Raw genomic sequence first — 72,089 nt, forward strand, 5'->3', positions numbered from 1 at the left:
TGATATTCCTCACTCTGTCCCTGATAATCCTCACTCTGTGCCCCTGATAATCTTCACTCTGTGTCGCTGATAATCCTCACTCTGTCCCTGATAATCCTCACTCCGTGTCCCTGATAATCCTCACTCTGTGTCCCTGATAATCCTCACTCTGTGTCCCTGATAATCCTCACTCTGTCCCTGATAATCCTCACTCTCTGTCCCTAATAATCCGCACTCTGTGCCCCTGATAATCCTCACTCTGTCGCTGATAATCCTCACTCTCTGTCCCTGATAATCCTCACTCTGTACCCCTGATAATCATCACTCTGTCCCTGATAATCCTCACTCTCTGTCCCTGATAATCCACACTCTGTACCCCTGATAATCCTCACTCTGTGCCCTGATAATCCTCACTCTGTCCCTGATAATCCTCACTCTGTGCCCTGATAATCCTCACTCTGTCCCTGATAATCCTCACTCTGTCCCTGATAATCCTCACTCTCTGTCCCTGATAATCCTCACTTTGTGTCCCTGATAATCCTCACTCTCTGTCCCTGATAATCCTCACTCTGTGCCCCTGATAATCCTCACGCTCTGTCCCTGATAATCCTCACTCTGTGCCCTGATAATCCTCACTCTGTGCCCTGATAATCCTCACTCTCGATCCCTGATAATCCTCACTCTGTGCCCCTGATAATCCTCACTCCGTGTCCCTGATATTCCTCACTCTGTCCCTGATAATCCTCACTCTTACTCCCTGATCATCCTCACTCTGTGTCCCTGATAATCCTCACTCTGTCCCTGATAATCCTCACTCTCGGTCCCTGATAATCCTCACTCTGTGCCCCTGATAATCCTCACTCTGTGCCCCTGATAATCCTCACTCTGTGCCCCTGATAATCCTCACTCTGTGCCCCTGATAATCCTCACTCTGTGCCCCTGATAATCCTCACTCTGTGTCCCTGATAATCCTCACTCTGTGTCCCTGATAATCCTCAATCTCCGTCCCTGATAACCCTCACTCTGTCCCTGACAATCCTCACTCTGTCCCTGATAATCCTCACTCTGTGTCCCTGATGATCCTCAATCTGTGTCTCTGATAATCCTCACTCCGTGTCCCTGATAATCCTCATTCTGTGCCCCTGATAATCCTCACTCTGTCCCTGATAATCCTCACTCTGTCCCTGATAAACCTCACTCTGTCCCTGATAATCCTCACTCTGTCCCTGATAAACTTCACTCTGTGTTCCTGATAATCCTCACTCTGACCCTGATAATCCTCACTCCGTGTCCCTGATAATCCTCACTCTGTGTCCCTGATAATCCTCACTCTGTGTCCCTGATAATCCTCACTCTCTGTCCCTAATAATCCTCACTCTGTGCCCTTGATAATACTCACTCTGTGCCCCTGATAATCCTCACTCTGTGCCCCTGATAATCCTCACTCTGTGCCCCTGATAATCCTCACTCTGTGCCCTGATAGTGGTCAATCTCTGTCCCTGATAATCCTCACTCTGTGCCATGATAATCCTCACTCTGTCCCTGATAATCCTCACTTTGTGTCCCTGATAATCCTCACTCTGTGTCCCTGATAATCCTCACTCTGTCCCTGATAATCCTCACTCTGTGTCTCTGATAATCCTCACTCTGTGTCCCTGATAATCCTCACTCTGTCCCTGATAATCCTCACTCCGTGTCCCTGATATTCCTCACTCTGTCCCTGATAATCCTCACTCTGTCCCTGATAATCCTCACTCTCCGTCCCGGATAATCCTCACTCTGTCCCTGATAATCCTCACTCTCTGTCCCTGATAATCCTCACTCTGTGCCCCTGATAATCCTCACTCTCTGTCCTTGATAATCCTCACTCTGTACCCCTGATAATCCTCACTCTGTCCCTGATAATCCTCACTCTGTACCCCTGATAATCATCACTCTGTCCCTGATAATCCTCACTCTCTGTCCCTGATAATCCTCACTCTGTGCCCTGATAATCCTCACTCTGTCCCTGTTGATCCTCACTCTGTGCCCCTGATAATCCTCACTCTGTCCCTGATAATGCTCACTCTCTGTCCCTGATAATCCTCACTCTCTGTCCCTGATAATCCTCACACTCTGTCCCTGATAATCCTCACTCTCTGTCCCTGATAATCCTCACTCTCTGTCCCTGATAATCCTCACTCTCTGTCCCTGATAATCATCACTCTGTCCCTGATAATCCTCACTCTCTTTCCCTGATAATCCTCACTCTGTGCCCCTGATAATCCTCCCTATGTGCCCCTGATAATCCTCACTCTCTGTCCCTGATAATCCTCACTCTGTGTCCCTGATAATACTCACTCTGTGCCCCTGATAATCCTCACTCTCTGTCCCTGATAATCCTCACTCTGTGCCCCTGATAATCCTCACTCTCTGTCCCTGATAATCCTCACTCTGTGCCCTGATAATCCTCACTCTGTCCTTGATAATCGTCACTCTGTGTCCCAGATAATCCTCACTCTCTGTGCCCCTGATAATCCTCACTCTGTGCCCCTGATAATCCTCACTCTGTGCCCCTGATAATCCTCACTCTGTCCCTGATAATCCTCACTCTGTGCCCTGATGATCCTCACTCTGTCCCTGATAATCCTTTCTCTGTGCCCCTGATAATCCTCACTCTCTGTCCCTGATAATCCTCACTCTGTCCCTGATAATCCTCACTCTGTGCCCCTGATAATCCTCACTCCGTGTTCTGATAATGCTCACTCTGTGTCCCTGATAATCCTCACTCCGTGTTCTGATCATCCTCACACTGTTTCCCTGATAATCGTCACTCTGTGTCCCTGATAATCCTCACTCTGTGTCCCTGATAATCCTCACTCTGTGTCTCTGATAATCCTCACTCTGTGTCTCTGATAATCCTCACTCTGTGTCCCTGATAATCCTCACTCTGTGCCCTGATAATCCACACTCTTTGCCCCTGATAATACTCATTCTGTGTCCCTGATAATCCTCACTCTCTGTGCCCTGATAATCCTCACTCTGTCCCTGATAATCCTCACTCTGTGCCCTGATAATCCTCACTCTGTCCCTGATAATCCTCACTCTGTCCCTGATAATCCTCACTCTCTGTCCCTGATAATCCTCACTTTGTGTCCCTGATAATCCTCACTCTCTGTCCCTGATAATACTCACTCTGTGCCCCTGATAATCCTCACTCTCTGTCCCTGATAATCCTCACTCAATGCCCTGATAATCCTCACTCTTTGCCCTGATAATCCTCACTCTCGGTCCCTGATAATCCTCACTCTGTGCCCCTGATAATCCTCACTCTCGGTCCCTGATAATCCTCACTCTGTGCCCCTGATAATCCTCACTCCGTGTCCATGATATTCCTCACTCTGTCCCTGATAATCCTCACTCTTCCTCCCTGATCATCCTCACTCTGTGTCCCTGATAATCCTCACTCTGTCCCTGATAATCCTCACTCTCGGTCCCTGATAATCCTCACTCTGTGCCCCTGATAATCCTCACTCTGTGCCCCTGATAATCCTCACTCTGTGCCCCTGATAATCCTCACTCTGTGCCCCTGATAATCCTCACTCTGTGCCCCTGATAATCCTCACTCTGTGTCCCTGATAATCCTCAGTCTCCGTCCCTGATAACCCTCACTCTGTCCCTGACAATCCTCACTCTGTCCCTGATATTCCTCACTCTGTGTCCCTGATGATCCTCAATCTGTGTCTCTGATAATCCTCACTCCGTGTCCCTGATAATCCTCACTCTGTGCCCCTGATAATCCTCATTCTGTCCCTGATAATCCTCACTCTGTCCCTGATAATCCTCACTCTGTCCCTGATAATCCTCACTCTGTCCCTGATAAACTTCACTCTGTGTTCCTGATAATCCTCACTCTGACCCTGATAATCCTCACTCCGTGTCCCTGATAATCCTCACTCTGTGTCCCTGATAATCCTCACTCTGTGTCCCTGATAATCCTCACTCTCTGTCCCTAATAATCCTCACTCTGTGCCCTTGATAATACTCACTCTGTGCCCCTGATAATCCTCACTCTGTGCCCCTGATAATCCTCACTCTGTGCCCCTGATAATCCTCACTCTGTGCCCTGATAGTGGTCACTCTCTGTCCCTGATAATCCTCACTCTGTGCCCTGATAATCCTCACTCTGTCCCTGATAATCCTCACTTTGTGTCCCTGATAATCCTCACTCTGTGTCCCTGATAATCCTCACTCTGTCCCTGATAATCCTCACTCTGTGTCTCTGATAATCCTCACTCTGTGTCCCTGATAATCCTCACTCTGTCCCTGATAATCCTCACTCCGTGTCCCTGATATTCCTCACTCTGTCCCTGATAATCCTCACTCTGTCCCTGATAATCCTCACTCTCCGTCCCTGATAATCCTCTCTCTGTCCCTGATAATCCTCAGTCTGTCCCTGATAATCCTCACTCTGTACCCCTGATAATCATCACTCTGTCCCTGATAATCCTCACTCTCTGTCCCTGATAATCCTCACTCTGTGCCCTGATAATCCTCACTCTGTCCCTGTTGATCCTCACTCTGTGCCCCTGATAATCCTCACTCTGTCCCTGATAATCCTCACTCTCTGTCCCTGATAATCCTCACTCTCTGTCCCTGATAATCCTCACACTCTGTCCCTGATAATCCTCACTCTCTGTCCCTGATAATCCTCACTCTCTGTCCCTGATAATCCTCCCTATGTGCCCCTGATAATCCTCACTCTCTGTCCCTGATAATCCTCACTCTGTACCCCTGATAATCATCACTCTGTCCCTGATAATCCTCACTCTCTGTCCCTGATAATCCACACTCTGTACCCCTGATAATCCTCACTCTGTGCCTTGATAATCCTCACTCTGTCCCTGATAATCCTCACTCTGTGCCCTGATAATCCTCACTCTGTCCCTGATAATCCTCACTCTGTCCCTGATAATCCTCACTCTCTGTCCCTGATAATCCTCACTTTGTGTCCCTGATAATCCTCACTCTCTGTCCCTGATAATCCTCACTCTGTGCCCCTGATAAACCTCACTCTCTGTCCCTGATAATCCTCACTCTGTGCCCTGATAATCCTCACTCTGTGCCCTGATAATCCTCACTCTCGATCCCTGATAATCCTCACTCTGTGCCCCTGATAATACTCACTCTCGGTCCCTGATAATCCTCACTCTGTGCCCCTGATAATCCTCACTCCGTGTCCCTGATATTCCTCACTCTGTCCCTGATAATCCTCACTCTTACTCCCTGATCATCCTCACTCTGTGTCCCTGATAATCCTCACTCTGTCCCTGATAATCCTCACTCTCGGTCCCTGATAATCCTCACTCTGTGCCCCTGATAATCCTCACTCTGTGCCCCTGATAATCCTCACTCTGTGCCCCTGATAATCCTCACTCTGTGCCCCTGATAATCCTCACTCTGTGCCCCTGATAATCCTCACTCTGTGTCCCTGATAATCCTCACTCTGTGTCCCTGATAATCCTCAATCTCCGTCCCTGATAACCCTCACTCTGTCCCTGACAATCCTCACTCTGTCCCTGATAATCCTCACTTTGTGTCCCTGATAATCCTCACTCTCTGTCCCTGATAATCCTCACTCTGTGCCCCTGATAATCCTCACTCTCTGTCCCTGATAATCCTCACTCTGTGCCCTGATAATCCTCACTCTGTGCCCTGATAATCCTCACTCTCGATCCCTGATAATCCTCACTCTGTGCCCCTGATAATCCTCACTCCGTGTCCCTGATATTCCTCACTCTGTCCCTGATAATCCTCACTCTTACTCCCTGATCATCCTCACTCTGTGTCCCTGATAATCCTCACTCTGTCCCTGATAATCCTCACTCTCGGTCCCTGATAATCCTCACTCTGTGCCCCTGATAATCCTCACTCTGTGCCCCTGATAATCCTCACTCTGTGCCCCTGATAATCCTCACTCTGTGCCCCTGATAATCCTCACTCTGTGCCCCTGATAATCCTCACTCTGTGTCCCTGATAATCCTCACTCTGTGTCCCTGATAATCCTCAATCTCCGTCCCTGATAACCCTCACTCTGTCCCTGACAATCCTCACTCTGTCCCTGATAATCCTCACTCTGTGTCCCTGATGATCCTCAATCTGTGTCTCTGATAATCCTCACTCCGTGTCCCTGATAATCCTCATTCTGTGCCCCTGATAATCCTCACTCTGTCCCTGATAATCCTCACTCTGTCCCTGATAAACCTCACTCTGTCCCTGATAATCCTCACTCTGTCCCTGATAAACTTCACTCTGTGTTCCTGATAATCCTCACTCTGACCCTGATAATCCTCACTCCGTGTCCCTGATAATCCTCACTCTGTGTCCCTGATAATCCTCACTCTGTGTCCCTGATAATCCTCACTCTCTGTCCCTAATAATCCTCACTCTGTGCCCTTGATAATACTCACTCTGTGCCCCTGATAATCCTCACTCTGTGCCCCTGATAATCCTCACTCTGTGCCCCTGATAATCCTCACTCTGTGCCCTGATAGTGGTCAATCTCTGTCCCTGATAATCCTCACTCTGTGCCATGATAATCCTCACTCTGTCCCTGATAATCCTCACTTTGTGTCCCTGATAATCCTCACTCTGTGTCCCTGATAATCCTCACTCTGTCCCTGATAATCCTCACTCTGTGTCTCTGATAATCCTCACTCTGTGTCCCTGATAATCCTCACTCTGTCCCTGATAATCCTCACTCCGTGTCCCTGATATTCCTCACTCTGTCCCTGATAATCCTCACTCTGTCCCTGATAATCCTCACTCTCCGTCCCGGATAATCCTCACTCTGTCCCTGATAATCCTCACTCTCTGTCCCTGATAATCCTCACTCTGTGCCCCTGATAATCCTCACTCTCTGTCCTTGATAATCCTCACTCTGTACCCCTGATAATCCTCACTCTGTCCCTGATAATCCTCACTCTGTACCCCTGATAATCATCACTCTGTCCCTGATAATCCTCACTCTCTGTCCCTGATAATCCTCACTCTGTGCCCTGATAATCCTCACTCTGTCCCTGTTGATCCTCACTCTGTGCCCCTGATAATCCTCACTCTGTCCCTGATAATGCTCACTCTCTGTCCCTGATAATCCTCACTCTCTGTCCCTGATAATCCTCACACTCTGTCCCTGATAATCCTCACTCTCTGTCCCTGATAATCCTCACTCTCTGTCCCTGATAATCCTCACTCTCTGTCCCTGATAATCATCACTCTGTCCCTGATAATCCTCACTCTCTTTCCCTGATAATCCTCACTCTGTGCCCGTGATAATCCTCCCTATGTGCCCCTGATAATCCTCACTCTCTGTCCCTGATAATCCTCACTCTGTGTCCCTGATAATACTCACTCTGTGCCCCTGATAATCCTCACTCTCTGTCCCTGATAATCCTCACTCTGTGCCCCTGATAATCCTCACTCTCTGTCCCTGATAATCCTCACTCTGTGCCCTGATAATCCTCACTCTGTCCTTGATAATCGTCACTCTGTGTCCCAGATAATCCTCACTCTCTGTGCCCCTGATAATCCTCACTCTGTGCCCCTGATAATCCTCACTCTGTGCCCCTGATAATCCTCACTCTGTCCCTGATAATCCTCACTCTGTGCCCTGATGATCCTCACTCTGTCCCTGATAATCCTTTCTCTGTGCCCCTGATAATCCTCACTCTCTGTCCCTGATAATCCTCACTCTGTCCCTGATAATCCTCACTCTGTGCCCCTGATAATCCTCACTCCGTGTTCTGATAATGCTCACTCTGTGTCCCTGATAATCCTCACTCCGTGTTCTGATCATCCTCACACTGTTTCCCTGATAATCGTCACTCTGTGTCCCTGATAATCCTCACTCTGTGTCCCTGATAATCCTCACTCTGTGTCTCTGATAATCCTCACTCTGTGTCTCTGATAATCCTCACTCTGTGTCCCTGATAATCCTCACTCTGTGCCCTGATAATCCACACTCTTTGCCCCTGATAATACTCATTCTGTGTCCCTGATAATCCTCACTCTCTGTGCCCTGATAATCCTCACTCTGTCCCTGATAATCCTCACTCTGTGCCCTGATAATCCTCACTCTGTCCCTGATAATCCTCACTCTGTCCCTGATAATCCTCACTCTCTGTCCCTGATAATCCTCACTTTGTGTCCCTGATAATCCTCACTCTCTGTCCCTGATAATACTCACTCTGTGCCCCTGATAATCCTCACTCTCTGTCCCTGATAATCCTCACTCAATGCCCTGATAATCCTCACTCTTTGCCCTGATAATCCTCACTCTCGGTCCCTGATAATCCTCACTCTGTGCCCCTGATAATCCTCACTCTCGGTCCCTGATAATCCTCACTCTGTGCCCCTGATAATCCTCACTCCGTGTCCATGATATTCCTCACTCTGTCCCTGATAATCCTCACTCTTCCTCCCTGATCATCCTCACTCTGTGTCCCTGATAATCCTCACTCTGTCCCTGATAATCCTCACTCTCGGTCCCTGATAATCCTCACTCTGTGCCCCTGATAATCCTCACTCTGTGCCCCTGATAATCCTCACTCTGTGCCCCTGATAATCCTCACTCTGTGCCCCTGATAATCCTCACTCTGTGCCCCTGATAATCCTCACTCTGTGTCCCTGATAATCCTCAGTCTCCGTCCCTGATAACCCTCACTCTGTCCCTGACAATCCTCACTCTGTCCCTGATATTCCTCACTCTGTGTCCCTGATGATCCTCAATCTGTGTCTCTGATAATCCTCACTCCGTGTCCCTGATAATCCTCACTCTGTGCCCCTGATAATCCTCATTCTGTCCCTGATAATCCTCACTCTGTCCCTGATAATCCTCACTCTGTCCCTGATAATCCTCACTCTGTCCCTGATAAACTTCACTCTGTGTTCCTGATAATCCTCACTCTGACCCTGATAATCCTCACTCCGTGTCCCTGATAATCCTCACTCTGTGTCCCTGATAATCCTCACTCTGTGTCCCTGATAATCCTCACTCTCTGTCCCTAATAATCCTCACTCTGTGCCCTTGATAATACTCACTCTGTGCCCCTGATAATCCTCACTCTGTGCCCCTGATAATCCTCACTCTGTGCCCCTGATAATCCTCACTCTGTGCCCTGATAGTGGTCACTCTCTGTCCCTGATAATCCTCACTCTGTGCCCTGATAATCCTCACTCTGTCCCTGATAATCCTCACTTTGTGTCCCTGATAATCCTCACTCTGTGTCCCTGATAATCCTCACTCTGTCCCTGATAATCCTCACTCTGTGTCTCTGATAATCCTCACTCTGTGTCCCTGATAATCCTCACTCTGTCCCTGATAATCCTCACTCCGTGTCCCTGATATTCCTCACTCTGTCCCTGATAATCCTCACTCAGTCCCTGATAATCCTCACTCTCCGTCCCTGATAATCCTCTCTCTGTCCCTGATAATCCTCAGTCTGTCCCTGATAATCCTCAGTCTGTACCCCTGATAATCATCACTCTGTCCCTGATAATCCTCACTCTCTGTCCCTGATAATCCTCACTCTGTGCCCTGATAATCCTCACTCTGTCCCTGTTGATCCTCACTCTGTGCCCCTGATAATCCTCACTCTGTCCCTGATAATCCTCACTCTCTGTCCCTGATAATCCTCACTCTCTGTCCCTGATAATCCTCACACTCTGTCCCTGATAATCCTCACTCTCTGTCCCTGATAATCCTCACTCTCTGTCCCTGATAATCCTCCCTATGTGCCCCTGATAATCCTCACTCTCTGTCCCTGATAATCCTCACTCTGTACCCCTGATAATCATCACTCTGTCCCTGATAATCCTCACTCTCTGTCCCTGATAATCCACACTCTGTACCCCTGATAATCCTCACTCTGTGCCTTGATAATCCTCACTCTGTCCCTGATAATCCTCACTCTGTGCCCTGATAATCCTCACTCTGTCCCTGATAATCCTCACTCTGTCCCTGATAATCCTCACTCTCTGTCCCTGATAATCCTCACTTTGTGTCCCTGATAATCCTCACTCTCTGTCCCTGATAATCCTCACTCTGTGCCCCTGATAAACCTCACTCTCTGTCCCTGATAATCCTCACTCTGTGCCCTGATAATCCTCACTCTGTGCCCTGATAATCCTCACTCTCGATCCCTGATAATCCTCACTCTGTGCCCCTGATAATACTCACTCTCGGTCCCTGATAATCCTCACTCTGTGCCCCTGATAATCCTCACTCCGTGTCCCTGATATTCCTCACTCTGTCCCTGATAATCCTCACTCTTACTCCCTGATCATCCTCACTCTGTGTCCCTGATAATCCTCACTCTGTCCCTGATAATCCTCACTCTCGGTCCCTGATAATCCTCACTCTGTGCCCCTGATAATCCTCACTCTGTGCCCCTGATAATCCTCACTCTGTGCCCCTGATAATCCTCACTCTGTGCCCCTGATAATCCTCACTCTGTGCCCCTGATAATCCTCACTCTGTGTCCCTGATAATCCTCACTCTGTGTCCCTGATAATCCTCAATCTCCGTCCCTGATAACCCTCACTCTGTCCCTGACAATCCTCACTCTGTCCCTGATAATCCTCACTCTGTGTCCCTGATGATCCTCAATCTGTGTCTCTGATAATCCTCACTCCGTGTCCCTGATAATCCTCACTCTTTCCCTGATAATCCTCACTCTGTCCCTGATAATCCTCACTCTGTCCCTGATAATCCTCACTCTGTCCCTGATAAACTTCACTCTGTGTTCCTGATAATCCTCACTCTGACCCTGATAATCCTCACTCCGTGTCCCTGATAATCCTCACTCTGTGTCCCTGATAATCCTCACTCTGTGTCCCTGATAATCCTCACTCTCTGTCCCTAATAATCCTCACTCTGTGCCCTTGATAATACTCACTCTGTGCCCCTGATAATCCTCACTCTGTGCCCCTGATAATCCTCACTCTGTGCCCCTGATAATCCTCACTCTGTGCCCTGATAGTGGTCACTCTCTGTCCCTGATAATCCTCACTCTGTGCCCTGATAATCCTCACTCTGTCCCTGATAATCCTCACTTTGTGTCCCTGATAATCCTCACTCTGTGTCCCTGATAATCCTCACTCTGTCCCTGATAATCCTCACTCTGTGTCCCTGATAATCCTCACTCTGTCCCTGATAATCCTCACTCCGTGTCCCTGATATTCCTCACTCTGTCCCTGATAATCCTCACTCTGTCCCTGATAATCCTCACTCTCTGTCCCGGATAATCCTCACTCTGTCCCTGATAATCCTCACTCTCTGTCCCTGATAATCCTCACTCTGTGCCCCTGATAATCCTCACTCTCTGTCCTTGATAATCCTCACTCTGTACCCCTGATAATCCTCACTCTGTCCCTGATAATCCTCACTCTGTACCCCTGATAATCATCACTCTGTCCCTGATAATCCTCACTCTCTGTCCCTGATAATCCTCACTCTGTGCCCTGATAATCCTCACTCTGTCCCTGTTGATCCTCACTCTGTGCCCCTGATAATCCTCACTCTGTCCCTGATAATCCTCACTCTCTGTCCCTGATAATCCTCACTCTCTGTCCCTGATAATCCTCACACTCTGTCCCTGATAATCCTCACTCTCTGTCCCTGATAATCCTCACTCTCTGTCCCTGATAATCCTCACTCTCTGTCCCTGATAATCCTCACTCTGTACCCCTGATAATCATCACTCTGTCCCTGATAATCCTCACTCTCTTTCCCTGATAATCCTCACTCTGTGCCCCTGATAATCCTCCCTATGTGCCCCTGATAATCCTCACTCTCTGTCCCTGATAATCCTCACTCTGTGTCCCTGATAATACTCACTCTGTGCCCCTGATAATCCTCACTCTCTGTCCCTGATAATCCTCACTCTGTGCCCCTGATAATCCTCACTCTCTGTCCCTGATAATCCTCACTCTGTGCCCTGATAATCCTCACTCTGTCCCTGATAATCGTCACTCTGTGTCCCAGATAATCCTCACTCTCTGTGCCCCTGATAATCCTCACTCTGTGCCCCTGATAATCCTCACTCTGTGCCCCTGATAATCCTCACTCTGTCCCTGATAATCCTCACTCTGTGCCCTGATGATCCTCACTCTGTCCCTGATAATCCTCACTCTGTCCCTGATAATCCTCACTCTGTGCCCCTGATAATCCTCACTCCGTGTTCTGATAATGCTCACTCTGTGTCCCTGATAATCCTCACTCCGTGTTCTGATCATCCTCACACTGTGTCCCTGATAATCGTCACTCTGTGTCCCTGATAATCCTCACTCTGTGTCCCTGATAATCCTCACTCTGTGTCCCTGATAATCCTCACTCTGTGTCTCTGATAATCCTCACTCTGTGTCCCTGATAATCCTCACTCTGTGTCCCTGATAATCCTCACTCTGTGCCCTGATAATCCAGACTCTTTGCCCCTGATAATCCTCATTCTGTGTCCCTGATAATCCTCACTCTGTGCCCTGATAATCCACTGTCTTTGCCCCTGATAATCCTCACTCTGTCCCTGATAATCCTCACTCTGTGCCCTGATAATCCTCACTCTGTCCCTGATAATCCTCACTCTGTCCCTGATAATCCTCACTCTCTGTCCCTGATAATCCTCACTTTGTGTCCCTGATAATCCTCACTCTCTGTCCCTGATAATACTCACTCTGTGCCCCTGATAATCCTCACTCTCTGTCCCTGATAATCCTCACTCAATGCCCTGATAATCCTCACTCTGTGCCCTGATAATCCTCACTCTCGGTCCCTGATAATCCTCACTCTGTGCCCCTGATAATCCTCACTCTCGGTCCCTGATAATCCTCACTCTGTGCCCCTGATAATCCTCACTCCGTGTCCATGATATTCCTCACTCTGTCCCTGATCATCCTCACTCTTCCTCCCTGATCATCCTCACTCTGTGTCCCTGATAATCCTCACTCTGTCCCTGATAATCCTCACTCTCGGTCCCTGATAATCCTCACTCTGTGCCCCTGATAATCCTCACTCTGTGCCCCTGATAATCCTCACTCTGTGCCCCTGATAATCCTCACTCTGTGCCCCTGATAATCCTCACTCTGTGCCCCTGATAATCCTCACTCTGTGTCCCTGATAATCCTCAATCTCCGTCCCTGATAACCCTCACTCTGTCCCTGACAATCCTCACTCTGTCTCTGATAATCCTCACTCCGTGTCCCTGATAATCCTCACTCTGTGCCCCTGATAATCCTCATTCTGTCCCTGATAATCCTCACTCTGTCCCTGATAATCCTCACTCTGTCCCTGATAAACTTCACTCTGTGTTCCTGATAATCCTCACTCTGACCCTAATAATCCTCACTCCGTGTCCCTGATAATCCTCACTCTGTGTCCCTGATAATCCTCACTCTGTGTCCCTGATAATCCTCACTCTCTGTCCCTAATAATCCTCACTCTGTGCCCTTGATAATACTCACTCTGTGCCCCTGATAATCCTCACTCTGTGCCCCTGATAATCCTCACTCTGTGCCCCTGATAATCCTCACTCTGTGCCCTGATAGTGGTCACTCTCTGTCCCTGATAATCCTCACTCTGTGCCCTGATAATCCTCACTCTGTCCCTGATAATCCTCACTTTGTGTCCCTGATAATCCTCACTCTGTGTCCCTGATAATCCTCACTCTGTCCCTGATAATCCTCACTCTGTGTCTCTGATAATCCTCACTCTGTGTCCCTGATAATCCTCACTCTGTCCCTGATAATCCTCACTCCGTGTCGCTGATATTCCTCACTCTGTCCCTGATAATCCTCACTCTGTCCCTGATAATCCTCTCTCTCCGTCCCTGATAATCCTCTCTCTGTCCCTGATAATCCTCAGTCTGTCCCTGATAATCCTCACTCTGTACCCCTGATAATCATCACTCTGTCCCTGATAATCCTCACTCTCTGTCCCTGATAATCCTCACTCTGTGCCCTGATAATCCTCACTCTGTCCCTGTTGATCCTCACTCTGTGCCCCTGATAATCCTCACTCTCTGTCCCTGATAATCCTCACTCTCTGTCCCTGATAATCCTCACTCTCTGTCCCTGATAATCCTCACACTCTGTCCCTGATAATCCTCACTCTCTGTCCCTGATAATCCTCACTCTCTGTCCCTGATAATCCTCCCTATGTGCCCCTGATAATCCTCACTCTCTGTCCCTGATAATCCTCACTCTGTGTCCCTGATAATACTCACTCTGTGCCCCTGATAATCATCACTCTGTCCCTGATAATCCTCACTCTCTGTCCCTGATAATCCTCACTCTGTGCCCCTGATAATCCTCCCTATGTGCCCCTGATAATCCTCACTCTCTGTCCCTGATAATCCTCACTCTGTGTCCCTGATAATACTCACTCTGTGCCCCTGATAATCCTCACTCTCTGTCCCTGATAATCCTCACTCTGTGCCCCTGATAATCCTCACTCTCTGTCCCTGATAATCCTCACTCTGTGCCCTGATAATCCTCACTCTGTCCCTGATAATCGTCACTCTGTGTCCCAGATAATCCTCACTCTCTGTGCCCCTGATAATCCTCACTCTGTGCCCCTGATAATCCTCACTCTGTGCCCCTGATAATCCTCACTCTGTCCCTGATAATCCTCACTCTGTGTCCCTGATGATCCTCACTCTGTCCCTGATAATCCTTTCTCTGTGCCCCTGATAATCCTCACTCTCTGTCCCTGATAATCCTCACTCTGTCCCTGATAATCCTCACTCTGTGCCCCTGATAATCCTCACTCCGTGTTCTGATAATCCTCACACTGTGTCCCTGATAATCGTCACTCTGTGTCCCTGTTAATCCTCACTCTGTGTCCCTGATAATCCTCACTCTGTGTCCCTGATAATCCTCACTCTGTGTCCCTGATAATCCTCACTCTGTGTCCCTGATAATCCTCACTCTGTGTCCCTGATAATCCTCACTCTGTGCCCTGATAATCCACACTCTGTGCCCCTGATAATCCTCATTCTGTGTCCCTGATAATCCTCACTCTCTGTCCCTGATGATCCTCACTCTGTCCCTGATAATCCTTTCTCTGTGCCCCTGATAATCCTCACTCTCTGTCCCTGATAATCCTCACTCTGTCCCTGATAATCCTCACTCTGTGCCCCTGATAATCCTCACTCCGTGTTCTGATAATCCTCACACTGTGTCCCTGATAATCGTCACTCTGTGTCCCTGTTAATCCTCACTCTGTGTCCCTGATAATCCTCACTCTGTGTCCCTGATAATCCTCACTCTGTGTCCCTGATAATCCTCACTCTGTGTCCCTGATAATCCTCACTCTGTGTCCCTGATAATCCTCACTCTGTGCCCTGATAATCCACACTCTGTGCCCCTGATAATCCTCATTCTGTGTCCCTGATAATCCTCACTCTCTGTCCCTGATAATCCTCACTCTGTGTCCCTGATAATCCTCATTCTGTGTCCCTGATAATCCTCACTCTGTGTCCCTGATAATCCTCACTCTGTCCCTGATAATCCTCACTCTCTGTCCCTGATAATTCTCACTCTGTGTCCCTGATAATCCTCACTCTGTGCCCCTGATAATCCTCACTCTTTGCCCAGATAATCCTCACTCTGTCCCTGATAATCCTCACTCTCTGTCCCTGATAATTCTCACTCTGTGTCCCTGATAATCCTCACTCTGTGTCCCTGATAATCCTCACTCTTTGTCCCTGATAATCCTCACTCTGTGTCCCTGATAACCTTCAGCATTTAATCTCCTGCCGGATAAGGTGGGACGAGGGATCTCGGGGAGAGCCGCCCATCGGTGCCCGTGTGGAGAGTCTGTGAGCCAGGAGAGCGGAGTGGGAGTGGTTTGAAGATGGACCGCTCTCCGCCTCCTGTCTCTGGGAGTAAGATGCTGCTCCCTGCGTGCGGACCCTGCAATTCCCTCCGTTAATGATTTCCAGTTAACCAGTTCCCACTCCTGGGCTCCCCGCTCAGAGGCTTCTATCTCCGGGGTGAGCTGGAGCGGGCAGAGGGGCATTGAGAGCACACTCGGGTATGACCGTGTCACTAAATGAGGGCAGAAGTGTGTGAGGACAAGTGAGTGTGTGAGGTGAGTGTGTGAGGACAAGTGAGTGTGTGAGGTGAGTTTGTGAGGAGAGGTGAGTGTGTGAGGTGAGTGTGTGAGGAGAGGTGAGTGTGTGAGGTGAGTGTGTGAGGTGAGGTAAGTGTGTGAGGTGAGTGTGGGAGGTGAGTGTGTGTGGGGAGGTGAGTGTGCGAGGTGAGTGTGTGAGGGGAGGTGAGTGTGTGAGGTGAGTGTGTGAGGGGAGGTGAGTGTGTGAGGAGAGGTGAGTGTGTGAGGTGAGTGTGTGAGGAGATGTGAGTGTGTGAGGTGAGTGTGTGAGCTGAGTGTGTGAGGTGAGTGTGTGAGGTGAGAGTGTGAGGTGAGGTGAGTGTGTGAGGAGAGTTGAGTATGTGAGGTGAGTGTGAGGTGGGATGAGTGTGTGAGGTGAGTGTGTGAGGTGAGTGTGTGAGGAGAGGTGAGTTTGTGAGGTGAGCGTGTGAAGTGAGTGAGTGTGTGAGGCTCATGTGTGAGGAGAGGTGAGTGTGTGAGGTGAGTGTGTGAGGTGAGTGTGTGTGGTGAGGTGAGTGTGTGAGATGAGGTGAGTGTGTGCGGTGAGTGTGTGAGGAGAGATGAGTGTGTGAGGTGAGTGTGTGAGGTGAAGTGAGTGTGTGCGGTGAGTGTGTGAAGTGAGTGTGTGAGGTGAGTGTGTGAGATGAGGTGAGTGTGTGAGCTGAGTGTGTGAGCAGAGGTGAGTGTGTGAGGAGAGGTGAGTGTGGGCGGTGAGTTTGTGAGGAGAGGTGAGTGTGTGAGGTGAGTGTGTGAGGAGAGGTGAGTGTGTGAGCTGAGTGTGTGAGGTGAGGTGAGTGTGTGAGGTGAGTGTGTGAGGTGAGTGTGTGAGGTGAGTGTGTGCGGTGAGTGTGTGAGGAGAGGTGAGTGTGTGCGTTGAGTGTGTGCGATGAGTGTGTGAGGAGAGGTGAGTGTGTGTGGTGAGTGTGTGAGGTGAGGTAAGTGTGTGAGGTGAGTGTGTGAGGTGAGTGTGAGGTGAGTGTGTGAGGAGAGGTGAGTGTGTGAGGTGAGTGTGTGAGGTGATTGTGTGAGGTGAGTGTGTGAGCACAGGTGAGTGTGTGAGGTGAGTGTGTGAGGACAGGTGAGTGTGTGAGGTGAGTGTGTGCGGTGAGTGTGTGAGGATAGGTGAGCTGAGCATGAGATGAGTGTGTGAGGTGAGTGTGTGAGGTGAGTGTGTGAGGTGCGGTGAGTGTGTGAGGTGAGTGTGTGCGGTGAGTGTGCGAGGAGAGGTGAGCTGTGCATGAGATGAGTGTGTGCGGTGAGTGTGTGAGGTGAGTGTGTGCGGTGAGTGTGTGAGGAGAGGTGAGCTGAGCATGAGATGAGTGTGTGAGGTGAGCGTGCGGTGAGTGTGTGAGGAGAGGTGAGCTGAGCATGAGATGAGTGTGTGAGGTGAGTGTGTGCGGTGAGTGTGTGCGGTGAGTGTGTGAGGAGAGGTGAGCTGAGCATGAGATGAGTGTGTGCGGTGAGTGTGTGAGGTGAGTGTGTGCGGTGAGTGTGTGAGGAGAGGTGAGCTGAGCATGAGATGAGTGTGTGCGGTGAGTGTGTGCGGTGAGTGTGTGAGGAGAGGTGAGCTGAGCATGAGATGAGTGTGTGCGGTGAGTGTGTGCGGTGAGTGTGTGAGGAGAGGTGAGCTGAGCATGAGATGAGTGTGTGAGGTGAGTGTGTGAGGGGAGGTGAGTGTGTGCGGTGAGTGTGTGCGGTGAGTGTGTGCGGTGAGTGTGTGAGGAGAGGTGAGCTGAGCATGAGATGAGTGTGTGCGGTGAGTGTGTGCGGTGAGTGTGTGAGGAGAGGTGAGCTGAGCATGAGATGAGTGTGTGAGGTGAGTGTGTGAGGGGAGGTGAGTGTGTGCGGTGAGTGTGTGCGGTGAGTGTGTGAGGAGAGGTGAGCTGAGCATGAGATGAGTGTGTGCGGTGAGTGTGTGCGGTGAGTGTGTGAGGAGAGGTGAGCTGAGCATGAGATGAGTGTGTGAGGTGAGTGTGTGAGGGGAGGTGTGTGTGTGCGGTGAGTGTGTGCGGTGAGTGTGTGCGGTGAGTGTGTGAGGAGAGGTGAGCTGAGCATGAGATGAGTGTGTGCGGTGAGTGTGTGCGGTGAGTGTGTGAGGAGAGGTGAGCTGAGCATGAGATGAGTGTGTGAGGTGAGTGTGTGAGGGGAGGTGAGTGTGTGCGGTGAGTGTGTGCGGTGAGTGTGTGAGGAGAGGTGAGCTGAGCATGAGATGAGTGTGTGCGGTGAGTGTGTGCGGTGAGTGTGTGAGGAGAGGTGAGCTGAGCATGAGATGAGTGTGTGCGGTGAGTGTGTGCGGTGAGTGTGTGAGGAGAGGTGAGCTGAGCATGAGATGAGTGTGTGAGGTGAGTGTGTGAGGAGAGGTGAGCTGAGCATGAGATGAGTGTGTGCGGTGAGTGTGTGCGGTGAGTGTGTGAGGAGAGGTGAGCTGAGCATGAGATGAGTGTGTGAGGTGAGTGTGTGAGGAGAGGTGAGTGTGTGCGGTGAGTGTGTGCGGTGAGTGTGTGAGGAGAGGTGAGTGTGTGCGGTGAGTGTGTGCGGTGAGTGTGTGAGGAGAGGTGAGCTGAGCATGAGATGAGTGTGTGCGGTGAGTGTGTGCGGTGAGTGTGTGAGGAGAGGTGAGCTGAGCATGAGATGAGTGTGTGAGGTGAGTGTGTGCGGTGAGTGTGTGAGGAGAGGTGAGCTGAGCATGAGATGAGTGTGTGCGGTGAGTGTGTGCGGTGAGTGTGTGAGGAGAGGTGAGCTGAGCATGAGATGAGTGTGTGCGGTGAGTGTGTGCGGTGAGTGTGTGAGGAGAGGTGAGCTGAGCATGAGATGAGTGTGTGCGGTGAGTGTGTGCGGTGAGTGTGTGAGGAGAGGTGAGCTGAGCATGAGATGAGTGTGTGCGGTGAGTGTGTGCGGTGAGTGTGTGAGGAGAGGTGAGCTGAGCATGAGATGAGTGTGTGGGGCTGCGGACATGAGTCGAAGGGCAGCTCCCTGCCTTTCTCACCTTGTCCTCTCTGTTGCCGAATGTTGCTGCTTTCCCAATGGCCACGTGTCGACAGTCAATCCCACTCTGCAGACGAGGGAAGCCGGCCACTGCTGCAAAGCTCGGTCCCGGTCACTGCTGAGGTCAGTGGCGGAGCTGATGTCCTGCTCAGCCCCGGCAAAGAGGGGGTCAGTCACCTGCTTAACGCAGCTGTGAACTGCAGACTGGGAGACGTGGCCGATGGCCCCTCTCGCAGCGTGAAAGGAGCCACTGGTGTAAACATTCAGGCCTGTGGTGACTCTCAGACCACCGGCATGTCAGGCCCTCCCTGGTCGAGCAGCCAGCAGGTTGTGTTGCAAGAGGCTGCAGAGGTCTGAGACAGGCTGGCTGGAACACTGCCTCCCCCAGAAGTGCTCCTCAGAGAGACCCTAGAAGGTGACTGAGTCTGGAGATCCTGTGTGCTGGGTATGGCCTCCTGCACACAGTTGAGAGAGAAATGTTGGCCAGAACTCCCTCCTCTTCCGTGAGTACTGCTGTAGGATCTGTTACGTCCAACTGAGCAGGAGGTAAGGCCGCGGTTCGAACATCTTATCTGAAAGACGGCACCTCCGACAGTGCAGCGCTCCCTCAGTACTGACTCTCCGACAGTGCAGCACTCCCTCAGTACTGACCCTCCGACAGTGCAGCACTCCCTCAGTACTGACCCTCCGACAGTGCAGCGCTCCCTCAGTACTGACCCTCCGACAGTGCGGCACTCCCTCAGTACTGACCCTCCGACAGTGCAGCACTCCCTCAGTACTGACCCTCCGACAGTGCAGCGCTCCCTCAGTACTGACTCTCCGACAGTGCAGCACTCCCTCAGTACTGACCCTCCGACAGTGCGGCGCTCCCTCAGTACTGACCCTCCGACAGTGCAGCGCTCCCTCAGTACTGACCCTCCGACAGTGCAGCGCTCCCTCAGTACTGACCCTCCGACAGTGCAGCGCTCCCTCAGTATTGACCCTCCGACAGTGCAGCGCTCCCTCAGTTCTGACCCTCCGACAGTGCAGCGCTCCCTCAGTATTGACCCTCCGACAGTGCAGCGCTCCCTCAGTTCTGACCCTCCGACAGTGCAGCGCTCCCTCAGTACTGACCCTTCGTCAGTGCAGCGCTCCCTCGGCACTGACCCTCCGACAGTGCAGCACTCACTCAGTACTGACCCTCCGACAGTGCAGCGCTCCCTCAGTACTGAGCCTCCGACAGTGCAGCGTTCCCTCAGCACTGACCCTCCGACAGTGCAGCGCTCCCTCAGTACTGACCCTCCGACAGTGCAGCGTTCCCTCAGTACTGACCCTCCGACAGTGCAGCACTCCCTCAGTACTGACCCTCCGACAGTGCAGCGCTCCCTCAGTACTGACCCTCCGTTCTGCATTTGGAGTGTGAGCCTCGATTGTGTGTTCATGTCTGTGGAGTTGTTCTTGACCCGATGACCTGACTCAGAGGTGAGAGTGCTGCCACTGAGCCAAACCTGACACCCAATATGTTTGGAACAGTGAACAATACAGAGCTTCCCATTCTGGATTAACCCTGTGGGGATTCCACTTCACCAAAAGCCATTTCCCAGGGGCAGGAACGGGCTCTAAGGTTCTGAAATTTCCTTATTCATATTTTTCAAAGGGCTTAAAACACCTGAGAAACCGAAAGCCTCTTCCCATTCCCGTTCCCGTTCCCATTCCCATTCCCGCTCAGTGGGAGCCCAGCTTCTGTCGTGTCAGTCCCGGGACGCAGGGACTGTGGTTGGGAGTCACTGTGGGCAGGTCGGGGGGTTCCGGGGGCTCTCAGCTGGGGGGCCGCTGGCAACAGGCCTTCAAAGTAAAAGGCCCAGTGGGAGTGGGACCCACATTGGAGCGGAAAATGGGGAAGGAGCAAAATGGAGCCGGGGAGACCCACTGGTGGAGTTTGACCTGTGGACCTTTGACCTGTCGACCTTCAAGGGGACTGGGAGTGCCAAGGCTGGAGGTGATCACATGAGTGTGAACTGCTGAGAGTTTGGTACGTGTGGGAGTTTAAGGGTTAATCTCTTTAAAATCTAGTGTATAATGTTTTCAACTGTTTAAGCTCAATTTTAAAGTTTAAAATTGAGCTGGAGCTGCGGGTGGATTCACTGTGGAGCATCCGCGATGCTGAGACTATCGTGGATAGCACGTTCAGTGAGGTGGTCACACCGCAGGTATAGATTACGCAGGCAGAAAGGAAATGGGTGACCGCCAGGGAGAGTAAAAGGACGAGGCAGGTAGAGCAGGAGTCCCCTGGGGCCATCTCCCTCTCAAACAGATATTCTGCTTTATCTTCTGTTGGGGGAGATGGCTTATCAGGGGAAAGCAGCAAGAGCCAGGTTCGGGGCACCACGGGTGGCTCTGCTGCACAGGAGGGGAGGAAGAAGAGTGGCAGGGCTATAGTGACAGGGGATTCAATTGTAAGGGGAACAGATAGGCGTTTCTGCGGCCGCAAACGTGACTCCAGGATGGTTTGTTGCCTCCCTGGTGCTCGGGTCAAGGATGTCACAGAGCGGCTGCAGGGCATTCTGGAGGGGGAGGGTGAACAGCCAGTAGTCGTGCTCCATATTGGTACCAAGGGCATCGGGAAAAAAAGGGATGGGGTCCTGCAAGGTGAATTTAAGGAGTTAGGAGATAAATTAAAAAGCAGGTCCTCAAAGGTAGTGATCTCAGGATTACTACCAGTGCCACGTGCTAGTGAGTATAGGAACAGGAGAATAGACAGGGTGAATGCGTGGCTGCAGGGATGGTGTAGGAGGGAGGGATTTAGATTCCTGGGACATTGGGACCGGTTCTGGGGAAGGTGGGACCTGTACAAGCGTGACGGGTTACACCCGAGCAGGACCGGGACCAATGTCCTCGCGGGGGTGTTTGCTCGTGCTGTTGGGGAAGGTTTAAACTAGAGTGGCAGTGGGATGGGAACCTGAGCGGGGAGTTAGAAGGGAATAAAATTGAGAGCAGCAAGAGAGGGGAAGACCCAGGGGAAATCTACAATACAAATAGTACAAATAGTTGTTCAAGAACAAGTGAAAGGGAAAAGCGTAGAGCAGTGGAAAGAAAGTGTACTTTCGGCACGACAGATAAAATAAAAACTAGAAGGCGTAAGGCGATGAACCGAGCATCAAAGCTGTGGCAGGAGATTGGGAACCTGAGCAGGGAGACAGAGGAAAGTGTATCAGGAAGGGACAGAAGGTATGGAGTAAAATGTAAAGTGTTAAAAAAGGAAAAAGCAGGAATTAAGTGTCACAAAACATTTTTGAAAGTTCTTTATCTGAATGCACATAACATTTGTAACAAAATGGACGAGTTAACGGCACAAATAACTACGTATGGGTATGATCTTGTGGCCATTACAGAAACATGGCTGCAGGGTGACAACGACTGGGAATTAAATATGCCAGGGTATTTAACAATCAGGAAGGACAGGCAGGAAGGAAGAGGAGGTGGGGTGGCTATGTTAATAAAGGAAGGAATCACTGTAATACAGAGAAATGATATTGGGACAAAGGATCAGGACAATGAAACAGTTTGGGTAGAGATAAGGAATAATAAGGGGAAAAAAACACTTGTGGGCGTAGTATACAGGCCTCCTATTTAGTTGCAACTCTGCTGGAAGAAGTATTAATCAGGAAATAGTCGGGGCATGTAATCAGTGAACAGCTATAATTACGGGGGATTTCAACTATCATATTAACTGGACAAATCAAATTGGGCAGGGCAGCCTTGAGGAAGAGTTTATTGAGTATATTAGGGATGGATTTCTTGAGCAGTATGTAACTGATCCTACAAGGGGGCAAGCAACCTTGGACCTGGTCCTGTGTAATGAGCCAGGATTAATTAATCACGTCCGAGTTAAGGATCCCCTTGGAATTAGTGACCATAACATGGTTACATTCCATATCCAATTAGAGGGTGAGAAGGTTGGTTCTCAAACAAGCGTACTGAGCTTGAATAAAGGAGACTATGATGGTATGAGAGCGGAATTGATTAAAGTGGACTGGGAAAATAGATTAAAGGGTAAGATGGTACATGAGCAGCAGTGTTCATTTAAGGAGTTAGTTTACAACTTTCAAAAAATATATATTCTACTGAGGAAAAAAGGGTGTAAAAGAAATGACAGCCATCCGTGGCTGAGTAAAGAAATTAAGGATAGTAACCGACTAAAAACAAGGACATATAAGGTAGCCAAACTTAGTGGGAGGATAGGAGATTGGGAAGTCTTCAAAAGACAGCAAAAAGTAACTAAAGGATTGATTAAGAAAGGGAAGATAGATTATGAAAATAAATTAGCAAAAAATATAAAAACAGATTGCAAGAGTTTCTGTAGTTATATAAAAAGAAAAAGGGTGGCTAAGGCAAACGTAGGTCCCTTAGAGGATGAGACCGGGAAATTAATGGTGGGAAACATGGAGATGGCAAAAATGCTGAACAAATATTTTGTTTCAGTCTTTACGGTAGAGGACACTAAGAATATCCCAACACTGGACAAACAGGGGACTCTCGGGGGGGAGGAGCTAAATACGATTAAAATCACTAAGGAATCGGTACTCAGTAAATTAATGGGACTCAAGGCGGATAAATCCCCTGGACCTGATGGCTTACATCCAAGGGTCTTGAGGGAAGTGGCAGTAGGGATTGTGGATGCTTTGGTAAAAATTTTCCAAAATTCTCTCGACTCGGCAAAGGTCCCGGCAGATTGGAAAACTGCGAATGTAACAGCCTTATTTAAAAAGGGTAGTAGGCAGAAGGCTGGAAATTATAGACCAGTTAGCCTAACATCTGTGGTGGGTAAAATTTTGAATTTAATAGGACAAAGTCAGCACGGCTTTACGAAGGGGAAGTCATGTCTAACAAATTTGCTTGAGTTCTTTGAGGACATAACGTACAGGGTGGATAAAGGGGAACCAGTGGACGTAGTGTATTTCGACTTCCAGAAGGCATTCGACAAGGTGCCACATAAAAGATTATTGCTCAAGATAAAGAATCACTGGATTGAGGGTAATATTCTGGCATGGGTGGAGGATTGGTTATCTAACAAGAAGCAGAGAGTTGGGATAAATGGTTCATTCTCGGACTGGCAACCAGTAGCCAGTGGTGTTCAGCAGGGGTCGGTGCTGGGTCCCCAACTCTTTACAATCTATATTAATGATTTGGAGGAGGGGACTGAGTGTAACATATCAAAGTTTGCAGATGATACAAAGATGGGAGGGAAAGTGGAGAGTGAGGAGGACATAAAAAACCTACAGGGGGATATAGACAGGCTGGGTGAGTGGGCGGAGATTTGGCAGATGCAAAACAATATTGGAAAATGTGAGGTTATGCGCTTTGGCAGGAAAAATCAGAGAGCAAGTTATTATCTTAATGGCGTGAAACTGGAAAGTACTGCAGTACAAAGGGATCTGGGGGTCCGAGTGCAAGAAAATCAAAAAGTTAGTATGCAGGTGCAGCAGGTGATGAAGAAGGCCAACAGAATGTTGGCTTTTATTGCTCGGAAGATAGAATATAAAAACAGGGAGGTATTGCTGCAGTTATATAAGGTATTGGTGAGACCGCACCTGGAATACTGCATACAGTTTTGGTGTCCATACTAAAGAAAAGACATACTTGCTCTCGAGGCAGTACAAAGAAGGTTCACTCGGTTAATCCCGGGGATGAGGGGGCGGACATATGAGGAGAGGTTGAGTAGATTGGGACTCGACTCATTGGAGTTCAGAAGAATGAGAGGCGATCTTATTGAAACATAAGATTGTGAAGGGGCTTGATCGGGTGGATGCGGTAAGGATGTTCCCAAGGATGGGTGAAACTAGAACTAGGCGGCATAATCTTAGAGTAAGGGGCTGCTCTTTCAAAACTGAGATGAGGAGAAACTTCTTCACTCAGAGGGTAGTCGGTCTGTGGAATTTGCTGCCCCAGGAAGCTGTGGAAGCTACATCATTAAATAAATTTAAAACAGAAATAGACAGTTTCCTAGAAGTCAAGGGAATTCGGGGTTACGGGGAGCGGGCAGGAAATTGGACATGAATTTAGATTTGAGGTTAGGATCAGATCAGCCATGATCTTATTGAATGGCGGAGCAGGCTCGAGGGGCCGATTGGCCCACTCCTGCTCCTATTTCTTATGTTCTTATGACCCAGTCAGCCAATCAGGGATGAGTATAATGAACACTACAGCGCCACCTAGTTTTCAGCCAGGAAAACTGCATCACGGCTCAGTGTAATAAACAGGAAATTGAAGCGTGACAGGAATTGTGTGACAGGAAGCAAGAGTGACATTTCCAGGCAGTGTGTGTTTTGGCAGCACCTTGAATCTATTCTCACTGTGGGGAACACTGGTAGAATGTTGTTATTCTTCACATCTTTTGCTGTCCTCATCTCTACCATTTAATCTGTTTGAGGAAATTCCTCTCCTCCCAGAGCCCCTTTTCCCTGCAGTCCTGCACCGTTTGATGATCTTTCTTCCCATTTTATTGTCCCGTTGCCTCATTCCGGGGACTTTCGTTATTTTTGGGAGGATATATTTATCTTCCATACTCTCCATTAGTGCAGCTTTCAATCAGTTCCAATTTCCATCGACAGATTCCTCTCAGTGATATTTCCCCATTAATTCCATCTCATCCCTTTAAAGTTTGTCTTTTGCAAACCAAAAGGTTCATATACTGAAAGTTAATTTTATAAAGTCTGTGTGGCCTTCTCCCGAATGCAGTATTGAGTGAAGAGGTGGGGAGAGGGTCCAGTGGGTCAGGAGGGCTCCTATAAACTAGACTCACAGCATCAAACACAGCCCATGATGCAATTACCTTTATTATTGGTTAACAGACTGAGTCAGTACAATCACCACAGGCAGTGAGTGCGGCTACAAACAAATCGAGGATCTGAATCCACTCCGGGAAAGGATCCTTGGAGCATCGCTGGATTCTTCTACCAGTCGTGCAGTTTGTAGGAGCAAATGAAGGGAAATTTTCCTGTGCAGGCATGATCATTCCATTTATCTGAAAAAAGAATTGATTTCGACCTTTACCCATTGGTGAATCAGGCTGCTGTTTGTGTAATTATTTCATACAATCCGAGATGATAAAGCACAGAAGGAGGCTATTCGGCCCAGCATCCTTGTTCTGGCTCTTTGAAGGAACTTTCCAATCAGTCCCATTCCTCAGAGCCCGGCTAATTTTGTCTCTTCAAATATTTATCCAAATCCCTTTTGAAAGTAATTATTGAATCTGCTTCCTCCCCTCAGGCAGCACATTCCAGATCAGAACAACTTGCCGCCCAACATTTTTTTCCTCCTCATCTCCCCTCTGGTTCTTTTCCCGATTATCTTAAATCTGTGTCCTCTGTTTACTGACCCTCCTGCCACTGGAAACAGTTTCTCCATATTTACTCTGTCAAAACTCATGATTTTGAGCCCCACTATTAAATCTCTCCTTAACCTTCTCTGCTGGAAGGAGAACAATCCCAGTTTCTCCAGTCTCTCCACGGAACTGACTTCTTTCAGCCTTTCTATTTAGTCAGAAATATTAGCAATGGATCAATCTGTGAGTCAGTGTCTGTGATCCATTAATTTTACCAGTCTCTTCACCCATCAGTTCACCTTGTGAAGAAAATGAGCCACTTCCTGTTCTGATGCCGTGTACAGTCAGTCAGTGAGCGCCTCACTGAAATCCACAAACCTTACAATATTCAGTGGGGGTTTTGGACAGTTCCTGACTGAAGGTGTGGAGCACACCCTGGGCTGGATTTCCCAGTGTGGGATGGACAGGAAGTCCTCACCCCCAGCCCTAAACACTCACCTCCCCCACTGCACACGATTGGAGCAAAGTCTGGGATTTCTGGAACCAATTACAACATTTTAACTCTGGGACATGAACCCGCTGTGGAACGAGGGGGGAGGGGGGACGTTTCCAGCATCAGTAAAGTGAGGGGCGGATGCGGGAAGCTTGAGTGTGTTTACACAACATTCCCTGAAAATCAGAATGGAGTCCTGCCACTGGGAGCACGGCTCCAGCCTGACACATGTCAGGACCAACTCATTAAATGTGGGCCAGTTATAAGGCCCGCCTCGGTATGGCCTCATCACTGCAGGATCCACACAGATGGACAGTTGAGCAGGAAGAGACAGTGTAGAGTTTACACCCAGTGTACGTCCCTGTGTCGGCAGTGTTCACACCCAGTGTACGTCCCTGTATCGGCAGTGTTCACACCCAGTGTACGTCCCTGTATCGGCAGTGTTCACACCCAGTGTACGTCCCTGTATCGGCAGTGTTCACACCCAGTGTACGTCCCTGTATCGGCAGTGTTCACACCCAGTGTACGTCCCTGTATCTCTCCAGTGTTCACACCCAGTGTACGTCCCTGTATCGGCAGTGTTCACACCCAGTGTACGTCCCTGTATCGGCAGTGTTCACACCCAGTGTACGTCCCTGTATCTCTCCAGTGTTCACACCCAGTGTCTGTCCCTCTCTCCCCAGTGTTCACACCCAGTGTACGTCCCTGTATATCTCCAGTGTTCACACCCAGTGTACGTCCCTCTCTCTCTCCCCAGTGTTTACACCCAGTGTACGTCCCTGTATCTCTCCAGTGTTCACACCCAGTGTACGTCCCTCTCTCTCTCTCCAGTGTTTACACCCAGTGTACGTCCCTCTCTCTCTCCAGTGTGTGACCCAGTGTCCGTCCCTCTCTCTCCAGTGTTTACACCCAGTGTACGTCCCTCTCTCTCTCCAGTGTGTGACCCAGTGTCCGTCCCTCTCTCTCCAGTGTTTACACCCAGTGTACATTCCTCTCTCTCCAGTGTGTGACCCAGTGTATGTCCCTCTCTCCCCAGTGTTCACACCCAGTGTACGTCCCTCTCTCCCCAGTGTTTACACCCAGTGTACGTCCCTCCATTAAACAGCTTGAGCTGGAAGCTGGCTGCAAATTGCTGCAAAAAGGGTCAGGAAGTCCAGTGCTGTCAAAGTCTAAAAATCACCCACACTGAGTCTCAGTCTCAATCTATTTGTTTGGATTAATTTCCCATTAAATACCATTTCTATCACACGTTTCAATATCAACTTACCTGAATTAATTACCACACAGTTCTCTCGTCCTTCATAATTATCGGGCTCACCCAGATGCCAGTTTTTGAAATCTGATAAAGATCCATCAGTCCAAAGAAAAGTCCCTTCCTGTGGGAGAGAAATAATATCATTTATAAATGTATATTCCTGCTACAATGAACAATTTATGATATAGTAACTCAGAACATTACCTTGTGGCGGTCACTCAAACCAATCCAAACATGATTATTTGATTGTTCTGCCTTTAACAGCAGTTCAATGAAATGATTCTGTTCTTTCCAATGGATGGAGGCAAGATGGCCGCCTGTAGCCAGTCGTTGGCAGGACAGCTTTAAATAAAAACAAAACATAACATTTGTTGTTTATCATCATTTCACATTGACTGTATTCAGTTCTGTTCGAGAACGTTCTGCAGGGTCGCTGGAGTTGATTCTGCTGTTCTCCCCAACTTTTATCCATCCAGCTGCTGTCAATACAGATGTTGACGGCCACTGCAGTCCACGTCACTGTAAAGTGACAATGTCGACACTATCAGATTGATCAGAACGACAGACCACTGCTAATATTTCTAAGTGTGTATCTCCAGTTTAATTTAGTTCAGATAGAATTACTATCTGGAGATTGTGGCTTCATCTCAGGGTCACAGAGGGAATTAACAAGTTGATGCAGTGGGAGGTGAAAAGTTACCCAATGAGCTGCTCTGGTTTGACCTTGAATGTGAAAACAACAAATGAACATTAGGGTTTGACCACAGATTGAAAGGTGTGTGAAAACTGGAAGGTCATTCTAAAGGGGAACTTCAATCAACGAAACCATCCGAAAACACGCGTCAGGTTCCACATGGACGCTGACGACACCCAGCTCTACCTCACCACCACCTCTCTCAACCTCTCCTCTGCCTCTGATTTGTCACACTGCTTGTCCGACATCCAGTATTGGATGAGCAGAAATTCCCTCCAATTTAATATTGGGAAGACCGAAGTCATTGTCTTTGGTCCTCGCCACAAACTCCATTCCCTCGCCACCGACTCCATCCCTCTCCCTGGCCACTGTCTGAGGCTGAACCAGACCGTTCACAACCTTGGCCTTCTATTTGACCCCGAGTCGAGCTCCCAACACGATATCATCTCCACTACAATGACCGCCTACTTCCACCTCCGTAACATCACCCTTCTCCGCCCCTGCCTCAGCTCATCTGTTGCTGAAACCCTCATCCATGCCTTCATTTAACCTCCAGACTCGACTATTCCAATGCTCTCCTGGCCGGCCTTTCCATCTTGGACCCTTTGTAAACTTCAGCTCATCCAAAACTCTGCTGCCCATTTCCTAACTCGCACCAAGTCCTGTTCACCCAGGAGAGCATTGCAACAGTTGAGTCTGGAGGTAACAGAGGCAAGGTTTCAGCAGCAGATGAGTTGAGGCAGGGGCAGAGACGGGCGATGTGACTAGATTCTGTTATTAGGGACAGAGTGACGGACACTTGGACAAATATGAACTGATCAGAGAGAGAGCCAGCATGGATTTGTAACGGATGAGACATGTCTGACGAAACTAGTTACATTTTTTGAGGGGAACTAACGTGGTGGATAAGGAAGTGTCGATGGATGTTATTTATATGGACATCCAGAAGGCATTCGATAAGGTTCCACATAAGAGGCTTAACTAAAATGAGAGCGCATGGAATTGGAGGCAACTTCTTGACATGGGGAGGGAATTGGTTTGGAGGAAGGAGAGAGAGAGTCGGGGTAATGGGCATGTACTCGAACTGGCAGCATGGGACCAGTGGGGGGAATTTTAATCCCCAAGAACGGTTGGATTGGGGGCGGGTGGGAGGTGAAAACCGCTGGTGTTTTGATCACGACCCCAACCTGGTTCAAACACGCCCACAACCGGGTTTAACGTGGGCACGTTGGGATGTGTGCGCCCAAAGTACCAGCCAAGGTCACGTCCCTAATTAGTGCCAGTGAGTGGGTCGTTAGTGGGGCAATTAACATCATTAGTAGAAGTTACATTGAGTTTGACCTAACTTTAAATTTCATGTTTCCAGTGGGGGTTTCCCGGGACTCGAGAATCTCGAGTGAAAGAGGCGAGGAGGCCTGGATCATGAGGTGAGTGAGGGTCTTTATTGCACTGCTTGTGGGCCCAGAGGAGCAGGAGTGTTTCCCCCAGACCCAACAAGACCACCTGCCGCGATCAGCCGATTCCCCCCCCGATGGCCGAGACCCTCCCCCCGATATCAGTGACCTTGGCCCTGCTGCTATCGCCCTCCCATCCAGCCCACAAAGATCCCAATCTCTCCCCCACCCTCCCCCCCACTCCCCATACAATCCCCGAGGTCTCAGATCTCCGATCTCTCCCCAGCTGCTTTCCCACCCGACATGCAGCCAATCCGTCAATCTGGCTGCTGGGCCCAAAACCAGGAAATAAAATCTTCATCATCCAATTGAGTTGTGATCGCAAATTCCAACCGGTCAACTTGACTCCTGGGTCTGGTGTCCAATAAACCTTCCCCCCTCTCTCTTCCCGGCTCCAAGTCAAAATCCAGACCATGATGTCCCCAGGGGACCTCAGCTTTTCACTCGATTTAGAAGTGACGAAGAAGAAGAAAGAGAGAGTCGTATATCCAAGTTTGCTGACGATACCAAGTTAGGAGGCACAGTAAATAGTGGAGATGGGAGCAGACAGTTGCAAAGGGACATTGAGAGGTTAAGTGAGTGGGCAAAACTGGGGCAGATGGAGTTCAATGTGACGTCATCCTCTTTGGACCTGAGAAAGATCGATCAGAGTATTTTCTAAATGGTGAGAAGCTCGGAACGTTGGAGGAGCAGAAAGGTTTACAAGTCCAAGAACAAAAATCAGTAAAAGCCAGTGAAAGGTACAAAAAATAATTTAAAAGGCTAAAAGTACAGATTCACCAGAATGATACTGGGGCCAAACAGGTTAAATGATGAGGACAGGTTGCACAGACTAGGCTTGTATTCGAGTTTTGGAGATTAAAGGGTGATCTGAATGAAATGTTTAAGATGATTAAAGGAGTTGATCGGGGAGATAGAGAGAAACTATTTCATCAGAACCTTAAAATTAGAGCTCGGCCGTTCAGGGGTGATGTCAGGAAGCATTTCTTCACATAAAGGGGAGTGGAAATCTGGAACTCTCTCCCCCAAAAAGCTGTTGGGGCCGGGGGTCAGGAGAAAATGTCAATAGTGAGATTGATCGATTTTTGTGAGGCGAGGGTATTAATGGGCACAGAGCCAAGGCGGGTAGATAGAGTTAAGATACAGATCTGCCAAGATAGAATCATAGAAAGATTACAGCACAGAAGTAGGCCATTCGGCCCATCGAGTCCGTGCCGGCTCTATGCGCGAGCAATCCATCTAGTCCCACTCCCCCGCCCTATCCCCGTAGTCCTACAAATGTTTTCCTTTCAAGTACTTATCCAGTTCCCTTTTGAAGGCCATGATTGAATCTGCCTCCACCACCCCCTCGGGCAGTCCATTCCAGATCCTAACCACTCACTGTGTAAAAACGTTTGTCCTCATGTCACTTTTGGTAAAAGAACCAATCACCTTAAATCCGTGTCCTCTGGTTCTTGACCCTTCCGCCAATGGGAACAGTTTCTCTCTATCTACTCTGTCTGGACCCTTCATGATTTTGAATATCTCATCAAATCTCCTCACAACCATCTCTGTTCCAAGGGGAATAACCCCAGCTTCTCCAGTCTATCCACGTACATAAAGTCCCTCATCCCTGGAAACATTGTAGTAAATCTCTTCTGCACCCTCTCTAAGGCCTTCACATCTTTCCTAAAGTGCAGTGCCCAGAACTGGACACAATATTCCAATTGTGGCCAAACCAGTGTTTTACGAAGGTTCATCATAACATCCATCCTTTTGTACTCTATGCCTCTATTTATAAAGCCCATTATCCCGTATGCTTTTTAACCGCTTTCTCAACCTGCCCTGCCACCTTCAATGATTTGTGAACATATACCCCCAGATCTCTGTTCCTGTACCCCTTTTAGAATTGTACCCTCTAGTTTATATTGCCTCTCCTCATTCTTCCTACCGCAATGCATCACTTCGCATTTTTCTGCGTTAAATTCCATCTGCCACGTGTCCGCCCATTCCACCAGCCTGTCTATATCCTCTTGAAGTCTATCTCTATCCTCCTCACTGTTCACTACCCTTCCAAGTTTTATGTCATCTGCAAATTTTGAAATTGTGCCCTGTACACCCAAGTCCAAGTCATCAACATATATCAAGAAAAGCAGTGGTCCCAGCACCGACCCCTGGGGAACACCACTGGACACCTCACTCCAGCCCAAAAAACAACCGGTCACCATTACTCTGTTTCCTGTCACTTAGCTAATTCTGTATCCATGTTGCTACTGCCTCCCTTCGGCTCCATCCCTCCTCTTACATGTCTGAAGACGACTTTTGGATTCCCTTTTATGTTGGCCGCCAGTCTATTCTCATACTCTCTCTCATCCCTCTTTTTCCACTTTCCCTCTGAACTTTCTATATTCAGCCTGTTCTCACTTGAGTTATCAATCTGACATCTGACATATGCACCTATTTTCCAATTCATCTTACTCTATCTTGTCATCCATGGAGCTCTGGCTTTAGTTGCCCTACCTTTCTGCCTCGTGGGAATTTGCCGAGACTGTACCGGAACAATCTCCTCTTTAAAGGCCGCCCACTGTTCAATTGCAGGTTTACCTGCCAGTCTTTGATTGAATGGCAGAACAGGCTCGAGGGGCTGAATGGCCTCTTCTTGTTCCTATGTTCCACCCATCACCCCTGTGTTCACGCACCGACATTGATTCCCGGTTCAGGAACACCTTGGATTTAAAATTCTAACCCTTGTTTTCAAACCCCTCCATGGCCCTTGCCCCTCCCTATCTCTAACCTCCTCCAGCCCTACAACCCTCCAAGATCTCTGAGCTCCTCCAATTCTGGCCTCTTGCGTAACCCTAATTTCCATCGCTCCACCATTGGCGGCACTGCCTTCAGATGCCTCGGCCCTAAGCTCGGGAATTCCTCTCTAAACCTCTCCGCCTCTCTCTCCTCCTTTAAGACGCTCCTTAAAACCTACCTCTACGACCAAGCTATTGGTCACTTGTCTTAATATCTCCTTATGTGGCTCGGTGTCAAATTTAGTCTGATAATCGCTCCTGTGAAGTGCCCTGAAATGTTTTACGACGTTAAGGCACTGTATGAACACAAGTTGTTGTTGTAAATATCAATTGGAAATCGCCATGTAGTTTGGAGTCAAGTTGGGAAATGGAGACATGAGGATTTCATTGTGTCAGGGAAGACACAAGAGGCTGTGAATAACTTGATTTGGTAAATGGTAAATGACCCAGGCACACACAGCAAACAAAGGCTGAGGCACTATTGGAGGAATTGGGACCACAGAATGGTCAAGGGTGGAATGAGCTAGAATTCAGAAATATCAGGAGCCAGGAAGGGCCAGCTTCAAATAAATGAGGGAACAGCTTCAACCAACGACTTGGGAGTGTGGAGAATGGTGTTTCGAACAACACCTCACTGGAGGACAATTGGAGAACCTTTAAAGGCCTCGGGCCGGAACCCTGCAGCCCTTCCAGCACACTCCTGCTGCAACTTCAGAGGGTGCAAATTTGTCTGGCACCCGGATATACAGGGTCTCAATCTTGCCCTTGAGCCCTGGACCCTGGGCGTCAGGAGTTGCCACATTCTCAGTCTCTGAGGCCTGCCAGATTAGCAGTAACCCATCTGGTGAAAGCAGGTGTAGGAGGCTGCTGAGTGGTAGATGGGAAGGGGAGGGGTGCGGGGATGTGGTCTGGGCCTGTGAAGAGGGGAGACCCTTTTTATGCAAGAAATTTTGAGGCGACAGCCCAGTCTCTCCAGATCGGGAACCCAGTAACCCCACCTCCACCGACCCTCCCCTGACCACCAGTCTTTGCTCAGACTTTGTGCATGTGACGAACATTGCCCAATAGGAAGGGAGCAAATGAAATGACATGGGGAGACATTACTGACCATTGAATGAAAGTTTTCAGTTAACAAGACTAACCAATCACTGGATGTATCTGGATGGATTTTGAAAATGTCTGAAGACTGAGCTGAGCAGTTACAGTGTTGGGTTTTTAAACACTATCTGCCCTCTCAATGGCCCCACAGCAGATCCTTGAAATGGACCTTGTCTCCTTTGATCTGAAGATCAGGAGACCAGAACCCAATCCTATCCCCACCAAACTTCCACACAACACCTTTTGCAGAAAGTGTCACTGGATGGTGATCCTGAATGAATATTTCACATCGGTATTTACGGTTGAGAAAGGCATGGATGTTCGGGAACTTGGGGAAATAAATAGTGATGTCTTGAGGAGTGTACATATTACAGAGAGGGAGGTGCTGGAAGTCTTAACGCGCATCAAGGTAGATAAATCTCCGGGACCTGATGAAATGTATCCCAGGACGTTATGGGAGGTGAGGGAGGAAATTGCGGGTCCCCTAGCAGAGATATTTGAATCATCGACAGCTACAGGTGAGGTGCCTGAAGATTGGAGGGTAGCAAATGTTGTGCCTTTGTTTCAGAAGGGCGGCAGGGAAAAGCCTGGGAACTACAGACTGGTGAGCCTGACATCTGTAGTGGTTGTAAACAATTTTACAACACCAAGTTATAGTCCAGCAATTTTATTTTAAATTCACAAGCTTTCGGAGGCTTCCTCCTTCGTCAGGTGAACGATTTGAAAAAATCGTTCACCTGACGAAGGAGGAAGCCTCCGAAAGCTTGTGAATTTAAAATAAAATTGCTGGACGATAACTTGGTGTTGTAAAATTGTTTACAATTGTCAACCCCAGTCCATCACCGGCATCTCCACATCTGCAGTGGGTAAGTTGTTAGAGGGTATTCTGAGGGACAGGATCTACAGGCATTTGGAGAGGCAGGAACTGATTAGGAACAGTCAGCATAGTTTTGTGAGAGGAAAATCATGTCTCACGAATTTGATTGAGTTTTTCGAAGGGGTAACCAAGAAGATAGATGAGGGCTGTGCAGTAGACGTGGTCTACATGGACTTTAGCAAAGCCTTTGACAAGGTACCGCATGGTAGGTTGTTACATAAGGTTAAATCTCACGGGATCCAAGGTGAGGTAGCCAATTGGATACAAAATTGGATTGACGACAGAAGACAGAGGGTGGTTGTAGAGAGTTGTTTTTCAGACTGGAGGCCTGTGACCAGCGGTGTGCCTCAGGGATCGGTGCTGGGTCCGCTGTTATTTGTTATTTATATTAATGATTTGGATGAGAATTTAGGAGGAATGGTTAGTAAGTTTGCAGATGACACCAAGATTGGTGGCATTGTGGACAGTGAAGAAGGTTATCTAGGATTGCAACGGGATCTTGATAAATTGGGCCAGTGGGCCGATGAATGGCAGATGGAGTTTAATTTAGATAAATGAGAGATGATGCATTTTGGTAGATCGAATCGGGCCAGGACCTACTCCATTAATGGTAGGGCGTTGGGGAGAGTTATAGAACAAAGATCTAGGAGTACAGGTTCTTAGCTCCTTGAAAGTGGAGTCACAGGTGGATAGGGTGGTGAAGAAGGCATTCGGCATGCTTGGTTTCATTGGTCAGAACATTGAATACAGGAGTTGGGATGTCTTGTTGAAGTTGTACAGGGCATTGGTGAGGCCACACTTGGAATACTGTGTACAGTTCTGGTCACCGTACTATAGAAAGGATATTATTAAACTAGAAAGAGTGCAGAAAAGATTTACTAGGATGCTACCGGGACTTGATGGTTTGACTTATAGGGAGAAGTTAGATAGACTGGGACTTTTTTCCCTGGAGAGTAGGAGGTTAAGGGGTGATCTTATAGAAGTCTATAAAATAATGAGGGGCATAGATAAGGTCGATAGTCAAAATCTTTTCCCAAAGGTAGGGGAGTCTATAACGAGGGGGCATAGATTTAAGGTGAGAGGGGAGAGATACAAAAGGGTCCAGAGGGGCAATTTTTTCACTCAAAGGGTGGTGAGTGTCTGGAACGAGCTGCCAGAGGCAGTAGTAGAGGCGGGTACAATTTTGTCTTTTAAAAAGCATTTGGACAGTTGCATGGGTAAGATGGTATAGAGGGATATGGGCCAAGTGCAGGCAATTGGGACTAGCTTAGTGGTATAAACTGGGCGACATGGACATGTTGGGCCGAAGGGCCTGTTTCCATGTTGTAAACTTCTATGATTCTATGATCTATCAGGGACCAGTGCTGATTTTACTCTTTTCTAATCCAGAGACACTCTGACCCATTGTGACCCTCCCCACTGTCCATCGATGGGCCTGTGACCCTCCTTGTCTGTAGGTTCAATATCACAGTTCAGAGCCCTCAGTGTTTAATGTAGAATACAATGTAGATCACGTTTCCCAGGTGATGGAACGCACCGAGTCAATCAGAACTGTCCAGATACAAACAAGAAGGTTCTTTCATTCTCTGCGTCCTGTCACATTTAGAAACACTGAGGAACAAACAATAACTTAAAATGGAGACTCCAGGGACTTACCTCAGCTTCGATCCAAGTCTTTCTGTCACGGAGAAACCGGTAACAGGAGGAGACAGAAATAAAATAAAACCAGCCATTGGGACAAAATCCTCTCTCAGGGACATCACGTTGGTCACGGTCCTGATCCTGATCAGTCTCCGCCTCCTGTTGCTGATTCTCCGATGTTCCATTCAGAGAAACATCAGCTGCAGTTAAAGAGAATTAGATTAAAACAAACTGAATATTCACAACAGCAATCCCCAAACCTTCACTTTATTTCTGATTCAAGGAGTCAGTCTTTGTATTTGAGATAAATCTGAAGCCAGTGCCAATGCTCCCCATCAACTACCATTGGCCCTTTAAACACTGCCAGCCCCTGGACTGTGATGCACCCCCCGGTTAAAGGATACGTGTCGTAAACAGAATACGGTCGTCTTCTTCCAATTAAAAGAAAGTCTATCCTTTATTAAGTTCAGCGTGCAGAGCAATTGAATAAACAGAGTACAATCAAACAGAGATGAATGTTCTTTAATTCCAGTCTTTCTCTGGGTACAGTGGAGACATCACCGTCACTACTGTACTCCCAAACAGCCAAAAGCGTGGTCTTTTTATGGACCTTTTCCTCATACTTTGGATGCACTCACCGAAACCTATTTAACACACACTGACTGAGCGTCTGTGTTACACTCAAACACAACTGGTTTTCAAACAGTCATTTCCCCACAAATATTGCAGTGTCTTTGTTCACTCAAACCATGTGTGACACTCCTCTCATACACTGATCTTATGCACATTACCGTGTCCTTGTTTCATGTGAAGTGTGACTTCCCTGTACTTGATCGATCTTTCCCTAAACTACCGTATTCTGTTTACTACACGGACTCGTTAACAGGGGGGTGCATCCCTGTCCAGTGTTTAATAACCCCAGGGGGGGCAGTGTTTAAAGGTCTTTATTGGTTGTTTATCAAGTAACAAGATCAAAGGCGCCCAGTATAAGACATAAGGAAAGGGCATACAAAAAGGCAAAAAATGGCACAGATCCTGGCGAATGGGAAAGATACAAAGATCAACAAAGGGTCACAAAACAGATAGTAAGAGCTACAAAAAGAGAGTATGAAAAGAAACTCGCAAGGGATATCAAAACCAATACAAAGAACTTTTATAGTTATATTAGGAAAAAGAGGGTGGTCAGGAGCAGTGTTGGCCCCTTAAAAACTGAAAGTGGGGATATTGTCATTGACAATGGGGAAATGGCGGACATGTTGAACAATTATTTTGCGTCAGTATTTGCAGTGAAAAGAGAGGATAGCATGCCGGAAATCCCAAGAAAACTAACATTGAATCGGGGACAGGGACTCGATAAAATTAACATAAGTAAAGCAACAGTAATGAAGAAAATTATAGCACTAAAGAGTGACAAATCCCCAGGACCAGATGGTTTCCATCCCAGGGATTTAAAGGAAGTAGGTGAGCAAATCGAAAGATTATAGTTTGGGCATCTGCAAAGTTCTCTAGATTCAGGAACTGTCCCTCCAGATTGGAAAATTGAACACGTCACTCTGCTTTTTAAGAAAGGAGAGAGAGGGAAACCGGGGAATTATAGACCAGTTAGCCTAACATCTGTTGTGGGGAAAATGCTGGAGTCTATAATTAAGGATAGGGTGACTGAACACTGAGAATTTTCAGTTAATCAGAGAGAGCCAGCATGGATTTGTGAAAGGTAGGTCGTGCCTGACAAACCTGATTGAATTTTTTGAAGAGGTGACTAAAGTAGTGGCCAGGGGAATGTCAATGGATGTTATTTATATGGCCTTCCAGAAGGCATTTGATAAGGTCCCACATAAGAGACTGTTAGCTAAGATAGAAGCCCATGGAATCGAGGGAAAAGTACGGACTTGGTCAGGAAGTTGGCTGAGCGAAAGGCGACAGAGAGTAGGGATAATGGGTAGGTACTCACATTGGCAGGATGTGACTAGTGGAGTCCCGCAGGGATCTGTCTTGGGGCCTCAATTATTCACAATATTTATTAACGACTTAGATGAAGGCATAGAAAGTCTCATATCTAAGTTTGCCGATGACAAAGATTGGTGGCATTCTAAGCAGTGTAATTTTATGTTTTCATCTGCAAAGGGATATTGATAGTTTAGGTGAATGGGCAAAACTGTGGCAAATGGAATTCAATGTCGACAAATGTGAAGTCATCCACTTTGGATCAAAAAAGGATAGAACAGGGTACTTTCTAAAATGTTAAGAACAGTGGATGTCCAAAGGGACTGAGGGGTTCAGGTACATAGATCATTGAAGTGTCATGAACAGGTGCAGAAAATAATCAAGAAGGCAAATGCAATGCTGGCCTTTATATCTAGAGGACTCGAGTACAAGGGGGCAGAAGTTATGCTGCAGCTATACAAAACCCTGGTTAGACCGCACCTGGAGTACTGTGAGCAGTTCTGGGCACCGCACCTTCGGAAGGACATATTGGCCTTGGAGGGAGTGCAGCGTAGGTTTACTAGAATGATACCCGGACTTCAAGGGTTAAGTTACGAGGAGAGATTACACAAATTGGGGTTGTATTCTCTGGAGTTTCGAAGGTTAAGGGGTGATCTGATCGAAGTTTAAATGATGTTAAGGGGAACAGATAGGGTGGATAGAGAGAAACTATTTCCGCTGGTTGGGGATTCTAGGAGTAGGGGGCACAGTCTAAAAATTAGAGCCAGACCTTTCAGGAGCAAGATTAGAAAACATTTCTACACACAAAGGGTTGTAGAAGTTTGGAACTCTCTTCCGCAAACGGCAATTGATACCAGCTCAATTGCTAAATTTAAATGAGATAGATGGCTTTTTGGCAACCAAAGGTATTAAGGGATATGGGCCAAAGGCAGGTATATGGAGTTAGATCACAGATCAGCCATGATCTTATCAAATGGCAGAGCAGGCACGAGGGGCTGAATGGCCTACTCCTGTTCCTATGTTCCAAAGTAATTCAACAGTCAACGAGGTTATCTTTGTTTGAGAAGACAGAGCTGGTCAAACTCCTTATTCTCCAGCAACACCATTTACATCTACACAATAGAAAGACAATTGACATGTTTCACATTGTTTGTTCCCAGGAACTCCCTATAATTTATACCAGTATCGATCATCTCTCTCACTTCCCTTTAATTGGGTGGCTGTTCAACCCTATCAGTCTTCACACTGTTTCTCTTCCCCTCATCGATGTCTCAACACCCCGAGGAGGAACTGGACACCCCCTGGATGGCAGCAGGTGCACGAGTTTCAGGCAGTGTGGGGCCAGAGATGCACCCACAGTGACACCAGTGTCCACTGGCCCCATATTAATGAGGGGCCTCACACTTACCCCCATACTCAGGGGCAGCGTCAGTCCTGGAGGGCACTGGTGGGCACAATCCCAACGTCACTCGCCAGATCGTGGCCCATGGGATTTCAGAGCCTGTTTCCCCACAGCGGATGGTGAGAATGTGGAATTCTCTCACGAACTGGTGATGAAACACAGTCCATCAAATCCAAAAATGGGAATGGGAGGGAGGGATACTGGAGGGTACGGGGAGGGAGGGATACTGGAGGGTACGGGGAGGGAGGGATACTGGAGGGTACGGGGAGGGAGGGATACTGGAGGGTACAGGGAGGGAGGGATAGAGTGGGATTAGACTGGGTGGGATATTAAAGGGTATGGGGAGTGAGGGGGGAGTGTGGGATATTAAAGAGTATGGGGAGTGAGGGGGGAGAGTGGGATATTAAAAGGTATGGGGAGTGAGGGGGGAGAGTGGGATATTAAAGGGTATGGGGAGTGAGGGGGAGAGTGGGATTAGACTGGGTGGGATATTAAAGGGTATGGGGAGTGAGAGGGAGAGTGGGATTAGACTGGGTGGGATATTAAAGGGTATGGGGAGCGAGGGGGAGAGTGGGATTAGACTGGGTGGGATATTAAAGGGTATGGGGAGTGAGGGGGAGAGTGGGATTAGACTGGGTGGGATATTAAAGGGTATGGGGAGTGAGGGAGAGAGTGGGATTAGACTGGGAAGAATATTGAAGGTTATCAAAGTCCGACAGTTGCTCATTTTACGACATTCCTTCAGGTTCCGGCCCTTTCTCTTCTCTCTAATTTACTCAGCGGCTGTTCCACTAACTTGTCACCTCACATCATTAACCTGTCCTCACACACCATCTTTGATTGACCCTACCTGCCACATCACTGACGAGCAATGCACTCAGAAGCAAAACCGTCCCCAGCATCATGTCTGCAGTGAAGTTCCTTTCCTCCAACCTGAAACACAAGAAAAAGATTGAACATTGGTGTCGAGGTTTCAAAGTAAAGGTGGGGATTTCCTGCTCCCATTCCTTCCTACCTCTCCCCCAGTTGTCCAATGTGATGAGGTTTCAGGAGCTGCTGCACATATATATAGCAGATTGTGCCACTGGAACCATTGACATCAGTTCCAATTGGCTGGACCATTAATGATGTCAAAATCACTGCTGGCCAATCAGTAACTGCCGACTCAGAAGAGGAGGGACTGGAAACCATGAGAATGTTCCGTGTGTTGCACATGAGATTTTACAAGGTGTCACTTTACCTGCTGAATGAGAAATGGAAAGTACAGTCATAGTTCCTGACCTCATTCATCAGCCTGTGAGTGAATGTATAGATAATATTAGGATTTAATGAATATTATCGAGGAGAACATTTCGGATTTGGTGAACAATATATTGAGGTGAAGACCCCAAAAATAAAAAGATAATAATTACAAAGACATGAGAATTTTTACACTGACCAATCCAATCCCTTTTGTAATCGATCTGAACCCCATCTATTCCCCCATTTCTCCCCATGGTGGAAGGTCTCCTCTGTGCACTGGCTGCAGTGAGATTGGAACCCGTTTGTAGAGAACAGGGTCGATTCGGAGTCATTGGCACCTTTCAAAAAGGAGCTGGATCGAAGGGCGATGGAGAGATGAGGAGATAACGGAACAGGTCAATGTTTTCCAGGGACAGAACAGAGCGTTCACTAAACCAATAGGTCATGTTGGTGAAATGAATCAGTCACTGTAGAAGGGCTGTAGAAACCTTCACGGATACTAAGCCGGGCAGTGCAGGCAGACATGGCTGGGACTGAGCCTCAGCACTCCTACCAGAGGCCAGCAGAATGAGCAGGGAGCTCAACTACAGCTTCCCCATCGATGGTAGGACTTTCAATCTATGGTGTCCCACCACCAGTTATCTGCCGCTCGTGTCTGTTGGGTGCCAGCTTCTCCTGAAGGCAGAATGACTGTATTTTTGGATTATTGTGCATTTTCCTTTGGCCCTGAAGACAGTGTGAAATGTTACTGGAATATTGGGATAATTTTCCCATCAGGATATCTGGAGCAGCCCCTCGACCCTGGCCGATTCTGCAGGGTCCCTTCATTTAAATATTTTGAACAAATTCCTTGCGCATTGTCCTCAGTCCAATCCCTGTGAGTGTCACTTGTTGTTTAAAAATACTGGGAACAATCCCAAGTTTGTTACTTGACTGACAGGTGGGACAATGGTGCAGGGAGTGAGAGTGTCTGTAAATAATATCATGAATAAATCCCATTAGTTAATGTGGGGAAATAAACAAGCTGGATTAATATGTGCAGCAGGTGAGTTACACGGAAACATCTGATGCAAATCAGCTGATGTTAGTACAACAGATAAAGATCAGTCTTGGCCTTTCTACTTGTCAATGGGAATAAGATCTTTGCCAAAACAAACTCAGCCTCAAACCAGCTGAGAACCTGTCTGCTCGACTCTCCACGAGCTTCACTTAACCCTTTCCACATGCTCCCACTCGGTAACCATCACACTTTGTACTGAAATAACTGCTGGTGATATCAGTGGGACAGACACTCGGTCTGTTCCTATCACACTCCACCATTCACTGCTGTAATGGAGGTCTTGACCCAGTTACAATAAACGGGTTATCTCCTGTGTTAAAATTGTGGAGAGGGGAAGGTGTTAACCGTTTCTTGCACTAATATCACCAACAATAACTTCAGGCTTTTATCATTACCCCGTGAACCAACTGTTGTGCACTCGTGGGATTGGCTGAAAGCAGCAACTGAAGAAGCATCAGAAAGAGTAGACAAGGGTGATGCAGTGGATGTGGTTTACATGGACTTCCAAAAGTCCTTCGATAATGTGCTGCACAAGACTCATGACAAAGGTCAGGGCGTGTGGAGTCAGGGGCCAGGTAGCAGAATGGATTGAAAGAGGGCTACAAAACAGAGAACACAGGTTAGGAGTTCAGGGAAGTTTATCGGATTGGCCGACAGTGGGAAGTGGCAGAAATTATTTGACTCAAATTTGGTGTTGAAATTTCCAGATGATACCAATTTGGGGAGTATAGTTAATAATGTGGAGACTGGATCAAAACACAGGAAGACATAACCAGGCTGGCAGAGTGGGCGGGTGAAGCTGTGTAAGAATTCCACACTGTAATGGTCCTGAACAGGTGACAGCAGAGGAGGGTGACATCACTGACTAACTGACCGAGACGGGACAGAAAGTTCTTTCACTCCTCAGTTCTCACTTGTTCTGAAACAGAAGGTGTGGAATTGTTGCAACTTTCAGTCACTGGCTTGAAGCAAACCAGGTCTGTCCAATAGATTGTGTGAGGGGAGTGACGGGAACTGAAATTCCAGATACGATTCCTGATCGTGGAAGGGAACACATTTTTTTATCTGTTCTCAGGATGTGGGTGATGCTGACAAGGCCGCATTTATTGCCCTGAAAAGGTGCAATCATCAGTGAACAGCCCCAGTCCTGACCGTATGGTGGAGAGAAGGTCACTAATGAAGGAGATGAAGATGGTTGGGCCGATGATGCTTCCTTGAGGAACTCCTGCAGTGATGTCCTGGGGCTGCGAGGATTGGTCCCTGACAACCATGGTCCTGATGGGGATCTGAGCCAGCCAGTCAAAAAGCACGGGGTATTCCCCACACGAGCTCATGACTGGTAGGGTTATGCGGACCCCCACCCATGTGCTAGCCCCGGTGCTCACGGAGGGTCAGCTCAGAGAGGTGAACCGGGACAGCTTCGTCAGGAATCTGTTTGAACACCTTAAACAGGTTCACTGGCAGGCTGCGAGCAACATGGGAAAACAGCATCGGAGTAACCGACTGCTGTTAGAACCCCGTACGCACCACGAGTGGGAGATAGGGGATCAGGTTATGGTTAGGAATTTTGCTCGGGTAGGCAGTCTAGAACCATTATACATTGGGCCCTACAGCATTGTAGATAAGGCAAGCCCCATGGTATACACCATATGCTTGTTTTAAGGGAAGGGCCATCCCACCCACCGTTTGGGACACTCCCCCGCTCATCTGGGACTCAGACGAGGTGGGACCTGAGGGCAGAGAGTTACCTGCCCCTGACACAGGTTTAGAAGAGGTACAGCCTGAGGATAGAAATCCCCAGCCAGCGGCAGTGGAGATTCCACAGACTGCACAAGAGGGGACAGTGGCTCGAGTTAAAGACTCACCAGCCAGAAAACCCGCACCAGCCAGAGTCCCTAGACGGTCCCCACGAACGCCACGGCCAAAGAAACCGTGGTCACCGGCTCCCCAGTTTAAAAGGGCAGCCCCTCAAGTCAGGGATCGATCTGAGGACAGGGGTCCCCAGCCAGCAGCCGCAGGCTGCGAGGGACCAAAGGTACAGGACAGGGCGGCCACACTGAAGGGAGTAGTGTGCTGTAGCCCGAACAGGGAGTAGCCTGGCCGCCCGGGGACGGGCAGCGGATGTACATAGCTTCTGTTATTTAATTTTGAGATTGTTATGTTTGGGTGTTTTAGATAAATTTTATATAAGGTGGTTGGTAGTTTAAGTATTATTGTTTACCGTGTATTATTTTTCGATGTATGAACTGTATTTTCCAAGTGGTGCAGGGGTGTTGGACCCCCTCCGTGCTTGGATATGAATGTAACTGAATTCTTACCTGTGTCTGCATCTGAACACTACACCTGAAGGGGAATGTATGTTTTGGGTCTTAGATAGGTAAACTACAGGGGAAGGTTGGCTCTCGAGGATTGGGAATTTTGCTCACCTTTTACCAGTATGATACTTGAAGCCAAGTTAAAGTATCACAGGGGGGAGTGTAAGATTCTCAAAATTCACAGATCCCCCAAAACTCAGAGAAAAACCTGAAAGAAATTCACCTTTTCCCTGAGTATGGAAAACTTTGGCCATTGACTAAAATCCTAAGATGGAAGGATAGGTGAGAGGTCACCAGACGAATTCAACAACACACACAGTGGAATGTGGGAGAATTACTACTTCAGACATGTCTCTGTTTTAATGCAAAACCTGCAGCAGGTGGTCAAACTCACTGCCATTGAAAGAGGCAACTGCTCCAGACATGGTGGGGCCATGTCCTTGTTTTAAAGCAAAACCGATCAACACCTAGGACGTTGGATCCAAAAGGAAGCCTTGTGTGACAAGCTCTAAAAATCGGAATTAACAATGGCCCATCGGGAGAAGCAATTGCAACATGATGAGGGACCATCAAAAAGCCATCAAAAATTCTTAAGGATTTTGTAAGAACTGTTTAAACAGACATGAAGTGATTTTTTTAAGTGACGAAGACCATTGTTAGAGAGGGATATAGAAGTGGAAACTCGAAACCTCTCTCCCTCTCTCTCTGGTTCTTGCTGGCTCTTGTGTGCTGCTTGTCTTGTTCTGCCTGTCTCTGGAAGGAACGCAGCTTCTGGTGAAACCAATGAACCCTACATGAGAGAACCGGTCAGCCAGACCTGCAAGGGCAAAGGATTGTTCAACAGCTCGGGAGGCGACAGTTCAACAAGGCGAGGGGGCAACAGAGAGAAGGTCAGCAGCTCTAGAAGCAGGCCGACACACAAGAAGAAACCAGAGCAACAGCCCCAGCGACCATCAGACACCTCGCGGCAACAAGGGCCTTACGAAACAACCAACCGAATATTACCACCGACCAACCGGGTAATATTGAGCCACCGCGATCAAAGAAAACCAACTCGGGAGAAAACCGAAGATCCGCAAAGTTTCCACTCTACAATCTATTTCTGAATTACCTCTGGGCGAATTACTGTCAAGGATTCGTTTGGTGAGCATTATCTCTGGTCCTTTAGAGTCCAACTTAGCGAGTACAGTGGGATTGGGAGGGGTGAGGTATCTTTCGTCTGTAATTTCCCTCGCGTGTACTGAAGTGTTCCCCATTTTATTAGAGCGTTAAGATTGTTGTGTTGTATTTTCTCTCTTGAATAAAGGTCAAAGTTTCGTGCACCAAAACCAGTTGTCTGCTGCACTTTGTCACAACCCCCAAATAAGTCCAAGGTCCAGAACCGAGAGAGAGGGAGCGATTCGAACCGCTCAGAATTCAGAGGTGAAGCTGACACACACCATCACCCCACCACGACCACTCACCCCAATCCTGATTCAATGTGATGTCTCTGTCTGATATTCACCCTCTGATGCACCTCTTTCACGGTCAGCCTCACCCAAAGCAATGCATTAATCGCTGGCCACTTCACCATCACTCACTCACACGTCTGCACTTTCTCCCCTTCGAGGAGAAGAGAGTGCAAAATGCACGTCAGAGGGTGAGGACTGGAGGGGGGGCTACAACAAGTAGTGGTCCTCACAGACAGGGATCAGGAGGTGCTGGAGATTGGCCTCACCCTCGAGTGCCTGTCCATCGGGGACGCCAAGACTGGCACCCCACAAACGTCTGGTGACACAACTTTAACATTCAGCACACACAATGTGAATTGATGTTAACAAGACCCGCCATCTTCAACACCTCAGTATGCTCATCGCAACATGACACATCTGTGATGATGCTTAATATTGCCTTCTGTTCTCTTACAGGTCCTTCAACGACCGCAGTGACAGGAGAGGGCGATTCCTCAGAGGAGCTCCCGGCCTCTGAGGGGGCACCATCACATCTTAGTGAGCCATCCACCAGCGCAGATACTCCCACCTCGGTGGGTCCTAGTTCTCAGTTAGTTGGGGTCGCACATGGTGAGTCACCACACGCAAGTGAGCACGAGCAGACACTGGTGGAAGGGGCAGCTGCGGAGAGTCCGCCTCAGTGGGAGCACTCCTTTCCAGGCTCCGCTCAGCTGGACACAGATACTGAACCCTGAGGGCCATCCTTTAAAAGGCGAATGATGGAGGAACAGCAGCACATTTACGAGGGACTGGAACACGGACCACACACACTCTCTACAATAGTGCAGAGGATAGAGGAGTCCAACTCCTGCATGAGTGGAATGGTCACACAGCTAAGTGTGGGAATGTCTGCGATGGAGGGAAGGCTAGCCGCCGTTGAACTTCAGGCACAGCTCACAAATGAGGCCATTCAGGCCCTGACAACGGCCGTTCGGACTCAGGGTGAACAACATTCTGCCGCCTTAAACAGGCAGACAGATACACTTGCACTGGCCTTACAAGGTATCTCATGTCCTCCAAACTGTTGTCCAGCAGGGTGGTACGAGTGATGTGGGCTTGGCCCAGGGGTGGGATGATGGTGAAAGTGGACCCAGTGTACGTCCCTCTCTCTCCAGTGTTCACACCCAGTGTCCGTCCCTCTCTCTCCAGTGTTCACACCCAGTGTCCGTCCCTCTCTCTCCAGTGTTTACACCCAGTGTCCGTCCCTCTCTCTCCAGTGTTTACACCCAGTGTACGTTCCTCTCTCTCTCCAGTGTTTACACCCAGTGTCCGTCCCTCTCTCTCCAGTGTTTACACCCAGTGTCCGTCCCTCTCTCTCTCCAGTGTTTACACCCAGTGTACGTTCCTCTCTCTCTCCAGTGTTCACACCCAGTGTCCGTCCCTCTCTCTCCAGTGTTTACACCCAGTGTCCGTCCCTCTCTCTCCAGTGTTTACACCCAGTGTACGTCCCTCTCTCTCCAGTGTTCACACCCAGTGTACGTCCCTCCATTAAACAGCTTCAGCTGGAAGTTGGCTGCAAATTGCTGCGAATTGGGTCAGGAAGTCCAGTGCTGTCAAAGTCTAAAAATCACCCTCACTGAGTCTCACATCAATCAGGGTCACAGAGGGAATTAACAAGTTGATGCAGTGGGAGGTGAAAAGTTACCCAATGAGCTGCTCCGGTTTGACCTCGAATGTGAAAACAACAAATGAACATTAGGGTTTGACCACAGATTGAAAGGTGTGTGAAAACTGGAAGGTCATTCTAAAGGGGAACTTCAATCAACGAAACCATCCGAAAACACGCGTCAGGTTCCACATGGACGCTGACGACACCCAGCTCTACCTCACCACCACCTCTCTCAACCTCTCCTCTGCCTCTGATTTGTCACACTGCTTGTCCGACATCCAGTATTGGATGAGCAGAAATTCCCTCCAATTTAATATTGGGAAGACCGAAGTCATTGTCTTTGGTCCTCGCCACAAACTCCATTCCCTCGCCACCGACTCCATCCCTCTCCCTGGCCACTGTCTGAGGCTGAACCAGACCGTTCACAACCTTGGCCTTCTATTTGACCCCGAGTCGAGCTCCCAACCCGATATCATCTCCACTACAATGACCGCCTACTTCCACCTCCGTAACATCACCCTTCTCCGCCCCTGCCTCAGCTTATCTGTTGCTGAAACCCTCATCCATGCCTTCATTTAACCTCCAGACTCGACTATTCCAATGCTCTCCTGGCCGGCCTTTCCATCTTGGACCCTTTGTAAACTTCAGCTCATCCAAAACTCTGCTGCCCATTTCCTAACTCGCACCAAGTCCTGTTCACCCAGGAGAGCATTGCAACAGTTGAGTCTGGAGGTAACAGAGGCAAGGTTTCAGCAGCAGATGAGTTGAGGCAGGGGCAGAGACGGGCGATGTGACTAGATTCTGTTATTAGGGACAGAGTGACGGACACTTGGACAAATATGAACTGATCAGAGAGAGAGCCAGCATGGATTTGTAACGGATGAGACATGTCTGACGAAACTAGTTACATTTTTTGAGGGGAACTAACGTGGTGGATAAGGAAGTGTCGATGGATGTTATTTATATGGACATCCAGAAGGCATTCGATAAGGTTCCACATAAGAGGCTTAACTAAAATGAGAGCGCATGGAATTGGAGGCAACTTCTTGACATGGGGAGGGAATTGGTTTGGAGGAAGGAGAGAGAGAGTCGGGGTAATGGGCATGTACTCGAACTGGCAGCATGTGACCAGTGGGGGGAATTTTAATCCCCAAGAACGGTTGGATTGGGGGCGGGTGGCAGGTGAAAACCGCTGGTGTTTTGATCACGACCCCAACCTGGTTCAAACACGCCCACAACCGGGTTTAACGTGGGCACGTTGGGATGTGTGCGCCCAAAGTACCAGCCAAGGTCACGTCCCTAATTAGTGCCAGTGAGTGGGTCGTTAGTGGGGCAATTAACATCATTAGTAGAAGTTACATTGAATTTGACCTAACTTTAAATTTCATGTTTCCAGTGGGGGTTTCCCGGGGCTCGAGAATCTCGAGTGAAAGAGGCGAGGAGGCCTGGATCATGAGGTGAGTGAGGGTCTTTATTGCACTGCTTGTGGGCCCAGAGGAGCAGGAGTGTTTCCCCCAGACCCAACAAGACCACCTGCCGCGATCAGCCGATTCCCCCCCCGATGGCCGAGACCCTCCCCCCGATATCAGTGACCTTGGCCCTGCTGCTATCGCCCTCCCATCCAGCCCACAAAGATCCCAATCTCTCCCCCACCCTCCCCCCCACTCCCCATACAATCCCCGAGGTCTCAGATCTCCGATCTCTCCCCAGCTGCTTTCCCACCCGACATGCAGCCAATCCGTCAATCTGGCTGCTGGGCCCAAAACCAGGAAATAAAATCTTCATCATCCAATTGAGTTGTGATCGCAAATTCCAACCCGTCAACTTGACTCCTGGGTCTGGTGTCCAATAAACCTTCCCCCCTCTCTCTTCCCGGCTCCAAGTCAAAATCCAGACCATGATGTCCCCAGGGGACCTCAGCTTTTCACTCGATTTAGAAGTGACGAAGAAGAAGAAAGAGAGAGTCGTATATCCAAGTTTGCTGACGATACTAAGTTAGGAGGCACAGTAAATAGTGGAGATGGGAGCAGACAGTTGCAAAGGGACATTGAGAGGTTAAGTGAGTGGGCAAAACTGGGGCAGATGGAGTTCAATGTGACGTCATCCTCTTTGGACCTGAGAAAGATCGATCAGAGTATTTTCTAAATGGTGAGAAGCTCGGAACGTTGGAGGAGCAGAAAGGTTTACAAGTCCAAGAACAAAAATCACTAAAAGCCAGTGAAAGGTACAAAAAATTATTAAAAAGGCTAAAAGTACAGATTCACCAGAATGATACTGGGGCCAAACAGGTTAAATGATGAGGACAGGTTGCACAGACTGGGCTTGTATTCGAGTTTCGGAGATTAAAGGGTGATCTGAATGAAATGTTTAAGATGATTAAAGGAGTTGATCGGGGAGATAGAGAGAAACTATTTCATCAGAACCTTAAAATTAGAGCTCGGCCGTTCAGGGGTGATGTCAGGAAGCATTTCTTCACACAAAGGGGAGTGGAAATCTGGAACTCTCCCCCCCAAAAAGCTGTTGGGGCCGGGGGTCAGTAGAAAATGTCAATAGTGAGATTGATCGATTTTTGTGAGGCGAGGGTATTAATGGGCACAGAGCCAAGGCGGGTAGATAGAGTTAAGATACAGATCTGCCAAGATGGAATCAGAGAAAGATTACAGCACAGAAGGAGGCCATTCGGCCCATCGAATCTGTGCCGGCTCTATGCAAGAGCAATCCATCTAGTCCCACTCCCCCGCCCTATCCCCGTAGTCCTACAAATGTTTTACTTTCAAGTACTTATCCAGTTCCCTTTTGAAGGCCATGATTGAATCTGCCTCCACCACCCCCTCGGGCAGTGCATTCCAGATCCTATCCACTCGCTGTGTAAAAACGTTTGTCCTCATGTCACTTTTGGTTCTTTCCCCAATCACCTTCAATCCGTGTCCTCTGGTTCTTGACCCTTCCGCCAATGGGAACAGTTTCTCTCTATCTACTCTGTCTCGGCCCTTCATGATTTTGAATACCTCGATCAAATCTCCTCGCAACCGTCTCTGTTCCAAGGAGAACAACCCCAGCTTCTCCAGTCTATCCACATAACTAAAGTCCCTCATCCCTGGAAACATTGTAGTAAATCTCTTCTGCACCCTTTCTAAGGCCTTCACATCTTTCCTAAAGTGCAGTGCCCAGAACTGGACACAATATTCCAATTGTGGCCGAACCAGTGTTTTATAAAGGTTCATCATAACATCCATCCTTTTGTACTCTATGCCTCTATTTATAAAGCCCATTATCCCGTATGCTTTTTAACCGCTTTCTCAACCTGCCCTGCCACCTTCAATGATTTGTGAACATATACCCCCAGATCTCTGTTCCTGTACCCCTTTTAGAATTGTGCCCTCTAGTTTATATTGCCTCTCCTCATTCTTCCTACCGAAATGTATCACCTCGCATTTTTCTGCATTAATTTCATCTGCCACGTGTCCGCCCATTCCACCAGCCTGTCTATATCCTCTTGAAGTCTATCTCTATCCTCCTCACTGTTCACTACCCTTCCAAGTTTTGTGTCATCCGCAAATTTTGAAATTGTGCCCTGTACACCCAAGTCCAAGTCATCAACATATATCAAGAACAGCAGTGGTCCCAGCACCGACCCCTGGGGAACACCACTGTACACCTCCCTCCAGTCCGAAAAACAACCGTTCACCACTAGTCTCTGTTTCCTGTCCCTTCGCTAATTCTGTATCCATGTTGCTACTGCCCCCTTTATTCCATGGGCCACAATCTTGATGACAACCTACCATGTGGCACTTCATCAAAAACCTTTTGAAAGTCCATATACACCACATCAACTGCATTGCCCTCATCGACCCAATCTGTTACCTCATCAAAAAACTCTACCAAATTAGATAAAACCGTTTTGCCTTTAACAAATCCGTGCTGGCTTTCCCTAATCAATCCACACTCCAAGTGACTTAATTCTGTCCCAGATTATCATTTCTAAAAGTTTCCCCACCACCGAGGTTAAACTAACTGGCCTGTCGTTGCTGGGTTTATCCTTACACCTTTTTATTGACAAGGGTGTAACATTTGCAATTCTCCAGTCCTCTGGCACCACCCCCGTATCTACGGATGTTTGGAAGATTATGGCCAGTACCTCCGCAATTTCCCCCCCTTACTCCCCTCAGCAATCCAGGATGCATCCCATCCGGACCAGGTGACTTCTCTACTTTAAGTACAGCAGCCTTTCCAGTACCTCCTCTATCAATTTTTAGCCCATCCAGTATCTCAACTACATCTTCCTTTACTGAGACTCTGGCAGCATCTTCTTCCTTGGTAAAGACTCATTTAGTACCTCGGCCATGCCCTCTGCCTCCATGAGCAGATCTCCTTTATGGTCCATAATTGACCCCATCCCTCCTCTTACATGTCTCAAGACGACTTTTGGATTCCCTTTTATGTTGGCCGCCAGTCTATTCTCATACTCTCTCTCATCCCTCTTTTTCCACTTTCCCTCTGAACTTTCTATATTCAGCCTGTTCTCACTTGAGTTATCAATCTGACATCTGACATATGCACCTTTTTTCCACTTCATTTTACTCCTTTGTCATCCATGGAGCTCTGGCTTTAGTTGCCCTACCTTTCTGCCTCGTGGGAATTTGCCGAGACTGCACCCGAACAATCTCCTCTTTAAAGGCCGCCCACTGTTCAATTGCAGGTTTTCCTTCCAGTCTTTGATTGAATGGCAGAACAGGCTTGAGGGGCTGAATGGCCTCTTCTTGTTCCGATGTTCCACCCATCTCCCCTGTGTTCACGCACCGACATTGATTCCCGGTTCAGGAACACCTTGGATTTAAAATTCTAACCCTTGTTTTCAAACCCCTCCATGGCCCTCGCCCCTCCCTATCTCTAACCTCCTCCAGCCCTATAACCCTCCAAGATCTCTGAACTCCTCCAATTCTGGCCTCTTGCGCAACCCTAATTTCCATCGCTCCACCATTGGCGGCCGTGCCTTCAGATGCCTCGGCCCGAAGCTCGGGAATTCCTCTCTAAACCTCTCCGCCTCTCTCTCCTCCTTTAAGACGCTCCTTAAAACCTACCTCTACGACCAAGCTATTGGTCACTTGTCTTAATATCTCCTTATGTGGCTCGGTGTCAAATTTAGTCTGATAATCGCTCCTGTGAAGTGCCCTGAAATGTTTTACGACGTTAAGGCACTGTATGAACACAAGTTGTTGTTGTAAATATCAATTGGAAATCGCCATGTAGTTTGGAGTCAAGTTGGGAAATGGAGACATGAGGATTTCATTGTGTCAGGGAAGACACAAGAGGCTGTGAATAACTTGATTTGGTAAATGGTAAATGACCCAGGCACACACAGCAAACAAAGGCTGAGGCACTATTGGAGGAATTGGGACCACAGAATGGTCAAGGGTGGAATGAGCTAGAATTCAGAAATATCAGGAGCCAGGAAGGGCCAGCTTCAAATAAATGAGGGAACAGCTTCAACCAACGACTTGGGAGTGTGGAGAATGGTGTTTCGAACAACACCTCACTGGAGGACAATTGGAGAACCTTTAAAGGCCTCGGGCCGGAACCCTGCAGCCCTTCCAGCACACTCCTGCTGCAACTTCAGAGGGTGCAAATTTGTCTGGGACCCGGATATACAGGGTCTCAATCTTGCCCTTGAGCCCTGGACCCTGGGCGTCAGGAGTTGCCACATTCTCAGTCTCTGAGGCCTGCCAGATTAGCAGTAACCCATCTGGTGAAAGCAGGTGTAGGAGGCTGCTGAGTGGTAGATGGGAAGGGGAGGGGTGCGGGGATGTGGTCTGGGCCTGTGAAGAGGGGAGACCCTTTTTATGCAAGAAATTTTGAGGCGACAGCCCAGTCTCTCCAGATCGGGAACCCAGTAACCCCACCTCCACCGACCCTCCCCTGACCACCAGTCTTTGCTCAGACTTTGTGCATGTGACGAACATTGCCCAATAGGAAGGGAGCAAATGAAATGACATGGGGAGACATTACTGACCATTGAATGAAAGTTTTCAGTTAACAAGACTAACCAATCACTGGATGTATCTGGATGGATTTTGAAAATGTCTGAAGACTGAGCTGAGCAGTTACAGTGTTGGGTTTTTAAACACTATCTGCCCTCTCAATGGCCCCACAGCAGATCCTTGAAATGGACCTTGTCTCCTTTGATCTGAAGATCAGGAGACCAGAACCCAATCCTATCCCCACCAAACTTCCACACAACACCTTTTGCAGAAAGTGTCACTGGATGGTGATCAGGATCAGGGACCAGTGCTGATTTTACTCTTTTCTAATCCAGAGACACTCTGACCCATTGTGACCCTCCCCACTGTCCATCGATGGGCCTGTGACCCTCCTTGTCTGTAGGTTCAATATCACAGTTCAGAGCCCTCAGTGTTTAATGTAGAATACAATGTAGATCACGTTTCCCAGGTGATGGAACGCACCGAGTCAATCAGAACTGTCCAGATACAAACAAGAAGGTTCTTTCATTCTCTGCGTCCTGTCACATTTAGAAACACTGAGGAACAAACAATAACTTAAAATGGAGACTCCAGGGACTTACCTCAGCTTCTATCCAAGTCTGTGTGTCAGGGACAAACCGGTAACAGGAGGAGAAATAATTAAAATAAAACCAGCCATTGGGACAAGGTCCTCTCCCAGGGTCATCACGTTGGTCACGATCCTGATCCTGATCAGTCTCCGCCTCCTGTTGCTGATTCTCCGATGTTCCATTCAGAGAAACATCAGCTGCAGTTAAAGAGAATTAGATTAAAACAAACTGAATATTCACAACAACAATCCCCAAACCTTCACTTCATTTCTGATTCAAGGAGTCAGTCTTTGTATTTGAGATAAATCTGAAGCCAGTGCCAATGCTCCCCATCAACTACCATCGGCCCTTTAAACACTGCCAGCCCCTGGACTGTGATGCACCCCCCGGTTAAAGGATACGTGTCGTAAACAGAATACGGTCGTCTTCTTCCAATTAAAAGAAAGTCTATCCTTTATTAAGTTCAGCGTGGAGAGCAATTGAATAAACAGAGTACAATCAAACAGAGATGAATGTTCTTTAATTCCAGTCTCTCTGGGTACAGTAGAGACATCACCATCACTACTGTACTCCCAAACAGCCAAAAGCGTGGTCATTTTATGGACCTTTTCCTCATACTTTGGATGCACTCACTGAAACCTATTTAACACACACTGACTGAGCGTCTGTGTTACACTCAAACACAACTGGTTTTCAAACAGTCATTTCCCCACAAATATTGCAGTGTCTTTGTTCACTCAAACCATGTGTGACACTCCTCTCATACACTGATCTTATGCACATTACCGTGTCCTTGTTTCGCGTGAAGTGTGACTTCCCTGTACTTGATCGATCTTTCCCTAAACTACCGTATTCTGTTTACTACACGGACTCGTTAACAGGGGGGTGCATCCCTGTCCAGTGTTAATAACCCCAGGGGGTGGCAGTGTTTGAAGGTCTTTGTTGGTTGTTTATCAAGTAACAAGATCAAAGGCACCCAGTATAAGACATAAGGAAAGGGCATACAAAAAGGCAAAAAATGGCACAGATCCTGGCGAATGGGAAAGATACAAAGATCAACAAAGGGTCAAAAAACAGATAGTAAGAGCCACAAAAAGAGTGTATGAAAAGAAACAACGGATATCAAAACCAATACGAAGAACTATTATAGTTATATTCGGAAAAAGAGGGTGGTCAGGAGCAGTGTTGGCCCCTTAAAAACTGAAAGTGGGGATATTGTCATTGACAATGGGGAAATGGCGGACATGTTGAACAATTACTTTGCGTCAATATTTACAGTCGAAAAAGAGGATAGCATGCCGGAAAACCCAAGAAAACTAATATTGAATCGGGGACACGGACTCGATAAAATTAACATAAGTAAAGCAACAGTAATGAAGAAAATAATAGCACTAAAGAGTGACAAATCCCCAGGACCAGATGGTTTCCATCCCAGGGATTTAACGGAAGTCGGTGAGCACATTGAAAGATTATAGTTAGGGCATCTGCAAAGTTCTCTAGATTCAGGAACTGTCCCTCTAGATTGGAAAATTGCACATGTCACTCCGCTTTTTAAGAAAGGAGAGAGAGGGAAATCGGGGAATTATAGACCAGTTAGCCTAACAGCTGTTGTGGGGAAAATGCTGGAGTCTATAATTAAGGATAGGGTGACTGAACACCGAGAATTTTCAGTTAATCAGAGAGAGCCAGCATTGATTTGTGAAAGGTAGGTCGTGCCTGACAAACCTGATTGAATTTTTTGAAGAGGTGACTAAAGTAGTGGCCAGGGGAATGTCAATGGATGTTATTTATATGGCCTTCCAGAAGGCATTTGATAAGGTCCCACATAAGAGACTGTTAGCTAAGATAGAAGCCCATGGAATCGAGGGAAAAGTACGGACTTGGTCAGGAAGTTGGCTGAGCGAAAGGCGACAGAGAGTAGGGATAATGGGAAGGTACTCACATTGGCAGGATGTGACTAGTGGAGTCCCGCAGGGATCTGTCTTGGGGCCTCAATTATTATAGAATCATAGAATCATAGAATCATAGAAGTTACAACATGGAAACAGGCCCTTCGGCCCAACATGTCCATGTCGCCCAGTTTATACCACTGAGCTAGTCCCAATTGCCTGCACTTGGCCCATATCCCTCGATACCCATCTTCCCCATAGAATCATATTCACAAGATTTATTAATGACTTAGATGAAGGCATAGAAAGTCTCATATCTAAGTTTGCCAATGACACAAAGATTGGTGGCATTGTAAGCAGTGTCGAAGAAAACATAAAATTACAAAGCGATATTGACAGATGAGGTGAATGGGCAAAACTGTGGCAAATGGAATTCAATGTAGACAAATGTGAGGTCATCCACTTTGGATCAAAAAAGGATAAAACAGGGTACTTTCTAAATGGTAAAAAGTTAAAAACAGTGGATGTCCAAAGGGACTTAGGGGTTCAGGTACATAGATCATTGAAGTGTCATGAACGGGTGCAGAAAATAATCAAGAAGGCAAATGGAATGCTGGCCTTTATATCTAGAGGACTAGAGTACAAGGGGGCAGAAGTTATGCTGCAGCTATACAAAACCCTGGTTAGACCGCACCTGGAGTACTGTGAGCAGTTCTGGGCACCGCACCTTCAGAAGGACATATTGGCCTTGGAGGGAGTGCAGCGTAGGTTTACAAGAATGATACCCGGACTTCAAGGGTTAAGTTACGAGGAGAGATTACACAAATTGGGGTTGTATTCTCTGGAGTTTTGAAGGTTAAGGGGCGATCTGATCGAAGTTTATAAGATATTAAGGGGAACGGATAGGGTGGATAGAGAGAAATTATTTCCGCTGGTTGGGGATTCTAGGAGTAGGGGGCACAGTCTAAAAATTAGAGCCAGACCTTTCAGGAGCGAAATTAGAAAACATTTCTACACACAAAGGGTGGTAGAAGTTTGGAACTCTCTTCCGCAAACAGCAATTGATACTAGCTCAATTGCTAAATTTAAATGAGATAGATGGCTTTTTGGCAACCAAAGGGATTAAGGGATATGGGCCAATGGCAGGTAAATGGAGTTAGATCACAGATCAGCCATGATCTTATCAAATGGCAGAGCAGGCACGAGGGGCTGAATGGCCTACTCCTGTTCCTATGTTCCAAAGTAATTCAACAGTCAACGAGGTTATCTTTGTTTGAGAAGACAGAGCTGGTCAAACTCCTTATTCTCCAGCAACACCATTTACATCTACACAATAGAAAGACAATTGACATGTTTCACATTGTTTGTTCCCAGGAACTCCCTATAATTTATACCAGTATTGATCATCTCTCTCGCTTCCCTTTAATTGGGTGGCTGTTCAACCCTATCAGTCTTCACACTGTTTCTCTTCCCCTCATCGATGTCTCAACACCCCGAGGAGGAACTGGACACCCCCTGGATGGCAGCAGGTGCACGAGTTTCAGGCAGTGTGGGGCCAGAGATGCACCCACAGTGACACCAGTGTCCACTGGCCCCATATTAATGAGGGGCCTCACACTTACCCCCATACTCAGGGGCAGCGTCAGTCCTGGAGGGCACTGGTGGGCACAATCCCAACGTCACTCTCCAGATCGTGGCCCATGGGATTTCAGAGCCTGTTTCCCCACAGCGGATGGTGAGAATGTGGAATTCTCTCACAAACTGGTGATGAAACACAGTCCATCAAATCCAAAAATGGGAAGGGGAGAGCTGCTTATAAATAGACTATTAGAGGGAGGGGGAGAGTGGGATTAGACTGGGTGGGATATTAAAGGGTATGGGGAGTGAGGGGGGAGAGTGGGATTAGACTGGGTGGGATATTAAAGGGTATGGGGAGTGAGGGGGAGAGTGGGATTAGACTGGGTGGGATATTAAAGGGTATGGGGAGTGAGGGGGAGAGTGGGATTAGACTGGGTGGGATATTAAAGGGTATGGGGAGTGAGGGGAGAGTGGGATTAGACTGGGTGGGATATTAAAGGGTATGGGGAGTGAGGGGGAGAGTGGGATTAGACTGGGTGGGATATTAAAGGGTATGGGGAGTGAGGGGGAGAGTGGGATTAGACTGGGTGGGATATTAAAGGGTATGGGGAGTGAGGGGGAGAGTGGGATTAGACTGGGTGGGATATTAAAGGGTACGGGGAGTGAGGGGGGAGAGTGGGATTAGACTGGGTGGGATATTAAAGGGTACGGGGAGTAAGGGGGAGAGTGGGATTAGACTGGGTGGGATATTAAAGGGTATGGGGTGTGAGGGGAGAGTGGGATTAGACTGGGTGGGATATTAAAGGGTACGGGGAGTGAGGGGGGAGAGTGGGATTAGACTGGGTGGGATATTAAAGGGTATGGGGAGTGAGGGGAGAGTGGGATTAGACTGGGTGGGATATTAAAGGGTACGGGGAGTGAGGGGGGAGAGTGGGATTAGACTGGGTGGGATATTAAAGGGTATGGGGAGTGAGGGGGAGAGTGGGATTAGACTGGGTGGGATATTAAAGGGTACGGGGAGTAAGGGGGAGAGTGGGATTAGACTGGGTGGGATATTAAAGGGGATGGGGAGTGAGGGGGGAGAGTGGGATTAGACTGGGTGGGATATTAAAGGGTACGGGGAGTGAGGGAGAGAGTGGGATTAGACTGGGTGGGATATTAAAGGGTATGGGGAGTGAGGGGGAGAGTGGGATTAGACTGGGTGGGATATTAAAGGGTATGGGGAGTGAGGGGGAGAGTGGGATTAGACTGGGTGGGATATTAAAGGGTATGGGGAGTGGGAGGGAGAGTGGGATAAGACTGTGTGGGATATTAAAGGGTATGGGGAGTGAGGGAGAGAGTGGGATCAGACTGTGTGGGATATTAAAGGGTATGGGGAGTGAGGGGAGAGTGGGATTAGACTGGGTGGGATATTAAAGGGTATGGGGAGTGAGGGGGAGAGTGGGATTAGACTGGGTGGGATATTAAAGGGTATGGGGAGTGAGGGGGAGAGTGGGATTAGACTGGGTGGGATATTAAAGGGTATGGGGAGTGAGGGGGAGAGTGGGATTAGACTGGGTGGGATATTAAAGGGTATGGGGAGTGAGGGGGAGAGTGGGATTAGACTGGGTGGGATATTAAAGGGTATGGGGAGTGAGGGGGAGAGTGGGATTAGACTGGGTGGGATATTAAAGGGTATGGGGAGTGAGAGGGAGAGTGGGATTAGACTGGGTGGGATATTAAAGGGTATGGGGAGTGAGGGGGAGAGTGGGATTAGACTGGGTGGGATATTAAAGGGTACGGGGAGTGAGGGGGAGAGTGGGATTAGACTGGGTGGGATATTAAAGGGTACGGGGAGTGAGGGGAGAGTGGGATTAGACTGGGTGGGATATTAAAGGGTATGGGGAGTGAGAGGGAGAGTGGGATTAGACTGGGTGGGATATTAAAGGGTATGGGGAGTGAGAGGGAGAGTGGGATTAGACTGGGTGGGATATTAAAGGGTATGGGGAGTGAGGGGGCTAGTGGGATTAGACTGGGTGGGATATTAAAGGGTATGGGGAGTGAGAGGGAGAGTGGGATTAGACTGGGTGGGATATTAAAGGGTATGGGGAGTGAGAGGGAGAGTGGGATTAGACTGGGTGGGATATTAAAGGGTATGGGGAGTGAGGGGGCTAGTGGGATTAGACTGGGTGGGATATTAAAGGGTATGGGGAGTGAGGGGGAGAGTGGGATTAGACTGGGTGGGATATTAAAGGGTATGGGGAGTGAGGGGGAGAGTGGGATTAGACTGGGTGGGATATTAAAAGGTACGGGGAGTGAGGGGAGAGTGGGATTAGACTGGGTGGGATATTAAAGGGTACGGGGAGTGAGGGGAGAGTGGGATTAGACTGGGTGGGATATTAAAGGGTATGGGGAGTGAGAGGGGGAGAGTGGGATTAGACTGGGTGGGATATTAAAGGGTATGGGGAGTGAGGGGGAGAGTGGGATTAGACTGGGTGGGATATTAAAAGGTACGGGGAGTGAGGTGGGAGAGTGGGATGAGACTGAGTCTGGACATGCCCGGGCTTGTTGGGTGCAGTGTGGATTGTTGCCTGAAACCAGACAACGAGAGGAGACAGAATACGCATTCTTCCCTTTAAAACCATCAACCCAGAGAAAGACATCATCTTACACGAAACGAAAGCCCATCAAAACCTTGCATAAATTATCACTACTAACGACTAAAGCAGGAAGGTAGCAATCAATGCAATTATGCAAATCCATCAATACTTCACATGTACAATGGCTTTCAGTTCAAGACTAGTTACGGGGACAGGAAGCCAACGATAAACATAATGTGGGCCCATTAAAAACAACGAGACAACAATCATCTGAAGAAGTCCACCATAATGAGACAAAGAACTAACCTTGATTTGGATTCAGATAAGAAATTCGAAAAACTGTATAACTGGGCCACCAGTTACGAAGGGGAGGGAAGCAGTTTTTGAGCAGGTTTTAAGCAGAGGTTGTAAACAGGTGTTTAGCGGTTGAAGCAGAGTTTTAAGCAGGGAGAGGGGGCAGAGCCAATCGGAGGAAGGAGATCCAGAGGTTCGCAGGCCCGCAAACAACATCACGGCGAGGGGCATGGCGTGGCAGGCTCAACCGAAGACAACAAGGCGCAACTGCAGCCCTCCACGAAGATCGCCCACCCACAACTGTGCCTCACCGCACCAACAGACTCTATCCAACTGAAGAACCTTCGCAGATTCCACAGACCAGGACCACGTGGGGACGGCAGGGCCCAGAGGACACAAAGAGCGGACTCCAAAACTGCAACCGGCTTACCTGGCTGGATTTCGAACTGTCAAGGAACCCTGGTTTGGTGAGCATGATCCCTGACCTCTCCTAGTTCAATTTAGTTTGGTTTTGGGGGTGGGACTAGGGTAAGGGGATTAGTAGGGTGATTTTCCCTTGTTATGCCGTGTGTTCCCCATTCTTAACTAAGTGTACTTTGTGGGTCTGTATAATCTCAGTGTTATCCGAATGTTATAAGTTCATTTGTGACTTCAATAAACCCAGTTTTTTTTCTTGTACCAAAACCAGTTGTCTGCTGCACTTTGTCACAACCCCCAAATAAGTCCAAGGTCTAGAACCCAGGGAGTGGGAGCGATTCGGACCGCTCAGTAGTCAGAGGTGAAGCTGACACACACGACCACCCCCTACAATCCCATGAGTTAATGTGGGGAAATAAACAAGCTGGATTAATATGTGCAGGAGGTGAGTTACACGGAAACATCTGATGCAAATCAGCTGATGTCAGCACAACAGAGAAAGATCCGTCTTGGCCTTTCTACTTGTCAATGGGAATAAGATCTTTGCCAAAACAAACTCAGCCACTGTATCGGGCCTCAAACCAGCTGAGAACCTGTCTGCTCGACTCTCCACGAGCTTCACTTAACCCTTTCCACATGCTCCCACTCGGTAACCATCACACTTTGTACTGAAATAACTGCTGGTGATATCAGTGGGACAGACACTCGGTCTGTTCCTATCACACTCCACCATTCACTGCTGTAATGGAGGTCTTGACCCAGTTACAATAAACGGGTTATCTCCTGTGTTAAAATTGTGGAGAGGGGAAGGTGTTAACCGTTTCTTGCACTAATATCACCAACAATAACTTCAGGCTTTTATCATTACCCCGTGAACCAACTGTTGTGCACTCGTGGGATTGGCTGAAAGCAGCAACTGAAGAAGCATCAGAAAGAGTAGACAAGGGCGATGCAGTGGATGTGGTTTACATGGACTTCCAAAAGGCCTTCGATAATGTGCTGCACAAGACTCATGACAAAGGTCAGGGCGTGTGGAGTCAGGGGCCAGGTAGCAGAATGGATTGAAAGAGGGCTACAAAACAGAGAACACAGGTTAGGAGTTCAGGGAAGTTTGTCGGATTGGCCGACAGTGGGAAGTGGCAGAAATTATTTGACTCAAATTTGGTGTTGAAATTTCCAGAGTATAATTTGGGGAGTATAGTTAATAATGTGGAGACTGGATCAAAACACAGGAAGACATAACCAGGCTGGCAGAGTGGGCGGGTGAAGCTGTGTAAGAATTCCACACTGTAATGGTCCTGAACAGGTGACAGCAGAGGAGGGTGACATCACTGACTAACTGACCGAGACGGGACAGAAAGTTCTTTCACTCCTCAGTTCTCACTTGTTCTGAAACAGAAGGTGTGGAATTGTTGCAACTTTCAGTCATTGGCTTGAAGCAAACCAGGTCTGTCCAATAGATTGTGTGAGGGGAGTGACGGGAACTGAAATTCCAGATACGATTCCTGATCGTGGAAGGGAACACATTTTTTTATCTGTTCTCAGGATGTGGGTGATGCTGACAAGGCCGCATTTATTGCCCTGAAAAGGTGCAATCATCAGTGAACAGCCCCAGTCCTGACCGTATGGTGGAGAGAAGGTCACTAATGAAGGAGATGAAGATGGTTGGGCCGATGATGCTTCCTTGAGGAACTCCTGCAGTGATGTCCTGGGGCTGCGAGGATTGGTCCCTGACAACCATGACCATCATCCTTTGGGTCAGGTGTGACTCCAGTCACTGGAGGGGTTTCACTTTGAGCCCCATTGACCTCAGTATTGCTCGGGCTCCTTGGTGCCACACTCGGTCGAGTGCTGCCTCTATGTTGAGAGCAGCTCCTCCCACCTCTCCCCTGGCACTCGGCTCTTGTGTCCGTGCCTGGATCAAGGCTCTGACGAGGTCTGGGGCCTCTCAGTGTGAAAGTAGATGGAGGTGCAGGACCTGCTGAACGATGTATCAGTTACCTGGTTAATGTATCTGTGGGCAGCAAACTGGCCGAGAATGCAGATGATCCCTATGCTGGTCTGGAGGCAGAAACGTTGAGAGGAGGTGACCTTGACTGCAGCTGGCAGTGCCATCCCTGTGGTGTCAGTGGGTTAAGAATTCATCGGATTAAGCAACAGTTATTTGTACAGTCGAGTGTGACGGCGACACAGTGAGAGCACGTGGAAAGGGTTAAAGGAAACTGCGGGGAATTTGAGTGGACAGGTTTTGATTTGCGTTGGAGCCCCTGTTGGGCAGCGATGGATCTTTATCTATTGTACTAACAGCAGCTGCTTTTTCTCCAATCTTTCTGTGTAACTCACTTCCTTCAGTGTGGATTGAAGTGACAGGCTGTGTGAATGTTGTCCAACCTGTGACTCAAACCTGGGAACCTTTGAAGAGGAAATATTTTGGTAAATATGCGACAATTCCTGCATCGATTGTTAACTTGGAATAGCTTCACGAGGGAGAATGCCGGGCACTTTACCAACTGCTGATCTTTGTGATTGCACAGGCCGCAAATCATCTTCTGTTTCATTGGGTCAGGTGGCCGTCTCACCGAGCCGCCTGTGTTCCAATCACAAGGTGTTATTTTAACCCCTCTCCCCGCCTGGCGTTAATGGTGTGAGGGGAGGGGGGATTAAGATGGCGGTGGGATTTCACACCGAATTCCCGATTCGTTCCCACGCCCACCATTTTAACTCGCCTCAAATCAGGCACTGGAAGGCCACCCGTCCCAGAGGCGCGGGGACCTCATTTAAATAGCAAATGATGTCATCGGGACGTGCACGCCATTTTAACCGTGGGCCCGACTAAGGCCCAGACCGTCTCAAACCCAGCAGCAAAAGCGAGGAGCAGCACCGACCCTGGGCACAGGAGGCCCAGGAAATGTTAGCTTTCAATGTTCACATTCCTTTCTGGCCAGGAGGAGCAGGAGTGCTCCCACTGACCCCACTAGGACACCTCGGGCCTCCCCTCCTATCCCAATCCCCAATATTCCCATTTTACCCACATTTCCTTCTTTACCTTTACCTTTAAACTCTCCGTGGGGACAAAGAGAGTGAGAGACAGAGAGAGAGAGAGACAGAGAGAGAGAGAGAAAGAGAGGGAGAGAGAGAGAGAGGGAAAGAGAGACAGAGAGGGAGAGAGAGAGAGAGAGAGAGAGAGAAAGTGAGACAGAAAGAGAGAGGGAGAGAGAGAGAGAGAGAGACCGAGAGCCTGAGAGAGAGACAGAGAGGGAGAGAGAGAGAGAAAGAGAGTGAGATAGAAAGAGAGAGGGAGAGAGAGAGAGAGAGAGAGACCGAGAGCCTGAGAGAGAGACAGAGAGGGAGAGAGAGAGAGAGAGAGAGAGGGAGAGTGAGAGCGAGAGAGATTGAGAGCGAGAGAGATTCAGAGACTGAGAGACTGAAAGAGAGAGGCTGAGAGAAAGGTGAAGAGAGGTGAAGAGAGAGAGAGGGAGAGAAAGGGAGAGACTGTAGGGGGTGGTCGTGTGTGTCAGCTTCACCTCTGACTACTGAGCGGTCCGAATCGCTCCCACTCCCTGGGTTCTAGACCTTGGACTTATTTGGGGGTTGTGACAAAGTGCAGCAGACAACTGGTTTTGGTGCAAGAAAAGAAACTGGGTTTATTGAAGTCACAAATGAACTTATAACATTCGGATAACACTGAGATTATACAGACCCACAAAGTACACTTAGTTAAGAATGGGGAACACACGGCATCACGAGGGAAAATCACCCTACTAATCCCCTTACCCTTGTCCCACCCCCAAAACCCAACTAAATTGAACTAGGAGAGGTCAGGGATCATGCTCACCAAACCAGGGTTCCTTGACAGTTCGAAATCCAGCCAGGTAAGCCGGTTGCAGTTTTGGGGTCCGCTCTTTGTGTCCTCTGGGCCCTGCCGTCCCCACGTGGTCCTGGTCTGTGGAATCTGCGAAGGTTCTTCAGTTGGATAGAGTCTGTTGGTACAGTGAGGCACAGTTGTGGGTGGGCGATCTTCGTGGAGGGCTGCGGTTGCCTTGTTGCTGCTCCAAAACTGCTGTTTAAAACTGAACTCCTTCGAACCTGTTCCAAAACAAACCCCCCCACTGTGCTTCGTAACTGGTGGCCCAGTTATACTGTTTTTCGAATTTCTTATCTGAATCCAAAACAAGGTTAGTTCTTTGTCTTCTTCAGGTGATTGTTGTCTTCCTGTCCCCGTCACTAGTCTTGAACTGAAAGCCATTGTATTGATGGGTTTGCATAATTGCATTGATTGCTACCTTCCTGCTTTTAGTAGTTAGTAGTGAGAATTTATGCAAGGTTTTGATGGGCTTTAGTTTCGTGTAAGCTGAAGTCTTTCTCTGGGTTAATTGATTTAAAGGGAAGAATGCGTATTCTGTCTTCTCTCATTGTCTGGTTTTCAGGAACAATCCACACTGCACCCAACAAGCCCGGGCATGTCCAGTCCCAGTCCCAGACCCTCATGGGCCGAATCTCCTGTCTGCAGGGATCCATGTTTAACCCAGCAGTTAGGTCCTCTGCCATCGAAGTCCAAAAGTCATATCCTCGTTGATGATATGAAAAATGTGGGAATTTTGAGAACCCTTCAGTCCCCCCATGTGATACTGAAACCTTGCTTCAAGTATCATACTGGAAAAAGGTGAGCAAAATTCCCGATACTCCATAGTCAATCTTCCCCTGTAATTACCTATCTCAGATCTCATGACACATACATTCCCCAGTCTTTAAAACGTGGTGTACGTAAACATGCAAAGGCAAAATACAGTTATTTACATACATCCAAACATGGAGGGGGTCCAACACCCCACTTGGTGCACATACAACTTTATTAAAAGAAAACAACACGTAAAAGTCGTTCTTAAAAATAACCAAACACAAAAAAAAACAACAATCTTTATTCAGGAACACAAAAAAAAGCTTCAAACAGGTGTGTCTCTCTCCACCTTAGCATAATGCTTCTTCCAGGGCCTTTCGTTTTGGAACTCTCGGATTTTGCCTTTTCCCTTGCACTGAGAGCACAACAGGTACAACACTATTCCCAGCTGGCAAACCACGAGGATGTGGGAAGCCATTCTGACCCATGAAGGGACCTCTATGTTTTCGAAAATGTCCCACCAGGGCGGGACTGTGATATCTTGAATCTCTCCCTCTGCCTCGTGTGTTTTCTGTTCCAAAGTATAGAAATGCTTTTGTGATAACTCTACAGCTTTTAGTAGTTTAGTAAGATGTTCTGGTAGAGGGGGAATTTCGTAACCGAAATGTGTGACATAGTTCTGCAGGTTGGTAATGTTTTCCCGAACAGTGAGGTGAACAGTGGAGGGTTCAGGAATGGGGACAATCCGTTCCTGGGCCACTTGAACTTCTGCCTTGGGTTTAAAACAAAAACTGCTGTCACTCACCGGACACCAGGTGTGCTGTCCAAGCTGGTAGTGGGGCGCACTTGTGGTGACACAATATGTCCCACCCCCTATATATGCTCCCTGTGGGGGAAGATGGCCTTGTGGCATTACCTCCATGGTACAGTTTATAGGTCGTGCACCAGCAGTTTTAAACCCGCACTGTGGTCTAGAATAGGCATTCAAGTGCTGAGGACACAGTACGACGTGTGAACCCCAGCTCCGGCACCCAGAGAGGTCTGGACCTGTCATCATGTGCTCCCACTTTATGACGTAAGGTGGGACCGCTGCGAAACGGACGTGTGCACCCCCTTGAATGACTCCAATGTTCTCCACCCTATATATCGGTGCAGGTCGGGCTGTCCCACCCATGACCGACATCCTCACTACGATACCCATGATGGTGTGGTTGGAGCGCCCACAATCTACTGGGACAGGGTCTGCTTCAGAGGCTAGGCGGAACTGACACGGGCTGAGTGAATTCTCAAATGGGTGGAGGGCTGCGAGGTGCTTGTTGCTGATCCAGGAGGGGACTAAACCCTGCTTTAAATCCTCCAGGTTGCTGCGGCCCTCGCCCAGCAACCATGCCCCGTACAGCACGCACACCTCATTCTGTGCAGCCTGGTCTGATGCATTCCTATCCTCTCGAATGAGTGCATTCACTTTTTTGGCGTGCCTTTCCAACTCAGCAATAATCTCCTTTAAATGGACCGTCACGGCCTGGTCCTCGTGTAGCTCTGAGCCGACCACTGTGTTTTCCTCTGATAAGATTTTTCGTAATTGTGTTTTTAAACCGTTTATTTGTGTCTGCAATTCTATGTCATCCAGAATGTTTATCACAGAGGATCCTGTATTATACGCTGTGAGAACATCATTCCAGGTTCCCCTTCTTTGTCTCCCCGCATTGCTAAAGTACTCAGTGTAGGTAGTGTACAGTTCTGTTTTGTCCACATTGGCAAAATCGAACTCGTAGAATTTCCTGAACATTTCCCTTAACAGGGCCTGGTAAAGCTGTTCTGTCTCCTTGGGGCACCACTCAGGTAAATGTACCTCTGTGAGGTTTAGAATCACGGAAGCTACCACGTAGTGTACCCCCTGGTATAGCACCTTTTCGGTCGGCACCAGTACCGGCCCATTCCCTGGTCCCTTGGTGGTGGCAGGGCACTTCTCCATATGTGTCCTTACTGTCGGAGCCGTGGGCAGGGCCTTTCGGGCGCGTGCCACGAGTTCAGTGGCCTTAACTGAGGCTGGAGAGGATGGGGTTATGCAAGTGTGTAGGTGGGAATCCCATTCCACCCCCTTCCCCTTGTCCAGCCATGCTGTGGAAAAGATAATGGATACGCCCACGGGGCAGGCCTTCCGCGATCCCCACATGCAGACATAGATTCCCTGTTCCGATTCCCACCACTTGTCCCAGCACACGCTCACCCCCACCATGGTTCCCTGTAATGGTTCGATGGGTGTCGTTCCCCAGTCGCTCCCAGTCAGCTGTACGGTCCCCCATGTCTCTGCTCAGCTTCCTGAGCCACCACCACCTTCCCAGGGGAATCTGTCCTCTGCAGGTCAGGCACACACGTTTCCCCTCAGTGACCCCGACCTGTGAGGCCACAACCTGTACACTGGGGCAGGGGAGGGAGGCCTCCCCGTAGGTGAACCCGGTCTGACTGGAGTATCGGGTGGAGTTCGATCCCAGCCACCCTGCCCATCTTCCCACATGGGAATAGGTGGTGATCTCCTCCACGTTACCTTCACTGCCCCCCCGCAGTCACAACCGGTGCTCTCTCCCCTGAGCACCCAAAAATGTGGGAGTCCTCCACGTCACCTCGTCTCCCAGCGGCCATTCCTATCAGGGTGAGTAGGAGTATGCCCCCCATCCTATCGAAATCCCTTCTGTGGGGAGACATAAGAGCATATAGCCAGGTCCCGAACAGATTCGCTGGCTTGGGTGAAGCATAGTCGAGTCTTGCGACCCCGACTCAATACAAACACTCTTAAACAATAATACTTAAACTACCAACCACCTTATTTAAAATTTAACTAAAACACCCAAACTTAACAATCTCAAAATTAAATAGAGTCACAGAGTCATAGAGTTATACAGCACGGATAGAGGCCCTTCGGCCCATCGTGTCCGCGCCGGCCATCAAGCCCTGTCTACTCTAATCCCATATTCCAGCATTTGGTCCGTAGCCTTGTATGCTATGGCATTTCAAGTGCTCATCCAAATGCTTCTTGAATGTTGTGAGGGTTCCTGCCTCCACAACCCTTTCAGGCAGTGAGTTCCAGACTCCAACCACCCTCTGGGTGAAAAAGTTCTTTCTCAAATCCCCTCTAAACCTCCCGCCTTTTACCTTGAATCTATGTCCCCTTGTTATAGAACCCTCAACGAAGGGAAAAAGCTCCTTAGTATCCATCCTATCTGTGCCCCTCATAATTTTGTACACCTCAATCATGTCCCCCCTCAGCCTCCTCTGCTCCAAGGAAAACAAACCCAATCTTCCCAGTCTCTCTTCATAGCTGAAGCGCTCCAGCCCTGGTAACATCCTGGTGAATCTCCTCTGCACCCTCTCCAAAGCGATCACATCCTTCCTGTAGTGTGGCGACCAGAACTGCACACAGTACTCCAGCTGTGGCCTAACCAGTGTTTTATACAGCTCCATCATAACCACCTTGCTCTTATATTCTATGCCTCGGCTAATAAAGGCAAGTATCCCATATGCCTTCTTTACCACCTTATCTACCTGTTCCGCCGCCTTCAGGGATCTGTGAACTTGCACACCAAGATCCCTCTGACCCTCTGTCTTGCCTAGGGTCCTCCCATTCATTGTGTATTCCCTTGCCTTGTTAGTCCCTCCAAAGTGCATCACCTCGCACTTTTCCGGGTTAAATTCCATTTGCCACTGTTCCGCCCATCTGACCAACCCAACTATATCGTCCTGCAGACTGAGGCTATCCTCCTCGCTATTTACCACCCTACCAATCTTTGTATCATCAGCGAACTTACTGATCATACCTTTTACATTCATATCCAAGTCATTAATGTAGACCACAAACAGCAAGGGACCCAGCACCGATCCCTGTGGTACCCCACTGGCCACAGGCTTCCAGTCACAAAAACAACCTTCGACCATCACCCTCTGCCTTCTGCCACTAAGCCAGTTTTGTATCCAAAGTGCCAAGGCACCCTGGATTCCATGGGCTCGTACCTTCTTGACCAGTCTCCTGTGGGGGACTTTATCGAAGGCCTTACTGAAATCCATGTATACCACATCCACTGCGTTACCCTCATCCACACGCCTAGTCACCCCCTCAAAAAATTCAATCAAATTAGTCAGACATGATCTTCCCTTGACAAAGCCATGTTGACTATCCCTGATTAATCCTTGCTTCTCCAAGTGGAGACTAATTTTGTCCTTCAGAATTTTTTCCAATAATTTTCCTACCACTGATGTTAGGCTCACTGGCCTGTAGTTGCCCGGTATTTCCCTACTCCCCTTCTTGAATAATGGTATTACATTAGCGGTTCTCCAGTCCTCTGGCACATCCCCTGTGGCCAGAGAGGTTCTGAATATATGTGTTAGAGCCCCCGCAATCTCCTCCTTTGCCTCACACAGTAGCCTGGGATACATTTCGTCCGGGCCTGGGGATTTATCCATTTTTAGGCCTGCTAAAACCGCCAATACCTCCTCCCGCTCGATGTTAATATGTTCGAGTATATCAAAGTCCCCCTGCCGTATTTCTATGTCTACATCGTCCTTCTCCATAGTGAAAACAGATGCAAAAAATTCATTTAGAACCCCTCCTACATCTGCCGGCTCCACACACACATTGCCATTTTTGTCCCTAATGGGCCCTATTTTTTCCCTGGTCATCCTCTTACCCTTAATATACTTATAAAACATCTTAGGATTTTCCTTTATTTTGCTCGCCAGTGTTATTTCATGGCCCCTCCTTGATCTCCTAATTTCTTTTTTAAGTATCCCCCTGCACTTTTTGTACTCCTCTAGGGCTTCCTCCGTCTTTAGCCTTTTGTATCTGCCAAAAGCCCTCCTTTTTTTCCTAATCCATTCTCGTATATCCCCTGACATCCAAGGTTCCCTGGAGTTCTTGGAACCACCCTTGACCTTTACGGGAACATGTTGCCATTGTATGGTCTCAATCTCCCTTCTGAAAGACTCCCATTGCTCCGATGCGGATTTTCCTACAAGCAGCTGATCCCAGTCCATTTTGGCCAGATCCTGCCTTATCCTATTAAAATCGGCCTTCCCCCAATTTAGAACCTTTATTTCCGGCCCCTCCCTATCCTTTTCCATGACCACCTTAAATCTCACCGAATTATGGTCACTGTCACCAAAGTGCTCACCTACTAGCACTTCTTCCACTTGGCCGGCCACATTCCCTAGAATTAGGTCCCCTCTCTTGTAGGACTTTCTACATGCTGGCTCAAAAAGCTCTCCTGGATGCACGTTAAGAATTTTGTACCCTCTAAGCCTTTTACACTCTGAGTATCCCAGTTAATATTGGGGAAGTTGAAATCCCCCACTATTATTACCCTATTATTTGCACAATTTTCTGAGATTTGCCTACATATCTGTTCCTCTATCTCCCCCTGACTGTTTGGGGGCCTATAGTACAATCCCATCAAAGTGCTTGCCCCCTTTTTGTTTTTAAGCTCCACCCATATGGCCTCATTAGAGGAACCTGCTAATATATCATCCCTCCTTATGGCAGTAATTGATTCTTTAATTAATATTGCGACCCCCCCCTCCTCTTATACCTCCCCCTCTGTCTCGCCTGAAGATTCTGTACCCCGGAATATTGAGCTGCCAGTCTTGCCCCTCCCTCAACCATGTCTCTGTGACAGCAACAATATCATACTCCCATGTGTTTATCAACACCTTCAGTTCATCCACCTTATTCACAAGACTCCTTGCATTAAAATAGATGCCATCCAGCCTTGCCCTCACATATTTGCCCTGTCTTCCAAGCTGACTTGTTTTTTTCTCTATATTTGGCTGCACATCACCCCCTATTGTAGCTCCACTCTGTATCCCATCCCCCTGCCAAGTTAGTTTAAACCCCCCCCAACAGTGCTAGCAAACCTCCCCGCAAGGATATTTGTCCTGCTCTGGTTCAGGTGCAGCCCGTCCGACTTGTACAAGTCCCACCTTCCCCAGAAGCAGGCCCAGTGATCCAGGAAACTGAAACCCTCCCTCCTGCACCAACTCTTTAGCCATGCATTCATCTGTTCTATCCTCCTATTTCTATACTCACTAGCCCATGGCACTGGGAGTAATCCAGAGATTCCAACCTTTGAGGTCCTGCTCTTTAATCTGCTACCTAGCTCCCTAAATTCTTGATGCAGGACCTCATCTCCCTTCTTACCTATGTCGTTGGTCCCAATGTGGACCACGACCTCTGCCTGCTCCCCCTCCCCCTTGAGAATGCCCTGTAGCCGCTCAGTGACAGAAGCTATGTACATCCGCCGCCCGTCCCCGGGCAGTCAGGCTAATCCCTGTTCGGGCTACAGCACACTACTCCCTTCGGTGTGGCCGCCCTGTCCTGTACCTTTGGTCCCT

The 72,089-nt window shown here is 48.4% G+C and overlaps 1 protein-coding gene across 1 annotated transcript; it reads right to left on the bottom strand.

Moving 5' to 3' along the window:
* Window positions 1-25,905: 25,905 nt before the first annotated feature.
* LOC137341897 (C-type lectin-like) lies at window positions 25,906-41,212 on the bottom strand. Its single transcript, XM_068005404.1, has 6 exons — window positions 41,065-41,212; window positions 40,900-40,982; window positions 36,719-36,903; window positions 28,364-28,501; window positions 28,172-28,280; window positions 25,906-26,111 (listed from the first exon to the last, which is right to left on the bottom strand). Exons 1-6 carry the CDS (start codon window positions 41,169-41,171, stop codon window positions 26,041-26,043), a joined length of 693 nt encoding a protein of 230 aa, XP_067861505.1. The 5' UTR covers window positions 41,172-41,212; the 3' UTR covers window positions 25,906-26,040.
* Between the last annotated feature and the right edge of the window lie 30,877 nt (window positions 41,213-72,089).

This window comes from Heptranchias perlo, chromosome 24 (genome assembly GCF_035084215.1).
Source record: "Heptranchias perlo isolate sHepPer1 chromosome 24, sHepPer1.hap1, whole genome shotgun sequence".
In the NCBI taxonomy this organism is placed as follows: Eukaryota; Metazoa; Chordata; class Chondrichthyes; order Hexanchiformes; family Hexanchidae; genus Heptranchias; species Heptranchias perlo.

Coding starts and splice junctions, on each gene's coding strand:
- LOC137341897 (XM_068005404.1), bottom strand. CDS start 41,171: ATGGTCCAGCCAATTGGAACTGATGTCAATGGTTCCAGTGGCACAATC. Junction 28,502..36,718: donor AGACTTGGATCGAAGCTGAG/GTAAGTCCCTGG, acceptor TTTTATTTAAAG/CTGTCCTGCCAACGACTGGC. Junction 26,112..28,171: donor CTGTGTGGTAATTAATTCAG/GTAAGTTGATAT, acceptor TTCTTTTTTCAG/ATAAATGGAATGATCATGCC.